At 44.5% G+C, this 72,089-nt stretch overlaps 1 protein-coding gene across 1 annotated transcript; it reads right to left on the bottom strand.

Annotated features, from left to right (window-relative positions):
* Positions 1 to 15,735: 15,735 nt before the first annotated feature.
* On the bottom strand, positions 15,736 to 55,839 carry Marco (macrophage receptor with collagenous structure). Its single transcript, XM_070021849.1, has 16 exons — positions 55,686 to 55,839; positions 40,290 to 40,391; positions 39,346 to 39,567; positions 38,075 to 38,110; positions 33,659 to 33,703; positions 31,581 to 31,625; positions 31,235 to 31,342; positions 27,031 to 27,129; positions 26,892 to 26,927; positions 25,903 to 26,001; positions 25,756 to 25,818; positions 20,543 to 20,587; positions 18,989 to 19,087; positions 18,394 to 18,438; positions 17,364 to 17,540; positions 15,736 to 16,017 (listed from the first exon to the last, which is right to left on the bottom strand). The coding sequence occupies exons 1-16, from the start codon at positions 55,792 to 55,794 to the stop codon at positions 15,887 to 15,889; spliced, it is 1,461 nt and encodes a 486-aa protein (XP_069877950.1). The 5' UTR covers positions 55,795 to 55,839; the 3' UTR covers positions 15,736 to 15,886.
* Between the last annotated feature and the right edge of the window lie 16,250 nt (positions 55,840 to 72,089).

The following is a 72,089-nucleotide window of genomic DNA, read 5'->3' as shown; positions in this document are numbered from 1 at the left end:
CCTATTGAGCATTGTTACCCCCTCCTTTGTTTTTCCCCTACCATTCCTTCCCTCCCCACCTCTCCACCTCCCTCCCCCACCCTAAAGTTCTAAGGTTCATTTTCAACATAGTTTCTTGTACATCTCATTGTTACAGTGGGGTATCCTGTATCCTTATTTCAGCATTTTGTTATTTCTCTTCTCCTCCCCAAATTAGAAAAATGTGTAGACAAGATGCAGGACACCAAATCAAATACAGTGACAACAGGGGTTATACCATGGGGAAGAACATACAAAGAAACAAAAAAAAATTACATAGTACATTAAAAAGAACAACAAGAAAGATAAAATCTCTTGTGTCCCTATCTTGGTATTTATTTCACTTAGCATCAGCTTCTATGGTCATGTGTACATATCTTTTGACCTCTTCTGCTTGTCCTAAACATATACTAGCTATTGCAAATAAAGGAAAAAATGAGACCCATGTTTCTTTGGGTCTGGCTTACTTCACTTAATATAATTTTTCTAAGTCTTTCCTAAGAAATGGGGTGGTGTCATTCTTTCTGATAGAGGCATAGAATTTCATTATATATATATATGTGTGTGTGTGTGTGTGTGTGTGTGTGTGCGCGCGCGCGCGTGCGCGTGCACATGTGTGTGTGTGTGTGTGTGTGTGTGTGTGTGTGTGCCACATTTTCTTGATCCATTCATTTACTGAGGGGCATTTGGGTTGGTTCCAAATCTTAGCTATGGTGAATAATGCCATCACATGTACTTTTATGTATATAGAATCTACATGGATGCATTGTTGGTGGGAGTATAAACTTGTTCAACTACTTTGGAAAGTAGTATGGAGGCTCCTCAAAAGACTCCACATAGAGCTCCCCTATGACCCAGCAATCCCACTTTTGGGCATTTACCCTAATGATCACAAACAAGACCATACTAAAGCTACCAGCACAACTATGTTTATTGCAGCCTTATTTACCATAGCTAAGATATGGAACCAACCCAGATGCCCCTCAGTAGATGAATGGATCAAGAAAATGTGGTATATATACACAATAGAATTCTATGCCTCCATCAGAAAGAATGACATTGCCCCATTTGTTAGGAAATGGGGCGACTTGGAGAAAATTACATTAAGTGAAGTAAGCCAGGCCCAAAGAAACATAGGTCCCATGGTTTCCCTTATTTGCAATAACTAGTATATGTCTGAGACAAGCAGAAAAGGTCAGATAAAAAAAATAAAAATAAAAAATAAAAAAAGAAAAGGTCAGATAAGTTGATATTAGGTGAAACAAACCCCAAGATAAGTATTCAAATGTTTTTGCTTTCATGCAATTGTTTCTAACACATTTATAAGATGATTTCTTTGTTGCTTTGTACAACCCCCATGGTATAACCCCTGCTTTCACTGTAGTTGATGTCCAACCCATTGCAACAATGAGATGTACAAGTCGTTATGTCGAAAAACTAACTTTACAACTTTGGTGGGGGTGGGGAGTGGGGAGGGGGGAATAGGAAGGGATGGGAAGGGGAAACAAAGGAGGAGGCAACAATGCTTGATAAGAAATGTACTCATTATCTTGCCCATGTAATTGTAACCCCTCTATACAGTATTTTCACACACACAAAAAAATCTACATGGAAAGCTGGGTGAACCATTGGCTCACGTCTGTAATCCTAGCTACTCAGAAGGGTGAGATCTGAGGATTATGCTTCAAAGCCAGCCAAGGGAAGAAAGTCTATGAGACTCTTGTCTCCAGTTTACCACACAAAGAAGCCAGAAGTGAAGTTGTGGCTCAGGTGGTACAGTGCCAGCCTTGAACAAAAAGAAGAAAGCACATAGGTCCTGAACTCAATCCCCAGTACTGGCACATACACACACAAGCGCACATGCACACACACACACACACACACACACACACACACACACACACACACACACGCTATTCACATAGAGAAACCCAGAAACTGTTTACAGAAACCAGGGGTGCAAACTAGGGGTCTGACCCAGGATGAGACTGACTTTCCATCTGCCTGGTCTATGCATTCAGTTTATCATGTGTGAGAATGTACTTTTTCAATACAGAAATTTGGATTTCCAATCTTTCCTGCAACTCCACCACATCCCAAAGACCCTGTTAAGGTTCTCCTCTTACCTGACTTCCCCTCTCAGTACTCTGGGGCCTGAAGCGGCAGAGGTCCCATATTGGGTAGGGAGAAGGTACCCTAGCCCTTGAGCCAAGGCAGTTAGCAGATCAGCAGTGAGCAGATCACGGAAGCTGGAGGTAAGGGACACAAGAGCTCCTGAAAACATCCAGGCATTTATTCAGTTATTCAATTTATTCCACAAATGCAGACCGGAAACTATGATGGGCAGGACCTGTGTTGGGCCCTAGGAGGCAAAACTTAGACACTCTGTGGAGTGCTGGGAAGTATCTGCTGGAATCCTCACCTCTTAACACCGCCCTCCACCCCTGTCCCACTTTAGAGCCCCAAGCATTTGTAAGGTGCTCACTCTCCCTGGCACAGGTCTGGGCCAAGAGATCCATGAGGTCAGCTCTGAATTTCAGGTTAGAACTCAGGTTGTAGGGAAGCTGAGAGATCACAAGGGGGCAGCATGGGAGCAGAGCGCCCTGTGAGAGGGGGCAGTCGGATTAACATAGTGGCTTCCGGGAAGATGGTCACAGGACAATCACTCTGGTGACAGAGTTGGAAGAACTGGGGGCGGGAAGGGGGGGCTCTTTACTCCCTTTCTGAGAATCTGTACCGTTGGCAATATCTTCGAGTAAGAGGCAGATCACGCTGTGTGGGTGGGAGATGGTGGTGGTGCGTGCCTTCCACTGGGATGGGAGGCCCCTGTAGGGCATCCAGAGATCCAGGGAACACTGAGGCTGCCCCAGTGTGCAGCATGGCCTTGGAGCAGGACTGACATCAGGAGAGACAAGTAGGACAGCAATGCTAGGAAGGGCCAAGGCTCGGCTTCAGGCTGCACATGCGTGGACAGTGTTCTGCTTAAACCACATGAATAGAAGTAGCAAAGTTCAAGAGAGGCTTTGTTCATGTTTTACTTAAAATGGAGGAAACACAGGTGTAACTTGTTTTCTCTCTGTCTTTCTCTCTCCCTTTGTTGGGGGAAGCAGGTAGAGTTACGGGTAGCTATCCATGTACCCCTTGGCATCACCCGGCTTGGAAACTTGTGGACAATGAATAAAGAGCAGGGTGAATGTCTGTTTAGGGGGCCAGAGAATGACAAGAACCAAGGAGAAAGGCTGGGAGAAGGGAAACAATGGCATTAGACCCCAAGAGAAGGCCTCCAAAAATCAAGGGCTAAAAAAGGAGCCCCCCCCCCGTCAAACAAACACTGCAAGATGTGTGCCAGTGGCAAGAGGCTGAGATTTGAGGATTGCAGTTAGAAGCCAATCTAGGCAGAAAAGGTTATGAGACTCTTATCTCCAATTAACCAGCAAAAACGCTGAAAGTAGAGTTATGGCTCAAGTGATAGAATGCTAGCCTTGCACAAAGAAGCTCAAGGACAGAGTCTAGACCATGAGTTCAAGCCCCAGGATGGGCAAGGAAAAAGAAAAAAAAATCCATTTTACAATTTTTTTTCTTCAGGTCATGGGGCCTGAACTCTGGGCCTGGGTGCTATCCCTCAGCCCTTCAGCTCAAGGCTAGCACTCTACCACTTGAGCCACAGTGCTACTTCTGCCTTTTTCTGTTTAGGTGGTGCTGTTTAGGGCCTCAAGCATGCAAGGCAAGCACTCTACCACTGAACCACCTTCCCAGTCCCCTATTTTACATTTTTTAAAACATTGTTTTTTGAAAATGGACAAAGGTTAACAGTATTAAATAACTTGCCATCCTCTCTGTCTCCAGCCACCCATCTGTCTATCAATAAGTAAACCAATCATCAGTTATCTATCTGTAGATGGAACAATCTATTGTCTATTTATATTCATCTATAGATAGATCTAGCTATCATCTGTGTATTCATTTAGCTGGCTCTTATTTATCTTTCATATCTATCATCTGTCTTTGTCTGTCAGTTCGTTCAGCCATCCATCTGTCTGTCCCTCCAGTACATGAGTTAAGGCATACCTGCCAAGCCCAGGCACTGTTTGAATGTGAAATGCTCTAAGCAACTTACATTTCATTTGAGTGAAAACTGAAATGAGCCATAAAATATTTAAATAACAGTTTAACCCTGAAGCCACAAAGGAAAAGACTGATAAATTTGACTGCACACACACCACACACACACACACACACACACACACACACACACACACACACACACACACACACACACACACACAAGGGTGTGCATGCACATGCACATGTGCATGCACACAAATTGAAAGCTGTGGTAAAGAATGGAGAAAAAAATGATCCAGGACAAATTATAAAGTATTTGTGATGCATAAGACAGACAAAAGACCAGTTTCCTTAATTTATGTGAAGAGAGCCATTGAGAAAAAGCCTCTAAATGAGCAGCTGTGAACAGGAGGCTCTTAAACACGAAAGGTGGAGGGGAAAAATCTTCTCTTCCCAACTCATAATTAAGGAAATATAATTCAAAACAACAATGAGACTTATTAGTCACATCTCCGATTGGCAAATATTAACACTCTTGTTATTACCTAGTACTGCCAAAGGTGTGGGGACATGGGCACTCTCTTCTTGATGGTGGGAGCCAATCAGTTTAACGTTTTGGGGGGGATAATTTAGAAATAAGTCAGCACATGCCATTGAGCTGAGCAATTCTGCCACTAGCACGAAGACCTCCCCATGTGTGGACGAGCAGATGTACCAAGACTGGAAGGAGGCACTTGGCAGCCTGCTGGGAGTGGCAAGAATTGCAGGTAACCTGACACCCCCATGCAGAGAAAGATGAGGGCTTCTACTCTATCTGTACTGAATGATAAATGCTCATCCGGGAGGATGGGGACACAAGAGATCAGCTCGGCTGATCACTAACAATATGCTTAGTAGGAGGGAAAATATGCTAATAAAAAGCTGATATTTTGCTGGGCACTGGTAGTTCATGCCTGTAATCCTATTCAGGAGGCTGAGATCTGAGGATCACCATTCAAAGTCAGCCCAGGTAGAAAAATTTGTGAAACTCTTATTTCCAATTAACCATCAAAAAAACCCAGAAATGGAAGTATGACTCAAATGGTAGAGTGCCAGCCTTAAATGAAAAAGCTAAGGGAGAGCTCCCAGGACCTGAATTCAAGCTCCCGCGCCTCCCCCCACCATCCACACACAACCTTATATACTACATGTGGCTCATAGCACATTATCTTGAGGGCAGACACCTGTGAAACTACTCAGCATTTCCAGCTTGAGATTATCTCAAGTAAGATAAGAGATGCTAGGACAGGTCTTTGGGTGGAAATATGTGTCTGGCTTTTGACTCTTGAGCTTAAAGTATGTCTGAAAGGAAAGGCTGGGATTATGTATTTTATATTCTTAAGCACTGCTTGAACTTTTTATCTCGTGGATATATTACGTTCATATGAAATTTAAAATAAAATTATATATGAAGACAATACTTGAGTAGCTGACCCAGAGGTGAGAAACATGACTGAATGGCCAGCCAATCACAGACAGGGAGGGTCTCTGGCCAGCCCACTATGACCTTCTCATCCTCTATTTTCTGAAATCCTCTTGTCACGTTGCCTCATTCATGGAGACCTTTATGAAGGAGTCTCTTACAAGGAACCTCAGGAGTTTCTGGCTACTGCCAGCCCCTGCCATGTTGCCCCTGCATGGGAGAAAGAGTGTTCTGAGCAATTTCTATTTCATTTTGATTTCCAAACACCCATCACCATGCCTGGGCACCTGCTTGGGTGGGCTTTTGCTGCCTGGCTTCATTTCTTCTCTCACCAACTGTCCCCCTTCAGGCAGATTTTGAGTAACAGGAATGGTTTAGGGTCTCTGGTCCTCTGGGATCCACAGTGACCACTTGACAGTTCATAACTAGGAGATGGTTTGCGTGAAGGCTCCCTCCTGGTGTCTTCCAGCTCCCTGGCCAGCCATTGGAGGGAGTCCCTACACCAAAAATTCTCACTGACCAAGTCCTATCCTTCCTTGTCCAGATGAGGTAGGGAGGAAAAGGATATGCCGTGGACACAAACTAGTATTGGACCCAGTAGGAATCAGAATTCAGGCCTGTATCTGCTTTGGTCTATTCCACTACAGAACTCTGTCCTCTCCTGAGTGTGTTGGATGCTCCCACCTCCTCAAGCCTGCTGAAGAAGTCACCTCTCTCTCCCCCAGGTCCTTAGCCTGGGGCTGGACATGGGAAGTGGGAAGAACTTAGGCTTCTGGCTTAGCCTTGGGTTTGAACCAGCAGGTCTGCTGCCTACCAGCTCATAACCTCTCTGAGCTTTCGGTATTCTTGAAGTTCTCAAATCATGGGATCATTTTGATGAATTAAGTGTGCACAGAAAGAACTTGCATAGCCCCGGTCTTCAGTTAGTCCCTAATAAATGCAAGTTTCCCAGCATTCTAAGGATGCAGCCTTGCAGAGTTCTGCTGGGTGTCAGCTGTCCTGGACCAGCAGCAGATGGGTTATCATGGGATTTAGGAAGGAGAGGGGGAGGAAGGTGTGTGATGAAGATAAACGGGGTGTATTTCTTCTGAGTGAGAGAGCCAGCTTCTGGCAGTGTAGCTCCAAGAGCCCTGGTGGTGACCATGGCCTCTGTGTGTCCTGAAGCTGGTTGTGCAGGTGAGCTGACTGGCTAGAGACTCTAACTGGCTCCTGGCAGTTGATAGTGGCCTGTAGCACCCCCTCGTGCCAGGAGAGTGAAGGTGATCTCTCATGCTGAGTTTGAGTCTGGGAAACAGCATCAAGCCTTGTCTACTGAAGTGGACTCCAGGTCCAGGCCACAGGCTCCAATTATATTTGTGGGGTAGGCAGCTTGAAGCCTGTTCTGCAGTGACTGTTCTGCAGTCACCAGGTCTCTTACTACGAGCTGTGGCCGTCATCAGCCAAGGTTCACCAAGTTGTCCAGGGGGATGATCATCTCCTACATGCACCAGGTACCCCCTGCTCCCGGGCCACCTGCTGTGTGAGGGCCGACCTCTACCCAGAGGGGTGGAGGGTAAGGAGGAGCTAGCTGACTGCAGCTTCTCCCAGAATTGCGGTCAGGAAGTCCAGAAAAGTGCTATTGGTGCATTTGTCCTCCTGCCATCACATACACCTGGGCTCAGATGTTGTCTGGGCCTCTGTCCCAGTGTGGGACCTTGAACACACAGCTCCCATCTGTACAATGGGCTCCACATTATCTACCTTGAAGGTTGTTCCGTGGCTTGATGGAGCTGGTGTGAGCTTGGCCTCAGTGGATGGCTGCCTGACTACTTCTGACATTTCCAATCAAGGTGGCAGAACACCCTCCCATCCTAAAGCCTATCTTCCCTCCACAGCCCTGGCACCTGTCCCTCCTCCTTCCCTCCCAGGAGCCATCCTTGTTATTGTCCTCTGAGAATACAGACCTAATCTGAGCATTCCCCTGTCCTTTGCCTTCCCACCACCAGATCCACTAACGACTGCATCTTTATTCCAGTTTTTCCTTTCTGCCTGCTGCAAAGGAAGGACTTTTCTGCTCTCATCAAATACTAAGAATCCTTTGCCCTCTAGTCCTCATAAAGACTCTTGAAATTATACCCTCTGCTCAGAATTATTAATTTCCCCCTCTCTTCCAGGCCATTCCCACCAACAGACAAACAGGATTTACTGTCTCTCATTATGAAATACCAACCCCACTTTCTGTCTCTCCCAGCAGCAGCCCATTTCTCTTCATCCAACAAGGGGCTTCTCTGAGCTCTGTAACCCTCACCCAAGGGACTTCTAGGTCATGTAGCAGACTAGGGGAGGGCACCAAGCTGAGAGTCTGAGCTCAGGAAGAGCAGATTCTAGTTTCTTTTATTGCTTATTCTAGTACTTTTATTTCTCGATTTACTAAACCTCATTTTCATTTACACATCTATAATTAGACATATTAGAACATATTAGAACACCAAACACATTCCATGATTTCATTGTAGCCAGACACAAAATCATGGGGAAATATTTTTAAAGAAAAAAATCAATCATAATGTTACTATCAAAGACATTTAGGTGAGTTTCCTTATGTTTCTTCCAGTAATTTTTCCTTCAGCATTAAATAATAATAATTTTACATTTTAAAAATCATGTGTCAGGTGTCAGTGGCATCTGTAACCTTAGCTATTCAGAAGGCTGAGATCTGAGGATTGGGGTGTGAAGCCAACCCAGGCAAGAAAAGTCCATGAGATTCTTATCTCCAATTAGCCAGCAAGAAACCAGGAGTGAGAAAAATGGTTCAGGCCTTGAGCTAAGGCTATGAATTCAAGTCTTTGTACTGGCACAGAAAGAAATTATTCATCTAAACATATATACACTGTGTGTTGTACACTGGTCTGTACAATGAGATACAGCAAGGCAGATGTGGTTTCTTCCTCAGAATGGAGACAGAAAAGGAGCAGCTCTCCCTAACTTCCCGCAGAGATGGGGTAGAGGGCTGCATAATGGTCTGGAATCCACTGAGCAGCTGGATGGAGTCCCAGGTTAGACAGTAGTTTTAACCAGGTAAAAAGTGGCAGTTCAAAGACTGAGACTAGAAGGGCCTGCTACACTATAGCTGGGGGTGACAGGAAAATGACAAAATCTGTAATCACTCTGGCTGTGGAGGGAGCAAGTCCAAAGGGACAGAGACCAGTTCAGAGGTTCAGTTATCCCCTAGGCCACATGGAGGTAGGAGGTGGGGTTGGGGATAAGCAGATGGACCCAGGAAACATCCGGAAACTCGGGGGGCATTTAGTGTCTGACTGAATCTGGGGTGGGGACAGAGAGGGAAAAGGAAGACACTGTGCTTATTGAATTGCAGTCCACTGTTGTAGAAATAAATATAGCATGGCTACTTCTCTTCTTCCTCCAGTACAAGATCATTTCTAGTGTATTTTGTGTACTGTTGTTTCGCTAGACCAATCAATACGGTCGGCTACAGGTTATTTCCAACTTTTCTCTATATTCAAAACAAATTTCAGCCCATCAGGGAAACATCTTACACAGTCAAAATAACTTTGGAAACCTACATCATCCATGAGGTACAATATTTGCTGTTTGGCTCATGTATCTTGTGGGATAAAATGGGTGTATAAATATATAATGTTTAGTGTAAACAAGAATCATAGGTACAAAAACATATCTTAAGCCATTGTTTACACTGCCCTTTTCATGTTTCTAGACATAGGCTGTTTGATATTTGAAGTTAATGGCATATTTGTGTGACCTGACCAGGCAGGACTCTGATTCAAGCTGCCTCATGGATCCATTCTTCCCTCTTCTCATCCCTGCCCTTTGCTATGGCTTTGGGTCCTCATTGGAAGTGAAGTTGACTTCCATGCTTGTGATTTGGGGTTGGCCATGTGAGTGGCTTTGACTGGTAGAGTATGAACAGAAGTGACAATGGTCTGACCCTGGTCTTAAGAGTTATTAGCTTGGTGCTGGTGGCTCATGCCTATAATCCTAGCTACTAAGGAGGTGGAGATCTGAGGATCACAGTCCAAAGCCAACCCCAGCAGGAAAGTCCATGAGACTCATCTCTTTTTTATTTTTTATTTTTTTGCCAGTCCTGGGGCTTGAACTCGGGGCCTGGGCACTGTCCCTGAGCTTCTTTTTTTTTTTTTTTGCCGGTTGTGGAGCTTGAACTCGGGGCCTGGGCGCTGCCCCTCAGCTCTTCAGCTCAAGGCTAATGCCCTACCACTTGAGCCACAGTGCCACTTCCGGCCTTTTTCTGCTTATGTGGTGCTGAGGAATCGAACCCAGGACCTCATGCATGCAAGGCAAGCATTCTACCACTGAGCCACCTTCCCAGCCCGAGAGACTCTTATCTCTAATTAACCACCAGAAAATCGGAAGTGGAGCCATGGTTCAAAGTGGTAGAGCACTGGCCTTGAGCAAAAAAGAATTAGGGACAGTGCCCAGGCCCCTGAGTTCAAGCGCCATGACCACCACTACCAACAATAACAGTAACAAAAAGGGAGTTATTCATGTGTTCCCAATTGTCATCTCATCCACTGCCACCAGGAGACAGCTCTACGAAGAAGGACCAAGAAGATCTGTGCTGACCAAGGCTTCAATTATGGCTCGTATTGGACCCAGGCCAAATCACCCAGTCATGGCTGACCTGCCCATGGAGAGGGTGCATAAGAAATGGTAACCTCTCTGGCATTTGCTGTACTACAGTACCTTGCCATCACAGTGACATTTCTGTTCCTGTTTCAAAATGTCCCAGGTGACATCTTGCCAAACTGCTCCTCCCCCACTCAAAAATCCATTTTGATTTCTACTCTCAGTAGGTAATGGTGCTTTTTTCTACTGCTATAACCGGCATCTCGGATGTTTTATAACTTGTCAATTATTTTGTGTATGTGTTGGTACTGGAGCTTGAACTCAGGACCTTGCACTCTGGCTTAGCTTTTATTCTCAAGCCTGGCAAGGTGCCACTTCAGCAACACCTCCAGCTTTTTGATCATCAATTTGAGATAGCGTCTCTCAGATTTGTCTGCTTGGGCTAGCTATTTTTTTTTTTTTTTTTTGGTCAGTTGTGGGCCTGAACTCTGGGCCTGGGCATTGTCCCTCAGCTCTTCAGCTCAAGGCTAATGCTCTACCACTTGAGCCACAGCGCTACTCCTGGCTTTTTCTGCTTATGTAGTGCTGAGGAATCGAACCCAGGGCCTCATGCATGCAAGGCAAGCACTCTACCACTGAGCCAACTTCCTAGTCCCTGCCTGCACTAGCTTTGAAATAGGATCCTTGGATTTCATCCTTCTGAGTAGCTAGAATAATAGATTTGAGCTCAGCACAAATTGCAAATTTAACATGCAAATACACATTCTTCTTTTGCATTTATTTTTACTGTAAAGATGAATTTCTCTGTCTCTCTCTCTCTCCCTCTCTCTTTCTCTCTCTCTCCCCAATTTTCAAAGCATTTTTCTTCTAATTTATAGTCTCTTCGATTGTGAATAGATGATTTATATTTCTGGGACTTGGCTTCTTTTACCCAGCCACCAGGGAAAAACTGACCAGTGTTTGAACAAGTTCCTAGAGTTTGGATGGTCTGTTGGTTCCCACAGGTTTAGAATAGGCCTCTTGGGTGAGCGCTGTTCCAGTGTAGTGGTAATAATTCTAGTTCCTATGTGCTGTCACATTCATTCTGCAACCATACCTGCCTTCTGAATGACTCCTCAAGCCAGGCAAACTGACAAAACGTTGGAGCTACAATACCTAAAGATGAGTTCAGAGGAGTCCAGAAAGCAACATTTCAAGCCATCATATGTCTTCTGGCTTCAAAAAAAAGCCCAGAGCTTATAATAAAAAATTCCACTCAGAGTTGGAGTGGAGGAGTTGAGTGATGTTACCGGGCACAAATACAATGCAGCCAGCTTGGAGAAAGCCACACAATGAGCCCACAACCAACTTTAGCTCCCTCCCTACCTTACCTGGAGAGGCTAGACACATTTAGAGAAAGGACACATTTCTTGGAGTGAGAGCAATCAACAAACTTTCCTGGAAGAAATATAATTCCAATTAGGCCTCAAGTGGGGATGGGTTCTGGAGTGGCAGATGGAAGGGAGGAAGCTATTCAGGGTGATGCTTGGGGTCAGAAGCTGTTCTAATGACAGCCACTGTTCTTTGGTCTCTGGAATATGCCAAGAGCACAAAAGTCACTACCCAATGTGCAACTTTTTTCCTTCTCCTTCCTTTCCCCATGTTTTGTAGATGAGGAAACAGAGAGGCTTGGTGATATCTCCAAAGCCACACAGCAACTCCCTGATGTTGGGATTTGGGTGTGATTTTGACTCTGTATCAGCCATGAAGGTGCCTCTGGATCTCTGGGCAGTGGGGAGCCAGGGTCCCAGCTTTTTCAGCAACATCCTCCAAAGCCACCGGTAGCCAAGGCAGAAGAACTTCCTGGGCAGCCTGGGTGGGGCCTGTAGAGGACCAAATACAGAACTGAGGCCTGGCTTCTCCCACAAACACCAGATAGCCCTGTGGGGCTGTCTGTGAGAAGCTAGCTGTGACTTCATGTCTAATGGCAGCGTGAGGATGTCTGTACCGCCCTGCTCCCTCCACCTTTGACTTCCATCTTTGATCTTGGCACCCCTCTATCGCACACATCCCAGCCAATTCCACACCCTCTCTCCTCCCTAGCCTGGCATAGATGGGAGGCCAAGTGCAAAGGCCTGTCTGTAGGCACAGTGGTTCTGTGGGGCCAGGCACTAGGAAGTATCTTGTAGGAATACCAGTAGGGGAGAGTGGGGGTCCCTCAGGGTCCTGCTGCTCCTTCCTGTCCACTCAGCCTCAGTGCTGGCACTAGACCTGAAGGCCACAGCCAGGGCACAGCGCAGCTCAGCAGAGACTTGAGAGAGACTTACACCCCCTCCCCCCCGCCATGGGGAGGTCATGCCCAGTTTCCTGCCCCAGCCCTGCTCCCTGGCAGATAAGGTTCTCACTGTGTTGATTTTGCCTAGTTCCCTTCAGTCCACAGTGGACACAGAACTGGAGAGTGGAAAGTGGGCCTGCTATGGTTCTGGACACTCCTAAGAGGACTGCCTGGCAGAGGCATCACAAATAACATCTCTCCTTCCTAAGGTTGAATTCAGGGCCTTAGTGCTGTCCCTGGGATTTTTGCTCAAGATGACTGCTGTGCCACTTGAGACGCACCTCCACTTCTGGATTTTTCTGTGGTTAACTGGATGGAAGAGTCTCATGGACTTTCTTGCCCAGGCTAGCTTCAAAGCACAATCCTCAATTCTCAGCCTCCTGACTAGGATTATAGGCATGAGCCACAGGCTCCTGGCACAAATGTTTTTGATCCATGATTGGTTGAATTCGTGGATGCTGAGCCTGTAGATAGGAAAAGCCAAGACTTTATGAAGAGAATACTTCACATCACTGAACCTCTGAGAGACTCAGTTTGCTATTTGTGTGACCTGATGTCCTTGTATTCTTTGATCTTAAATGGGGTGACCAGTCCTGTATGGCCACGTGAGAGGACAGTAATGTCCATGAAACTCACAGATCCTAGAGATCCAACCTCTGCACACTGAGAGAACCATGGTGGGGATGGGGAAGGAGCAGGATCCCCATTAGGAGCTGAAGTAAGTTGGGAGCAGGGAGTGAACTGGGTCCCTGGGTAAGCACTGAGGATTGGGGGACATAGGTAAAAGGCATGGGGATTTCTCTGGTGGTCTTGAACATTGCTAAGTTCATCACTGGGACAAGAGCAGAAAATGAAGGCAGGAGCCAACCCTACTGTAGTGTTCCTGTCTGCTCGGGTTGGGGGTTCATAGCTTATCGGGGCTGTTGAGACCACAGGAAATGGGACATATTAAAATGTACTATATACCTAGGGTAACTTGGGCCCCCATAATATTTTGAGAGCTGATTTTAAAATACGAAAGACACGGGATTGGATTTGTCTCTGCAGAAAGCTAGATAGGACCTTTTTGGTCACATGGAGAGCATCCTGACAGCAAGGCCCACCCTGGGACTGGACTTGGTACATAAAACACACCACTGACACAAATTCCACCATGTACGAGTTTTGGGGAAAATACTAAGGAGTGAGGGAGGAATGGCTGGGCAGAAATCTTAGTCCAGAGATGCAAAAGGCTGGGTATAGCATTCATTCATTCCATCATTTTTTCACTTGATCCATCATTCATTCAGGATGCTCATTTGGATTTTTTTTTGTGTGCCAATACTGGGATTTGAACTCAGGGTTTGAGCAATCTCCCTTAGAAATGGAACCATAGCTCCATTTCCAACCTTTCAGTGGTTAATTGGAGATAAGAGTCTCAAAGTCTTTCCTGTTGAGGCTGGCTTAGAACTGCAATCCTCAGATCTCAGCCTCCAGAGTAGCTAAGATTACAGGTGCTAGTCATGGGCACCCAGCTTGGAAATCCTTCTGAATTACCTAGTGTGTGGAATTGCCTGAGGGAAACACAGGAAGACAGGGCTGGACTGAGCCTTTCTGAAGCTGAAGTTCAATAAGCACACAGTGAATAAAAGAACAAGAGATGCTGAAACTACAAAGGAGATGTCGAACTGGCTTGCTGGAGCTTGCTGGAGTGTTGGCATCCAACAGCACTGCCATAAATGTGCTTCTGAGCATGCTCACATTCTAGCTTCAGGAGGGAGGTATGTTTGTAGGGTCTAAGTCGGCATCCCAAGAGATGAGGTAGGGGCTTCTCCAGGCAGGAATGGGTCTTTAATGGGAAGGGGGCCCTAACCCCATCTATCATTCAGAAGGGTTCTGGGATCAGAAAAGAGGATAAGGGAACTGGGGCAGAAAGTTCAGGGAGAGACCTTCCCTTGATTTTTTTCCCTCTCACTTTCCTTTCCCATCATCTTTTGATATACATTATGGGGCCGGGGAGAAGAGTCCCTCACAGGCCCTTCCTGTTTGTTCTGCTCAAGCTAGATGAAACACTTGGAAAGTCATTTCTGCTGTGTACTCTGTTTTCCTGACTCTGTCTTTGCAGAGGGGTTTAGGAAGTCAGTGTTGAGATCTGATGGTAGGATGGCATTGTTTGGGGGCAGTGGCTGCCATAGCCTTTTGGGGAGCAAAAATCATTTTGGAACAGACACCAAACTTGGTGTCTGAAACTTCAGAAGAAAGCTAGTGCTAATAAGATGCCTTCACCGCACATTATTTGCCAAATACACAATGAATCCAGGAGCCCTGACAGGGCTTCGGGTGTCTTCCCTCCTTTCTGAACTTTCCACTCCCCATTCCCTGTGCCAGGTAAAGGGCATCACTGTGAGGCTCTGCCAGATGATCAAAACCAGCTTCCGTCCTTCCTTCAAGGGTGGAAACCTGCCAGTCTCCCTCCTGGCTCTGGTGTGGGATCCTACAGCTTTGGCTTCTGAAAATATTTCTGGTTCTGGGTCGTTGGCTAAACTCTTATAAAAGCCCCCTATGTCCCAGTGGAAGACTCTCTGCCTCTATGTACTGAGCAGTAGCCACATACTTTGGTTAAACTGCCTCTGGATGCTTCCACTTGCGCCTTCTGGAGTTTTCGCCTAGGATCTGCCATTTGCAATAGCCCTCGGGCAGTTTTCCAAATCAGATGAGGTTGTACTCCCTCACCTGCCAAGAGGAAGTGATACCAACTCCCCGCTGTCATGGAAACGGGAGAGAAGGGTGAAAAAGAAGAAAGGAGGAAGAAAGGGAAGAAGGGAAGGAGAGTAGGTGAGATTACACATCCCAAAAGAGAGGATGTGGGTCCCAGAGGACTCTAATGAGAGAGATAGGGCTAGGCTGCTCAGATCGGACAAGCCCTCTGTATCTAGTTGGTTTAAGCTGATCATTTAGGCAGTAAGTATTTGCTGAGCCCCCAGCTAGGAAGATAAAACCAACAAAGGCCCCTGTTGTTAGGGAGCTCCTACCAGGAACTAATCTTCAGCCTGAAAGGTACAATTCACATTTATCCACAGTGTTGCCACACCGTGACACCCATGGGCCAACCTCTTCATCTACTGTCCAGCTAACAATGTGATGCCTGCCCCCTGCTGGATGGAGTATACTCGGAGACAGAGCAAATGACTGGCTCTGTGAGCTGGACTGGCTCTCTGAGTGGCCTAGGAGAACAGGGTGAATAGGAAGGCAGACTGATGGGGATGGGGGTACTCGTTAGTAGCCACGGCCAACAACAGGTACAACTGTGAGCTTTATTAATGGTCCTTCTATAAAGCTGCCCAGCCAGTCCCAGGGAAACTGCAGAGAGCCGTTTCCTTCCTTCTTCATGTGGGCGGAGCCCAGGGACACTTGGGTGACATGTCGGTGACCTCAGTGCTCCAGGCTTAGCTGCACTGCACACCTGCATCCTCGCTGTGCTGGCAGTTGTGGCTGCCCCAGTTACTCTTGTTGCAGCTCCATAGAGTCACCTCTGACCCTGTGCAAGCAACATCATCTAGCCAGATCTTCCCAGAACCTAGAGGAGCAAGGGGGAAGAGAAGACAGGATTGGAGTCAGGGTTGCATCTGGAGGCTTCTGTCCGGGCTGCACTGTGGGGTCTCTCATATCTACTCAGGCGAATATGCTGAAGGTTAGTGTGGCGTCTTAGAAGGACTCTGATTTCTCTCTATTCTTTATCTTTGAGTAAAAGGCTTATCCAAATATGTATCTTTTTAAATTTTTGTTGGCAGAACTGTGGCTTGAACTTGGCCTTACATTTGCTAGGCAAGTTCTCTGCCTTTTTTCATTATTTTAGTTTTTTTTTTTTTGGATACAGTCTGCATAAATTTTGTCCATGTTGGCCTTGAACCCCGATCTCTGCCTCCTGGATAGTTGGAATTACAGGTATGCACTCCCACACCTGGTTCCTATCCAAATATTTAACACTTAACCCACACTCTAGAAAAGGTTCCTGCCTGCTAGCTCACTGTTATATCTTCCTTTTTCTCCCCTGAGATCCCTACACCTCTCCCAGCTCTTCCTCTGATATAATTGAAAGCAGGTTATTTGATTATAGTTATACACCAATGTCTTGAGTAAAACATGCATTTGAGTGTCTTTTTGAGTCCAACTAGATCTCAATTCAAGAAAAAAATGTGTTTTGGAGTGGGTAAGGGAGTGGGCATCTGGGGTTGGAGGCTCTTATGACTGGGGAAAGGGGCCCAGTTTGAGATTTAAGTCTTTTGCTGGTTGAAAGGGGGAAAAAAGGGACAAATATAAATTGAGCTTTAGCACTTCTGCATATCTTCCCCAGATTGATATTAAATAATTAATTAATTTTTGTTTTTTGATAGTGGTTGGGTTTGAACTCAGGGTTTCAAGTTAGCTAGGCAGAATTTCTATTGTTTAAGCCATGCTTCCAACTTCCAGATTGATTCTGGTAAGTCCATGCTGAAATTTCTTTTCTTTTTCTTTCCTCTAGTCTTTAACGGTGATCCCAGCCAAGATGACCAGGCAGCCCAGGGCTTTAGACTCTGGTCTGCCCTCTGTCTTTTCCTCCTATGGAAACCAATCCTGTCCCCAACAAGCCAACACCCTTGACCCCAAGACAGGATAGAGACTGACCCCGGCCAGACTGAAGCCAGACCACCCAGAGCCCTGTGAGATCTTCACTGTCACTGCTGGTGACAAGATGGTATCTTTCCCCTGGGATGACCAAGCTGAAAAGACTAAGCCCAGAGCCTGGAGCTACAGAATTTCTTGGTTGCTTGAATCAATACTTTTTTTTTTTTTTAACCCTAGCCATATCTGTTACCAAAGGGTGTCAACCTACCACCTCGGTACTTCCAGGGAAGAGGTCTTAGAGGGGTTCTAGCCACTTACCACCTCCAAAAGTGGACAGGGCCACACCACTGTTGAATCCCAGCATGCGGCAGAAGACAGTGGCATCTGAATTATCCCAGCCATCGTCACAGATCGTCCCCCAGACATTGTTATAGTAAACTTCAGCTCGGCCTCGGTTATAACTGCCCACAATCCTGGCATATGCCAAAGATGTGCCTACACAAGAACACGTATGCGGGATAGATGAGAAAAAACCCAGGTGACGGCCGGTGCCCATCCTTCTTGCTTAGTTTCTAGTTTCTGCCGCTATAGAAAAGGCGGCTTCCAGTTTACCTGTCATGCCTGTATGAACCCCAATGGCTGATTGACACCAACATAACCTGACTGCAGCCTACATACATTTGGGCCTGTGAGCACCATTCAACAGGAGCCAAGGGCTCTGTGTGCATCTGGTCTTGCAGTTCCCATTGAGCATAACTTGCTGGGTGTGTTGTGGAGAGCAAAGAGGTGAAAACAGGGAAGGGAGGAAAGCAGGAAAGAGTGGTAGAAGAGATGAAGAGAGGAAGGGGTGGAGGGAGAAAGGAAAGGAGGGAGTGAAAAAGGAAGGGAAGGGAGAAAGGAGGTGGGAGATAGGAGGGAGGCTATTGCCATGGGCATACTTGTTTTTTTGTTTGTTTGTTTGTTTTTATGTCAGTCCTGGGGCTTGAACTCTGGGCCTGGGCACTGTCCCTGCACTCTTCAGCTCAAGGCGAGTGCTCTACTACTTGAGCCACAGCACCGCTTCTGGTTTTCTAGTGGTTTATTGGAGATAAGAGTCTCATAGACTTTCCTGTCCGGGCTAGCTCTGAACCATGATCCTCAGATCTCAGCCTCCTGAGTAGCTAGGATTACAGGTGTGAGCTACTGGTGCCCGGCTGGGCATGCTTGTTTAAGACAGGAGTCCAGTGCTTTTCCCAAAGGTGAGGAACTGCTTTGGGAACTAAGCTCTCCCCCTACCCCAACACTCTAACTTTTCCAAAACAGAACTGGCTCTAAAGTGCAAATGAAAAGAAACAGAAATGTTCCTTACCTGCTTGACCTTTTTCTCCTTTTTCTCCTTGCTGCCCAGAAGATCCTGCAGTGAGGAGAAAACCCACACAATTTGAGAGAAAACCATCCATGGCCTGATCACCCTCCTTTGCCCTCAGGAGCAGGAAGATGGAGGGATGAGAGGTCAAGCATATCTACTGCAGCTCTGCCTGATGCTTGGCATTATAGGAAATGAATGTCCCTTGGTCTAGGCCTGCAGCTTTCTGCTGGTTACTTTGGAGATGGTGTCTCATGGATTTTTCTGCCTGGGCTGGCTTTGAACTGTGATCCTCCAGATCTCTTGAGTAACTAGGATGACAGGCATAAGCTACCAATGCCTGACTTCATGAGGGATAGTTGTCAGCTCAGCAACATGGTGTAAGATAGGACATCTTCATGGAAAGATCAAGTGTGTTGCGGATATTGCCTGAAGCGGGGACGGCGGGGCATGGATGAAGGTGTGCTCTTCCTTGTTCATGCTGTCTTCCGTGCTCTTGATCATCCCTGGCAAATAACAACTGAAGAAGCAAATTCCCACCTGTTTGGATTTCTGGACACCCTCTCCCGTAAAACACAGCCTGTCTCCAGAGCCTTACCTTTCTGTCCGGGATCTCCCTTCTGGCCAGCTGGTCCAGGTGCTCCTTTGGGGCCTTGTAATCCAAGCCTTCCCATTTCTCCCTTGATGCCTATAGGGCCTAAGAAGAAAAAGTCCAACCCATATATATCAATATGTATGCTCTGCTTGCTTTTATTTTTGTCAGTTGTGGGGCTTGAATTCAGGGCCTGGGTGCTGTCTCCCTGAGCTCTTCTGCTCAAAGCTAGCAATCTACCACTTTGAGCCACAGCGCTACTTCTGGTGTTCTGGTGATTCATTGGAGGTAAAAGTCTCATGGACTTGCCTGTCTGTCTGGCTTTGAACCAAATCCTCAGATCTCAGCTTCCTGAGACCTAGAAGGGCCTTGCTGGTTATCGAGTGACTGACTCACAACTACCAGATCCCCCAGGTGGGTTGTTCAAACACCCAACCAGTATCTTCCATCCATCCCCAACTCCCACGTTAATACTTATTGCAATTTTGCAGGTGGAAATGGACAACAGAGCTCCAGGAGTTGCTTATCTTTAGCAGATTAATTTTGTGGAAGTTCTAGCTATTCTGGAAGAATTTACTAGAATATTGGTAGGCCTCCATGTCTCTTTTAGTAAACTCAAGTTGCGGAATATAGAGGTCATGTGGAAGCAAAATTGCTCTAGAAACTTGTTTTAGCACTTAATGTGGTTAAAATGCAGTTTGAGTGTGTCCCACAGGGTTTGTATATTGGGAGCTTGATTTGATCTTCAGTGTGGTGAGGTGGAAAGGGGTGGGGGCCTTGGAGAAGAGGAGCCTAGCGGGAAGTCCTGAGGCTGCCTGGGGCACTGCGCTGCCTGTGGAGGTAGGGAAGGGACCTCAGCCTCTGGCTTCCTCTGGTGATGTGATCTCTCCTTTCTTATGTGTATTCTCACCATTGTGGTGCTATTCACCACCAGTCTTCACCACGGCTGATCAGAAGCCAGCACAATGCCCTTGAATTCTCAGAACCACTGAACTCAATCACCTCTTTGCTTAATAAAATGGCCTACCTCCAGTGTTTCATGACAGTAATAAATATGGTTTAAAATAGTGAAGTTCAGGCTGGACTGTTTGAGAAGATAGAAATGCTGCATAGTAAGTGCTAAGCTTAGGGCTGAAGAGTCTAGGATGGGAACAATAGAAATAATAATAGTGATGATGATGATGATGATGATGATGTCCTAGGGAGAAATAGCTGGAGGAGGAGAGTAGGGGCTTGTGGGCATGAGAAGGAGGGCAGAGATGGGGATATCCACTTCCATGGAAGGACACAGCCAAATAACCACTTACAGCTTCAGCAATCCTGACATCTTTATTCAGCCTTTGCTACCCCCATTCCTAGCTTGAATCCTCCGTTCCTTGGGAAGTGAGTTCCTGTCATCCTCCGATTTTCTAGGGAAGATTGGAGGCTTGGACCACACAGCCCCGGAGTCTCAGCCTAATTTTAGGAGGAAGGTCACTGCTGCATTCTCAAAGTCAACAGCCAGGCACGCAGGCCTCCCCGTCATCATTCTGAGAAATTAAAACGAAGCCAGTCCTTTACCTGGGACTCCCGATTCTCCTTTTGTTCCCTTCTGTCCTTGGACTCCTATGATCAAAACAAAGAAAGGGGGGAGAAGATAATAAAACTTCAATATTAGACACTTTTAATCGTAGACACCCTCTACCTTTTGTGTGATTAATGCAGATGGAAAGGTACATTGGTTCTCCGTGGTTGTTTAAAACTCTTCAGAAGAGCATAAAAGGAGACAGGTTGCAGAAAAATGGAGGAGGGCATGCTGGAATCAAATAGCACTGTGTTGGATAAAAGTCTGGGGCACACACACCCCAGACTCAGAGGCTGACCTCTCTGCCTCCCAGGAACCTGACATAGAGTCTAAATCCAATTCCCTTGCTTGCTGTTGTATTTAATCAAGAGATACTTATTGCGGAAAAATGAGGGATGTTATATAAATAAACCATCAGATTTCAGAAAAGATCATTGAGTGGACTTAATAGCCACTAGTGGCTTTGGAGTAGATGTTCCATAAGTATTTCTTGGTCTACAGTCCCCAGCATCCTACTAAAACATTAAAAATTATAATTTGCTCTCTGAGCAACACCATGGCTTGTCAATTTTAAGGGTCATGTTTGTTGTTGTTTTTGATTTATTTTTTTGCTGGTCCTGGGGCTTGAACTCAGAGCCTAAGTGCTGTCTTTGAGCTTCTTTTGTTCAAGCCTAGCACTCTACCATGTGAGCCACAGCTCTACTTCTGGCTTTTTGGTGGTTAATTGGAGATAAGAGTCTCATGAACTTTCCTCTCCAGGCTGGCTTTGAATTGTAATCCTTAGACCTCAGCCTCCTGAGTAACTAGGATTATAGGCCACTGGGCCCAGCTTCTTTCACAGTCTTCTAAAAGAGCAAAAGCTGGAAAAGCTGGGTTTGGGGGACTGCATAGAAGCTTGTTTCTACCAGGTGAGAGAATGTAACATTAGAGAAAGTTTTGCTAAGAATAGCTTTTTACCTAGTGAAGTGTGGAGTTTGTTTCTCCAGTAGAATGAATGAAATCATCTTTTCTTCTGTCAATGGAGAGGCCTCTCCTCCCTCATGAGACACAAAGAGATAATTGGTCCTAAATGAGTTGGAATGTGGCCAATTGACAGAGGTAGGAAGGTTTGGAAACTGAGCCAGGATCCACCCATCAGTCCCTTGTTGATTGAGTCAGGATAGGGCAAGGGCAACCTTGATCTCTTTTAGATTATACTCTATTATTTATATCTATCTATCTGTCTGTCTGTCTATCTATCTATCTATCTATCTATCTATCTATCTATCTATCTATCTATCTATCTACCTTTCTATCTGCACGATTACAGTTACACGAGTAAGATCATGAGTACATTTCCTATCAGCTCTTCAGCTCAAGGCTAGCACTCTACCACTTGAGCCACAGCGCCACTTCTGGCTTTTTTCTTTTTTGCTTATGTGGTGCTGAGGAATCAAACCCGGGGCCTCATGCATGCAAGGCAAGCACTCTACCACTGAGCCACCTTCCCAGCCCAAGCCTCATCTTATATGATCATATGTACATAGCTTTTGACCTTTTCTGCTTGTCCTAGACATATTGTAGATAAGGGAAACCATGGGGCCTATTTTTCTTTGGACCTGGCTTATGTTGCTTGATATAATTTTTCCAAGTCTTTCCATTTCCTAACAAATGGGGCAGTGCCATTCTTTCATTTTAAAAAATATGTTTTTTATTGTAAAATACTGTACAGAAGGGTTACAGCTACACGAGTAAGGTAATGAATACATTTCCTATCAAGCATTGTTGCCTCTTCCTTTGTTTTTCCCTTACCATCCCTTCCTTCCCCACCCCCCTTACTACTCCCCCCCAACCAAGTTGTACAATTTGGTTTCAACATAGTGTCTTGTACATCTCAAAATGAACCCCAAGATAGGGACACAAATGTTTTTTTTTTCTTTCTTGCTATTGTTCTTAACGTATTTATAATATACTATGTGATTTTTTTTTTTTCTTTGGTATGTTCCTCCCCCACGGTATAACCCCTGTTTTCACTGTATTTGATTCTGGTGCCCTGCATCTTGTATATACACTTTTCTAATTTGGGGAGGGGAAGAGAAAAAACAAAATGCTTAAGTAGAGATACAGGTTGATGGTGTCATTCTTTCTGATGGATGCATAGTAACAACAACCCGACTAATAAGTGGACTAAAGTCTTAAAGACTTCTCTGAAAAGGAAATAAAAATGGCCAATAGACACATGAAGAAATGCTCAACTTCTCTGGCCATAAAAGAAATGCAAATCAAAACAACATTGAGATTCCGCCTTACCCCAGTTAGAATGGCTATAATCAAGAAATTTAGCTGGGCGCTAGTGGCTCATGGCTGTAATCCTAGTCACCCAGGATGCTAAGATCTGAGGATCATGGTTCAAAGCCAGCCTGGACAGGAAAGTCCATGAGACTCTCATCTCCAATAAACCACCAGAAAACCAGAAGTGGTGCTGTGGCTCAAATAGTAGAGCACTAGTCTTGAGCTGAATAGTGCAGGGACAGTGTCCAAGCCCAGAGTTTAAGCCCCATGACCAAACAAACAAAAAAAAAAGAAAGAAAGAAATCCAGTAACAGATGCTGGAGGGGATGTGTCCAAGAGGGAACTCTACTGCATTTTTGGTGGGAGTATAAACTTGTTTAACCACTCTGGAAAGCAGTATGTAGGTTCCTCAAAAGACTACATATAGAGAACTCCTAAGACCCAGGAATCCCACTTTGGGGCATTTACCAAAACGATCACAAACAAGCCCATATTAAAGCTACCAGCACAAGTCTGTTTATCACAGCATTGTTCACCATAGCTGAGATATGGAACCAACCCAGATGCTCCTCAGTAGATGAATGGATCAAGAAAATGTGGTATATTATTATATATTATATATATTTATATTATATACTTATACTTACATATATTTAGATATATAAATATATATTCTATTATTCTATACAACAAAATATTGTTATTTTATACAACAAAATATTGAAATGCATGATTTTAGACTTTGGTTTTGGGATGAGCTCCCAAATCCAGTTTTCACTGAGAGTCAGTGGGCCAAGGGTTTTTCCCATAAGCCTTTGTTTCTTTGGCTATGAAGTAGAGAGAATGAACTCACATGTGGAGGAAGGAATGAAGACCATGGGAGCCAAGTCCTGAGCACAGTGCTTGGGCTAGAGGCAGTGGTAATGATAAAAGAATCTCTCATCCTTTATAATTAATGCACAATAATGCAATCTAACTGTCATTAGGTCAAGTCAACACAAAGTAATTTTTCTGTTTTCATCCTAATCATCTAGAGTATCTCTTGAGAGATTAATTCTTTTATTTACAAAATGGGAAATGTATCCATTTGGAAACCAGGCTGGATATATCCAAACCGGGCAATCACCATGGTAACTTTAGTTTGGGGAATACCAATGTGTGACATGAATGGGTGGATGCAATTTTCTGTGATGGGGAGATATGGCTCTCCCCCATCTCCCAAACCATCCAGAAACCTTCAAATGTCATATTTCCAAAAATTCATTAGCTTATGATCCCAGCAGAGTCATGGCTCTATGGGAATCCCCTCTTGAGAGGTCCTGATAGACTACCTGTGTCTTGTGGACCAACTGCTCTTTGATAAACACAAGCCATTTGGTGGGTGGTATATTTGATTTTACATCATCTGATTTTATATTTGTCCTAAATTTAAATATGTAATTTGTCAAGGGAAGGGATGACATTGTCCAAAAAGAAAGGCACTCATTACCTGACATATAACTATAATCCCTTTATAATAACAATAACCATAAGTATATAGGAGTGACTCCTAAAATTGGAGTAGCTGATATCTATCACTTGTTAACAGGGAGCTCCATACAAGTTCTCAATAGATATACACAGACTTGGAGATCTGCACACTATGGTGCAAAAATTGGTGAGGAAGTTGCTAAGAACCATTAAAGGGCTGAGAACTTTATATTTCCTCTTGTGTCAGAGGTAAGCTATCACTCCTTCTGTTTCAAACTTTTCTGAACTGGGACAGAGGGAGAAGATTTTGCCTGCCATATAGTCCCTTGATCCAGGTAGCCAGAAAGGAAGACTGCCCTGGCAGTGTGGAGTGGGTAAGATCCAAGCTTTGAGTCAGCTCAGCCTAGATTCCAACCTTAGATGCATGCCATGTGGGCAGTTTGACTTTTGACAGCTTCTTAGAAAGCATCACTAACCACTGGGTTGTCATGAAAACTAGCAGCTCCAGGAAGCCACGACTCCAGGCAAACCTAGGAAGGCCCAGAGGTCAAGGCTTTGCCAGGAAGCAGTGATGGATGAATGAATGAGTTCGTCAACTATTTAATCAGCTTGAACTGTGAAAGGTCAGCCTGGTATGTGTCTGTAGCCCAGCCCAAGAGTAAAGATACCCAGCCTATCTGTCATAGCATGACCGTGCACTCTGGCAAAGATGTCCTCAGAAGACACAGCTCTATCACCAGCCTGCCCTCCCACAGTACGCCACCTGCAGGTGGCTTTTCAAATGTAAGGAAGCCATTCTCTGGAGAGTTCTTACTCAAATGCCTACAGTGTGTCTCCTGCACCAGCCCATAGAGGGAGGGGCATCATGGGGGCTCAGTGTGCAACACAGAAGCCTGGAATTTCTAGATAAAGTGAACAAAATCTATGAAGACAGACTTAGAGACAAAATGAGCATGGTAACTTTATCAGTAGAGCACTTGGTGCTATGGCATATAACCTAGATTAAATGCATGATTGTTCTTCATAACCTGGACTCCACTGACACAACAGTATGTAGCTTAGAATAAGTTAATGTACACCAGCCTCCAAGAGCTCCTTCAGTGTGCCCATGCTTCTGGCCTGCCCAGCCCTTCAAGAGATTTTGCCTAGAAGAGTTTGTGCTGACAACACTGAAATCATCAGAGTGGTAAGGAAACGGTGCATAGAGGGGAGGCAGGGCCTGCTCTCCTCCTTGATACTGGAGATTGGGCCAAGATAGTCAAGGCTCTCCAGGAACTCTAAGTGGAGAAAGAACAGCCCAAGGGCTCTGAGTTCAAGGAATTATGGGAGAAGAAACGATGCTCTTTAATTAGGGAGCCCCACAGAAAATCTTCTGCTTTCTTCTATGGGCTTTTGGAAGATATACCTCCTTCCTGTACATCCAGATCTCAATCAAACTGCCCTCCCCCACCTACCCGTGCCCTGTTACCTGTGTCTCCTTTGCTTCCTTTCAAGCCTGCAGCTCCTGGACTCCCAGGGAATCCAGGTGGTCCTACAACAGACACCACAGAAGCATAAGCGCTAGACTGGACAGCTGTTGGAACACCCCACCCCAAAAAAGGATGCAGGACCTCACCTCTTGGCCCAATAAGGCCAGTACTTCCAGGCTCACCCTTGGCACCCAAGGGTCCCATTGCACCAGGGGTACCTGGAACACCTGGTACTCCAGGTAATCCTGAAAGTTAAATGGAGATGTCAGGACTGGAGGTGGGCAGCAGGGCTACCCAGTCCCATTCCCATACTCTTGTTCTTAGCAGGGAGTACTGTGTCTCCTAGCACTCTCTGGGTACCTCTGTACCTTTCACACAAACTGGCTCCATTCGTGGGGTCAGTGTACAGATTAGGAACTGTTGAATGTCCATCTTCATACCCTGTTCCCAGTTTGCAAAGTGGGGAGGAGGTCTAAGGGGAGGTCTACCATGGTCTACCCTTGGCTGGCCACCTTGTATCTTCTAGGAGGGGCTGCTCTAGTACCAGTAGCTCATGTCTGCAATCCTAACTACTCAGAAGGCTAAAATCTAAGGTTGAGAACTGAGATTTGTTTTTGTTTTTTGGGGGGAGGGGTCTGGTCATGGGGCCTGAACTCTGGGCCTGGGCGCTGTCTCTCAGCTCTTCAGCTCAAGGCTAGTGCTCTACCACGTGAGCCACAACGCCACTTCCGGCTTTTTTCTTTTTGCTTATGTGGTGCTGAGGAATCGAACCCAGGGCCTCATGCATGCAAGGCAAGCGCTCTACCACCGAGCCACCTTCCCAGCCCGAGAATTGAGATTTGAAGCCAGCCCAGGGAGAAACACCCACAAGACTCTTTTCTCCAATTAATCAGCAAAACATAAACAACAACAAGCAAAACTCCACGTAGAGATGTGGCTGAAGTAATAGAGCTCCAGCCTTGAGTGAAAAACCTAAGGGAGAGCTGGAGGCCCTGAGTTCAAGCCCCAGCACTTGTGCATGTGCGCATGTGCATGTGTGTGTGTGCACACACACAATGGTGAAGTCAGGTGTCCCAATTACTCTTGCCAAGGACAGTAGCCACTGGAATGATGCCTAGACTCCCTCTGTTCTTACCCCGATCACCTTTGGCTCCAGGAAATCCAGTCAAACCTACAATGAAGAAGGACTGTTAGCAATGTTTTCTTTGGGCTCAGCCTGCCTGAGAAAAGGGGCATGTCCACAGGTGAGTGGTTCCAATGGCATGGCCTCTTACCTGCTGGGCCAGGCATCCCTGAGTCACCTTTACTCCCCTGGACTCCAGGGGGACCCATCACCCCTGCATCTCCCTTCATGCCTCTGTCCCCTTTGCTTCCTGAAAAATTAAAAACCAAACAAAACAAAACAAAACGGGGAGTCAGAGTCAGGCATGGGAGTGGGATCACCCAGCTGGGGGACCCACTCAATTAGACATTTTGCTTTGTACCCAAATTCTAACTAAGACGCCTTGAGCTCCTATTTGGTGCCCAGAGGCATCAGATCCAAGCCCTGCCTTCCTGAAGACAAGAAATAAACTCAGAACAAACTAGCCAGGCAACAGGGCATGAATGACGGTCAGTAGAAGGTCTTGTAGCCAGGCTCCCAGGACCCCAGTCAATGTCCTGGTGCTTTCCGGCAAGACTACAGCCCAACACTTTTTGGCTCATTTTATTGGCAACAGTCTGGGAATTATTTTTCAAAGACTTCCAACGTGAAATCTGAGTATTCTAGAAAGCTAATCCCAAATGCTAAGACTAGCAAAGGGCATTGGTGTAGAGCAAAACACTGCAGCTGTGCATACTTCTGCCAGAGGTTTAGACACAGGCTTCCCTGGCACCCACAATTTCAAATTTTCCACTTGTCATCAGCATTCTGGGCTCATCTAGCCTGTCCTCTTCTGAGTCCTCTGTTGCTCCATCCTTCCCCCCTGCTAGTGCCTGCTGCATAGTAATGGAGGAAGCTCCACCAGGAACTGGCTGGCTCTGCTCTGCTCCCCAAGGTGTAGGATGGTTGAGGAATGGGCTTCGAGGCTCTCTCTGCCACCCATGCTCAGAAGCACTCCTCACCCTGAGCCTTGGGTATTTAGTGAGTTGTCAGCTGGGGGTAAGGGTTCCTCAGGCCTGGGACAGCCAATGTAGTATATAGGGTGAAAGTCCTTACCCCGAAGCTACCCTTTCGATTCTCAAATAGATAAGTTGAGATAGAACTGTGTTAAAGGAATTTATGGCTCTATCCTATTATTCTGACAAAATGGTTCCAGAGAGGATATCAGCATGATGACAGCCTTCTTTGCAGTGAATTAAGAACAGGGACACAGGGACCAAAGAAGAAAGAAAGCCAGGTTTTCTAGGCCAGTGCTTTGGGTGAAGTTGGTGTGGGGCTTGGGAGTCAGGCTCCTTAAATGGTCGTATTCTCTTGATGGGAGACCACATAGTAAGAAGGAATATTCTACCTGTGCGAATACAGAGCTGGGGAGGAGTAGATTTCTGGAGTTCTATATACAGGCATGAAAATAGCTCGAAGGGCTTGGAAATTCTCATTCCCAAGAAATGTTCAATGTTTGTGATGATGGATAACCTAAATACCTTGAGTTACTCATTACATAATGCGTGTGTCTACTAAAATATCATACTGCACTCCATAAACATGCATGACATCTCTCTACTAAAATTAATCAACTTGAGCTGGGTGTTAGTGATTCACACCTGTAATCCTAGCTACTCAGAAGCCTGGGATCTGAGGATTGCGCTTTGAAGCTAGTCTGGGTAGGAAAAAAAAACATGAGATTCTTATTCCCAATTAACCAGAAAAAAAGACAGACATGGAGGGGTGGCTCAAGTGGTAGAACACCAGCCTTGAGCCTAGGTCATAAGTTCAAGCCTCAGTACTACCTAGCTACCTACACACACACACATACACACACACACACACACACACACACACACACTTTCATAAAGATCTATTTTCACTAATATTCAATGTATCTATGTGAAAACAAAACTAGGAAAACTGAGGGAATGAGTGGTTTGGGAGAGAGAGGGTGGTCATGATGGAAGCTGTGACACTGATAAACATGTGTTGCACTCCTAAACTGACATGTTGAATTGAAACTCCTTTGCACAACTAACTACAGGCTCCTGCCTGTAATTCCAGCTCCTCAGGAAGCTGAGACCTCAGGGTCAAAGCTAGCCTGGGCAGAACTCTATAAGACTCTTATTTCCAGTTAAGCACCAGCAAAAGCTGGAAGCAGAGCATGTGTAGCTCAAGTGGTAGAGTGCTAGCCTTAAACCAAAAAGTTCAGGGATAGTGCCCAGGCCTTGAGTTCAAGCCCTAGGACCGGCACAAACACACACACACACACACACACACACACACACACACACACACACACACACACACACACACACACACACACACACACTCAATAATAATAAAATAATAACAAGAAAAACAATAATAATAACTGTTAAATTTAAAAAAATCAAATTGAAAAAGAACTTTTTATCAACCTACTAAGCATAGGAAAGGCCACTGTTGGCCGCTGAGAATGTCTGCTTGAGGCAGGGTCCAGAGACTCACAGGCTACTGTGGAAAACCTTTGGCTTTTCTGCCAAGAGCCACTTGGATATGTACAGCATCACTCCCGGACCATATATAATTAACATCACAGGTAGATGTCCAGCTGGTGACTGTCAAGGATCACGTGATTTTCAGGCCATACACACCCACAGGCCTGATGCCCCTCTCTCTGTGAGGACTGTGGTTGGTGGGTGCCTATTGATCAGTACCAGTAGGGTGAAGTTACAGCAGCTGTTCCCCTGCTGCCTGTGGTTCCTTCAGAATGACCTGGCCTGCTCCAGTATGGCGATAGCTCTCACCCTTGGTCAGGGTCAGCAGGACCTTTGCCAAGCAGGGCAGCATCACAAGGAGAGCAGGACCAGCTCCCAGGCAACCCAGGAATCAAAGCTATTTTTGGTGTCAGAACTCATGGCTGAGAGGTGGAGTGGAGGAAATTAGATTATCACCTGAACCTCACTATGGCGGCATTTTCTGTGGATGAGGGGGAGATCTGGCTCAACTCCTGCATCATGGGGGAAGGGGGTGACTCACTGCTCAACCCTGTTGCTCCTTAAGGAAGATAGAGTCACTATAGAAGAGGGAAGTTGGGGAGAGGTGGTCTGGGCTGGAGCCCTGCTTTCTGACTCCAGGAAGAGCTGTTTCCTCCTCTCTCCTGGCCCACTGTGCTTCCAGGCCTGAGTCTGGACCGGAGGAAGAGAGGCTGGAGGGCCAAGTATTGGTTCCTCCTGTGATGCTGCTGGGGTCACCTTGAGAAAGTGGGGTCTCCCTTTCTATCTACTGTAAGAGCGGCAGAAAGCCAGCTTTGGTGGATTCAAAGCAGCCTGCCTGATAGGAGGATCCCACTTCAGCCCGGCCAAGGAGGATTCTGGGACCCCTCCATCTGCCCACTGAGAATGGGGCTTGCCAGAGTACTAAGTGATTCTTGCTTCCTTGCCTCACTTCAATTTGGTCCTCCTTAAACTAGCTCACTAGTCCTTATTCTTGATCCAGACATGATCTAGAGCAAATCATTTCTCTCTCCCAAGTGTCTTTCAAACATTCAAGGTCTCTGATCCGGAAGGCCAGCATTCCTGGTTTCTTACCAGGAGTGTAAAAATGGTTAACAATGACTCTTTTCAGTATGGTGTTGCACCATCAACACACCATATATTCCATGCAGTTACTCCCCAGTATATATGAGCAACTTTAGGCTCAGTGAGGTTAAGTCATTTGCCCAAGTTCACCTAGCTAGTGAGCCTTATTAGACCCAGATCTGTCTGACCTTAGGTCTGAAGTCTTTTGCCTTGCTATCTTGAAGAATCGCTACATCTATTACCTATAAAAGTTTCATTTATTTACCATGCGGCAGACAGTTTGAAACATCTCTAGCCCTTACAACTGTCCTGCAAGGTATATATCATTTAATAGCTATTGCTGGAATTGAGTTGAAGAACTTAAAGCATGGAAAGGTGAAGGAATGTGCCAGACCTTCAAGGTCAGAATCATCTGGGCATTCAAAACAGACTTGTGGGCCCAACTTGCACCTCAAGCAAACTCTCCAATACTTCATAGACATGGCACACAGCCCTAGAGCCCGGGTCTCAGAGAGCATCTGTGGTGGAGGAGGGCCTTGGCTGCCTGGGTCCCCTACTGGAATGAGACTCCTGGCCCTTTTCTCCTCTTTCTCTCTGAGGTCTGAGCAGAGCCCGAGTCTCCTGCTGGTCATGGGGTGTGCCAGGAGTTCTACAGTTCTACCTCCTCACCAGGAAGGATGGAGACATGCTTGCTTCCCTGGGGTGCCTATAGGTGGAGTCTAGGCCTGGGGCCAGGTGCCAGCCCTTCCAGCCTCCGCATGTGTTAGGACAGTTCCCATGAGCACTCACCTGGGAGTCCCATGTCACCTTTAACTCCCTGAGCTCCAGCTTCTCCCTTGGAGCCAGCGAGACCCCTGTCGCCTTTGCTGCCCTTCTCGCCTTGGAGTCCCTGGGTGCCTGAAAAGAGAAAGTGGTTGAGGTGAGCTTTTACCATCCCCCCTGGGAGAGGGGAGGTTGGAGGGGAGGGAGGGGCCCCTCAGGGGATGTATTGGTACATCTCCTCCATGGTGATGATGAGGTAGGCTGAAGATTCAGAAGAGGACAGTGGGAAGAGTGAGGGCCTGGTGGTGGTGGTGGTGGTGGGAAATGGAGAGAACACTCAGACCATGCACCTCAGCAGGGGTGCAAAAGTTACCTGCAGCTCCTTGCTTCCCTGGTGCACCCATGGGTCCTTGGGGGCCTATGGAGAAGGAAGGAAGTGTCACTGTGGTTTGGGCTTCTCCCTGAGATGAAAGCCCCACACCCATGCATACACACGTCCAGGCATGTGTTCACACACATCATTGTGTACATACTTGCATGCACGCACAAATGCATGAATGAGCACATATAGCCGTGTCCCCGGTGGTTCTAGGCAGTTTGCACTCCAGCAAACTCCTAGGAACACATCTCGAACATGGCCGAAGAGGAAAGGCTTCAGAGCAGGCTTGAATCCACAGGTCTGCCACCTGCAGATGGGATGACTTTGGAAAGTCTCCTACACCTCGATTCTCTCATCTGTGAGATGGGGCTGTGAGGACAGGTTCTTTGCAGGGATGTAGTAGTGCTCCAGTGACCAGGATGGAAGTGGAATTGAGAAACACTGGTTCCCTCCAGGGTGGCTGAGAAGTGCCAGGCTAGCATACCAGGCTAGCATACCAAGCATGGTCTGGAGCTGCTGTTGTCTGGATGGGAGAGGATGAGAGCTCTGTGGAGAGCCGGGCACTGAATGTGTGAAGGGAAATCGAGGCATCCAGGAGGGAGAGTGACAGAGGAGACAAGGCATGGGTGAAGGAAGCACTGGGGAAGGTCCTTTTAGAGGGGCTGGGTTTTTCCGGCTTTTGCTGATGAGCTCCAGGGAGCTCAGGGCTCACCGTCCAATGGCTCCACTGCAGCCACTACTGCCTGTCTTGGTCTCCTGAGGAGCAAGAGACACTCTAGGGTGGATCTCCTTTAATAACTGGACCATCTTTTGAGTTGACCTCCTTGGCTGCAGCCTGGATTGCTCTGGAAGCCCTGGTCCCTTTCTCTCTAGGAGGAAATTGTAGAGCAGCCTTCTAGTTCCCACAGGCTGAGTGTGTGTGCAGTGCATGTGTGTGTGTGTGAGTGTGTGTGTGAGAGAGAATGCAAGCATCTACAAGGATTGTGCACACATGCATCAATATATGAGTGTGTATGTTGTGAGTATAAAAATGCAAGCATATAGCTCTGCAAGTATGTGTGAAATGAACATGTGACCATGTGTGTGGATGTATTTGTGCAAGCGACTGTGTGAGTGTATGAAGCCACATGGTTTTTCAAGTGAGGTGTGTGTGTGTGTGTGTGTGTGTGTGTGTGTGTGTGTGTGTAGATAGCTGCGCGTGTGCTTCACCACAACCTTTCTTTCCTTTTCCTGTTGTTTCTTGTTTCTCTTTCCCCAGGAAAGCCCCTGCTAGATGTTCTTTGGATTCCATGTATTAAATTCCTTCCAAAAGTCCATTCCTGGAAGTCAATTTTGCCACTAACGAGTTTCCCTGGTATTTCCCTTCTGCCTCCTCAGCCTGGAGGCTTAGTGTGGTGATTTGTTTGCCTCCTTTCCTTATAAATCCACTGCCTCTGCTCCTGTTAAGGATGTCTTCCTGACTGTCTTTTTCTGAGGCTCAGCTCTGGGGAACTTGGTGTGAGGTGTAAGTGAGAACAGAGTGGACTGTGACTACTGCTCTCAGGTTTGGGTTTTCTTGACCAAACCATGGCTGGCCATGCGTATGATGACTGAGCATTCCTAGGCTATGCCTGATAAGTGGAACCTAGTACACTGGTAGCAATGAATCACAGACTTTGAGTCATAATCTGGAAGTCAGGTATAGGCCAGGCATGGCTGCCCAGCTCACAGAGCAGATGTGTGGGATTCTTGAGTCCCTGCTGGACTAGGGAGCCTGACTTTCCATGGTGACTGACAAGTTGCTTGCAGCCTTGGTCTTCCGGGCACAGAGGACAAGACTGGAGCACCCACAGCCCTCCACCCTGCTCTGGAAAAGTGCCTTTGTCAGTACCACCTTCAGAATGCAGCCCAGCCCTGGAGCCTGAGATGTGGGTTTCCCTTTTACTTCACAACTCACCCAGGCTTCATGCCAGCCACCTGCTCTCATTCAGCCGCATCTCATTCAGACTGTGGTGTGAGTCCATGTCCACAGCCTGTGGCTGTCAATAAGAAAGCTTGCTTCATGTCCCCAGGCCCCGCCAGCATCTACTCACCTGCCTCTCCCTTGATGCCTGGTGGGCCCTGGGGTCCTGGGAGACCTGTGTTGAGAGGGAGAGGTAATTCAGATCACTGTGTGGAGGGAACAGATAAAAGACTACATGGCCAGGAGACAGAGACCATATCTGAGGTTCCATCGCATCCCACATTTCCCTTGGCTCCCTTCTCTGCAGGTTGCCCAGGAAGGCCAAGGATGCCAGGCATACCTGGGGCCCCCCTTGGACCTGGAAGATATAGGGAAAAGGAGCATGACACCCATCTGTCAACCAACAAGATAAGATGAGGTGACCACACTACTCACGCAATAATTCACTCAACACACACCCTGAGCACTGAGCACAAGCTAACCTGAGTGGAAAGAACAGAAGAAAAGAAGACAAAATTCCTTCTTATAAGAAGCACCAAGCCAGGTGGGAGCCTGTGGCTCCTACCTGTAATTTTAGCGACTCAAGAGGCTGAGATCTCAGAATTGAAGTTCAAAACCAGCCCTGGCAGAGAAATCAGTGAGACTTTTATCTCCAATTAACCAGCAAAAGCCAGAAGTAGAGGTATGGCTCAAGTCGTAGAGCACCAGCCTTGAGTGAAAAAACCAAAAGATAAGATGAAGCTCTGAGTTCAAGTCCTAGGACTGGCGCGTGCGCACACACACACACACACACACACACACACACACACACACACACAAACACACACACACACACACACACACACACACACACACACACAAGAAAAGAAAATGTATCAGAAAGATGATGTCTTCTGAGGAAGTCTGAATCAGAAACCTGAGTTCCAATACTAACCCTGCATGTTAGGGAGGTGATCTTGAGCCTCAGCTTCCACATCAGTAAGCTGGGGTATCTGCCAACCAGGTAGGGCTGCCCTTCAAGCCCACCATGGAGACCTTCCATTAGAAACATGTGCCAAGAGCTCTGGATCAATGGGACCTGCAAGGTCCCATCTCCAAGGCCTCTTGTGCAAATGGAACTTTCCCAAGTGTCACATCATTCTGGGTAGGTGTGGGTGTACCATGCTGCAGGTTCCAGATCACTCAGGGGGTGGGCAGCAATGTTCTGAGAGGCTTGAGATGTGCTGAGGCCACACACTGGGAGTTGGGCAAAATCTGAGCCCTGGCAAAGCAGTCAGTGATGAGGCCCTCTGTGTGTTTCCTAGCTCAGAGCAGCATCTCTGTGTAGTTTGTGAGATCCAATATTGTTCCAGGAAAAGAACTGGAGAGTATAACCCCACATTTCTGTACAGGGCCCTGCTGGTAGCCTTCTGGAAAAATCATGGAGTTGACAACACGCTCCAACTATCCAGCTGGAAGACCTGGACCAGAGTCTTTACTGGCCCAGCAGCTTCCTCATCTGTAATGTAGGCAGAGCAGGTCCTCTTCAGTAGGAGAGGGGACCATGGAAATGATGGACATACTGGAAGTAGGGCACCTGCTGTACTTATTAGCCAAGATCACAAGGCCAGACCTAAAGACTTCCAGGGCCAGGGGATGGTCCATGCCTGCAGGACTGGCCTTCCTGCTGGGCAGAGGCTGGAGAAATGAGCAGTGCTCATTTCTTGACTGTCTGGGCCCAGGCCCCAGAGGACCTTCCAGAATGACCCCTAAGGTCCTGCCTGTTGATGAGACAAGGTTCTCCTTGTTTCCTCTTAGGTAACTGAGGCTGTAGCTGCTCCTGCCTGGTTTTCTGACACTACTCCTTCAGATCGGACTGCATCATCTCAAGCAAGGCACTGTTCTCTGAGCCTCAGTTCCACATCTGTGAAATGGGAACAATAGCTCCATGATGTCAGTCAGCCAAGCATAAAGGAAGAGTGTCTGAGACTTTCTAGGGGTTTTCCACCCTCCATACCCTACTCTAGGCCTGTCTAGTCCTATCCAGCTTGGCCTTACATCCATTTCTGCTCCCTTGCTCTGAGGTTTTCGGCACTTCCTCCAGGAGCCTTTCCTGGCCTGGGGATGAGACTCTTCTACACCGTCTCGCAGAGGACTCTGGCCACACTGCAGTCACCAGGGTTGTAACCACATCCTGCCCTGCCTCAAACAGGAAGATCAGAGGGCCAGGGACTTGTTGGTTTTCAAGTCTGTATTTCCAGTGCTGAGGGTGGGGAACCTCCTCACAGAGCCTTCATTCAGTACATGGGGTTTTATTGTTGTTTGCTTTGGTTTGGTTTGTTTTTGTAGGGTTCAAGGAAGTCCAGGACAGACAAGGGAGGGGAAGAGACAAATATGTTCCACAATTCACCTCTCTGCAGCTTGGCTGGGGTGGTGTCCAGTTCCTGCTCACCCCTGACTGTGTCTGGGTGAAAGTTCTTCCCACAGTTGCCCCTGTCCAAGGCAAACCAGGACTGGAGAGCTCCACACTCAGCCCTCCTCTCATGCCCTCCTGTGTGTCTCCGGGAAGCATAGCCACAGAGCCTTTGAGGAGCTCTGACTAGGCTGGGCAAGCCATGAGGAATGGGAGAGACATAGCCTCCCCAGATGGGGCAGGGCGGGGTGCGGCTCCAGAAAGGCAAGTGACCCCTGGGGAGGAGTCCAGACTTCCGCAGCCCAAGCTCCCCACCCCTCCACCCCAACCCCTTGCATCTCTTGTGCTCCTGGCTCTAGTTTCTGGGAAAAGAGAACAAGAAGAGAGAAACTGAGACAGGAGAAGTTAGAGACTGAGACGAGGAGACAGAGATAGAGATTCGATATACAGAGTTGAGCCTGTGCTTCAGCAAACTCTGATTTGAGGCAACCTTGGCTTGTAAATGCTCAGAAAAAGTGCCTGAGTATTGAATATGTACAGTCTCGCTTCTTGTCATTATTTCCTAAACAACACAGTGCAATAGCGATTTACAGAGCATTTACATTGTCTTAGATATTATAAGTCATCTAGGGATGACTTAAAATATACCAGAGGATGTATATGATTTTTATGCAAATGGAATGCCATCTTATACAAGGAAGAGCATTTGTGTATTTCTGCATTCATGGAGGTCCTGGAGCCAGTCCCTGAGGACTACAGAAAGACTAGTATTCACAGAGAGATAAATACCATGCGGAGTCCTGCTCAGCACCCCAAAGACAAGGTCTGGGTCTGGATTGGAGCACTGAGACTTGGGCAGGTGATGGGGTAGAAATTTAAGATGAGACTAAACCCATTGAGTTGAGAGGAGACATTGATTTTGGCAACAGAAACTGCTGGAACAGCCTCTCCTTACAGGAGAGGAGCTAATGCTACTTAATTATTCCAGTAACAACAGGATCACAACAAGAGCAACAGTAAATAATAACAGCTCTACTGAGTGCTGGTTCTGTGATAGGTGCAGGGTTAAGCCTTTTATATGTAGTGGGAACCAACCCTCATCCCAGCATTACCCCATGTCACAGGGCAGGATATACAGCACAGAGACTTTAAGCAACTTGTTCAAGGTCACCTAGCTCATGAGAGACAGAGCCATGGTTTGTCCCTGAAGGGCCAGTCATCAAGTCCTTGTTCCCATCCTGTACAAAGCAGACTCAGAGTCCTGCCAGGCCACAAGGGCTACCCAGGCCATGAACATATAGAACATCAAGAGACCAAAGGATTCTGTCCCAAGAGTGTCAGGAATATTTTATTCTTGTGGTGAAGTTTTAACAGGGGTCTGAGGGAAGTGCACATGAACATGCATGTGCCTGTGTATGACCCAGCACACCTGTGGGTGAGGGAGGAAGATGGCAAACAGGCAGCAGACCTTTGCTAGAGAGCAGTTATGAGGAGCTTGGGCACATCATTTTTTTCCCCATCCTGTGATGTGAGCCTAGCAATCACCATTATTTTCTACACAACCAAGTGGGTGACTGAAGTTCAGAGAAGTTAAACTACTGTCCCAAAGTCACATAGCTAGTAAGAATCAAGCCTGAGCTTAGATCTCAGATCAGCCTGACAGTGCAATCTATTTGTCTACAATCTCTTTCTCTCTCTTTCTCTCTCTCACATACACACATATATACACCTATGTACATATACACACTTTCCACCGTTACCACCATCTGGGAGAGATGAGCCATGCATCCTGGGAAGAGAGAGCAGCACCCACAATTAGCACTGAAATTGTGGGAGATAAAGAAAAAGGGTCTTTCCTGAGATCTGGGACATCTAGAACAGTGGGAGAGAAATGGTGCACTTGTAGTGGCCTGGGAAGATGAAGTTTAGATAGGCAGAGGAAGAAGGGAGACATTTAAGGCAGGAAGGAGGGCAGAGGCCTAGCACTTGGAATCAAAGTGTGGTTAGGAGGCCAAAGGGTGATCTAACCCAGGAGATCACTGAAAGGTGATCTGGAGCCTGGCTAAACAGGGTCTCAGAATGGCACAGCCCACAAAGTCCTGGAAGGAGGATTTGGGGAAGGAATAGAATGGATCAGAGAGAAACTTGACCTACCTGGGGAGCCTCGTTCACCTTTGATCTGGAATAGCTCTGTTGAGGCAAGAAAAGAGAGTTGCAGGCTCAACTGTGGGACCCCCGCACCCTCAGACAGCTCCTGGGCTCTGCATTCAAAATCTGAGCATCCCTTCCCATATAGAGAGAAGCAGCTTTGGCCAGTCTATGAGGCTTTGGACCACAGGAGCCAAACACTGAGTGTGTTAGGAGACAACCCTTAAAGAAACCAGATGTTCACATATGACTAACAGTCTGCTCCCAGGAATGGAAGTTCCCCAGGCCCGAAGTTCAGATGTTCAGTGTAGCTAGGGCATTGCCCTCCACCAACTGGAAGAGACTCCAGGAATTACAGAAGGAATAGAATCTGCCTGTTGGTCAAAATAGGTCCTCACTCCTCTAGGACAGGAGAGAGATAGGTGGTGCTTAAGCCTGGCTCCATCCATCTGCCCACAGCTATAGCCAGAGCTCACATCCCATCCTCATTGCTTCCTGGAAAGGCTGCAGGCTCTGGGAACATTTGTCATCCAGAACCCTGTGTCCTAGATTTAGTCACAGGTTCACTCTCAAGCCCCCAGCTTGCTCAGACACAGGGCTAAAGCTCCCATTTGTGTCATAACCCTACTGCAGTCTGATTGTGCCTATGAGCAGGTTGGGCACTGCTCAGCCAAGGGCAAAGCCCTTCCCATTCTGGGGCAGCTGAGCGAAGACAGATGGCAATGTAAGGCCCTGAGTGGACTGGTGTGGGCGGGGTGGGGGGGAGAATCTCCTCCATCTTCTCTTGCCTGCCACCTCACCACCTGGGCTGACACATTTTCCCCAACAGTCTGGATTATCGTCTCTCACCCCAAAGACCCCACATCGTGTGTTGGCACTGGGCCCTCAGTTGCTCTCCTTGCCCACATTGGACTTGTTCCTAGGAACCACCCAGCTTTGCATCCTATCTACCCTCCTAAATGTACTGGATCAGTCTGGGGTCTGTGTGACTCAGACCTGGCCTTGGGCTGGTTGCTCCAGCCCTAGCTTGTGGAGAACGGCTTAGTTTGGATAGGGCCATGGGTTCCTCAGTTCTTGACTCCACTGTTTCCCAGAATCCTGTTTGCAGCCTCTTCTGGGATCTTCAAAATCAAGCCCACCTCACGTGGCTCTCATCCCTGCCTGATTCCCAAGGCCTAGGTCCTGGAAGTTCAAATGAATCCTAACCAGATGAGTAAACCCCTCTTTCCTTAGGGCATCTCTGAGGAATCCCAAACCCCAGAGAAAGGAGACCAGACCTGGGTTGCGAGAGACGTTGGCCACCCACTGAAGCAGGTGTTCCTGGTTGGTGTGAAGCCAGGTGATCTGGGCTGGCACGGTGGGCAGCCCCGATGGCCCTGTTGCCAGACGTGTTCTGGGGTACCCCGACTGCATTGAGAAGGATGGGTGTTGCTCCATCATCCATGTTCCATTGGGGAAGTCCATCTCTAAGATCCGGATCCGCTCCTGCAGGTTCAGACCTGGACCCCACCCCACAACGCCCCTTTAGGGACCTCATTAAGGTTTGAGGTAGATCCCTAACATGCTAGTGTCACACATGCATGACTTCTGTAGGCCCTGAATTCATAAATACGAGCTCTGTGTGCAACCTTTTCCTACACCACCTCCACACTCAGGCACAACACGACACAGCCATAAAAGATTCCTGCCAGGCCTTCAGATGTGCCCAAGGCATCTGCCATCAATATCCTCTTCAAATAGACCTTCATATTCGCTAGGAGTGAACAGGACAACAGTCTCATCTGAAGATATATTTAGATGTGACTTTGTTTTCCTGTTGTTCATGACAACTAGACAAACAGTGTTCTTGGGTGACATCAGTATCTGCTGATGGAATACCTTGGTAACTGACATATGAACTGGGAACTGTTTTTAGTAAAATCACATTCAGATGGTCACTTCAATCAATAAAGTCCTTAACCATCCAAAGGCTGAGAATTCTTGGCATCAGGTGTGAGTGGTGTCTTTCACTCCTTTACATACATACATGTACCTCCACACACATGCGTGCACACACACACACACACACATCCTTTTTTCCCTCCATTACTATGATGGAACTCAGCACTCTTCCAGAAGCAGGGCAGCAGTGTTCTCAAGACCTTCTGCTCAACTTGAGTGCTACATCTGAGGGGCCAGTTTGACTCCCCAGGAAAACCACATAGGTCCCAGATTCCTTTACCTAGGATCAGCAACAGCACAGCACCCACCGACAGCACAATCAGGTAGATGATCACCAGAACCATGAAGAACTTCCCTCCATTTCTCTTCTCGGGCAGTGAATCTGAAACACAAGCCAGGCAGGTGGTGGCTGATACACATGTCTCAGAGAAGAGCCATGGCCTGGGTCAGGCCATGTCTATACCATCAAAGGTCTCCCCGAGAGGTTATATGGAAAAGACATCAATGTGAGTCTTCCCCATCCTCATTTCTGCCACAAGACAAAAAATACCACCAGCAAATAGACATCTGTGTAATTTGTCACCAACTGAACCCTGTTCACTGTTGAATGAACACCTGATTTATATAAGGGTCTCAATTGACATTTATGGAATGCATTAATGAATTCATGTGTTTAAGTTTCAAAGCTCTAAGAAGAGAGGTATTATCATTTACCCTTTTTTAAACCATGAACAAGGCTTGGAGAACAGACTATCTTATTAGGTTCTACCATGCCAATCTGGAATTCATATCTAGACTTTATTAATTTTTGGTGACAGTATTAGGGCTTGCACTCAGGGCCTGGGCACTGTCTCTTGGTTTTGTTTGCTAAGGCCAACACTCTACTACTTGAGTCAAACCTCCACATTCGGCTTTTTGGTGATTCATTGGAAATAAGAGTCTCACTGTCTGGGTTGGCTTTGAATGATGATCCTCAAATCTCAGCTTCCTAAGTAGCTAGGATTACAGGCATGGGCCACTGACACTGGCTTGTTTTGTTTTGACATACCACTTGATGCAATATAGAGGGTGTGACAAAGCTTAACAACCTTGTGGCTGCAACCTGCTGACATGAGTGGTGTTGGCTTTCTGGGGTGTGCTCTTTCACATGTCCTGCTTACATGATCCCACAGAACCGTGGTATCCCCAGGGGATTGGTTTCAGGACCTTGGGAGGCTATCAAAATTCAGAGATGAGCAAGACTCATAAAAATGTTACGGCAAATGCATTAAACCTAGTCATATCTTCTTGTTGACTTTGCCATCTTTAGACAGTTTGCAGTACCTGCAACCATGGAAACTATTATTATATTATGTTGCTGAGCGAATGACAAGGAAAAATGTATGTACATGCTCAGGACAATCTTCTAGCGTTTCCAATCCTTCATTGAGTCCATGGATAATAGCTTTCAAATAGATTTATTTATTTTCTTTTTAGCTTTATGCACATGGTATCAAAATACCTGTAATACTGCACATTGTTCTTGGTAATGAAGGATTTTCATGGATATTCCCTCTAGTTTTTCTTGTAGAGAGAAATTGAACTATTCTTTTAAATAGCTGCCTAGTATTCCTTAGAGACAAAAATATTTTCCTTTTGATGAGCTGTTCCCAGTTTGGAGCATTACAGAAGAAGCTGTCATAAATCTTTTCTGGGGCTCTGAACTCCACCCTTCTGTCGGGTGCTGCCATTTTAGGGTTGTCAAGGGAAGGGGACCAGTCTACAGAGAGTCTTGAGGCTCTCACGGCTCATATTGACTGGGCACCTGCTTCACAACAGGCATTTATCAGTGTCATCTTAAACCCCAATGCTACCTTGTAAGGTTGGGGAAGGCATTCCCTTCTGCAGAGTGCTAGAGACTTGGTGAAAACAAAGTGACACTATGAGCAGGTAACCCAAGATCTGTAACCCCAAGATCTGAGCCTGCCTCACCAACCTGAACTGATCATTGCTTCTGGGGAAATTCTAGTTGAAATGAGCCCAAGGGCAGCTTTGAAGGGAAAGGGAAAATACAAGTGGATAGACACTCTGTGTGTGTGTGTGTGTGTGTGTGTGTGTGTGTGTGTGTGTGTGTGTCCCTGCTTTTCCTTGGTTCTAGTGACTATTGGATAAATACGTAGGAATTGGGCCTTTTCTCAATCTCTTTGATAACCTGTAATCCCACTGCCTCCTTCCTAAAGAACAGAGGTCTCTGCTCTTAGTGGTGTAGAGTTAGCTCCAGCCTCACCCTGAGGAATGGTTTCTGATTGGTTGATTTCTTTGTTAGTGACAGTTGGTTACGGTTATTCTCACAAGGAGTGTCGCCTGCCACTAAACCTGCAGATGCAGACCCGCACAGCAGCCAGAGTAAGCTTCCTAACATGTAATCCAGACACATCTCCCCCTATCTTTTGTCCTTCAATGGATGCTCACTGTCTTCAGGCAAATAGCTCAGACTGGACACACAAAGCCACACTGGCCAGCTCTCCTCCGGGCACCCCTTTCCTGGACCTTAACTACCTCCATCATACCTGACACCACATTGTAACACTCCACTGACCTGGGGCAAGGTATATCCTTCCCACTTTTTCCACAACACCTGTACCTTCCCATTCTTTGAGGGCAAGGCAGGAATTTTTTTGGACCTAGATACCTTTTCTGGCTCCCCTGTGTTGGGAGGAATCCCTTCTGCTTCCCCACACCACTCTGCTTCTCTTGGCCATAGTACTGACCACTGTAAAGTTTGGCTGTGTATATCTTGGTCTCCTACAATGGCCTGGAAGCTTCTCAGGCTGTATTTCAGCACCAGCCTGGTGTCTGCTCACAGGTGAGGACTGACTGGACAGATGAGTGAATGAATGATCATTCACCCTAGCAGAGGGCTGGAGGCTAACCACTGTGCAGGGTTCAATGCAGCTTCTTTTGAAATGTTGCAAGGACATTAGAGGTACAATTCAGAGTCTTGAGAGCCATGCAATCATTATGGTGAGGACAAGTGACTCACAGAGAAGCGTCATATGCACTAACACAGTCTCATGGCTAACACTTAACCTGATGAAACATAACACATCATGGGAATGGAAAGGTGAACTGTGCTTCAGAGACACAAGGATTGTAGAGGTTGGTGAGGGGTTGGTGAGAATAATCATGGGGTATACAGATATCCTAAAACCAGATGCCAGGAACATGGCCAGAGACATCTTAGTGAAGATAAAGTAAGGCAAAAGATTCTGGGGATGTCTACCCGAGCCTGGGATGCTTTTATAATTCAGAGGTTTCACCTAGCCTACAGACAGCTATGACAGGAACTGGAAGATGGGCTAGGAGGGAATATCTTACTTACTCTGTACAGAGTGGAGGATCTGGGCCTAGAAGTGTGATGCAACTGATAGAGCACCTACCTAGCAAGTGCAATGCTTTGATTTCAAAAATCTAGTACCATCTGGGCTGGGAAGGTGGCTCAGTGATACAGTGCTTGCTTCACACACATGAGGCCCTGGGTTCGATTCCTCAGCACCACATAAGCAAAAAAAGTCAGAAGTGGCGCTGTGGCTCAAGTGGTAGAGTGCTAGCCTTGAGCTGAAGAGCTGAGGGACAGCACCCAGGCCCAGAGTTCAGTCCCCACAACCAACAAAAAATAATAATAATCTAGTACTATCAAAACAAACAAAAATGGAGGGCCTGATGAAGTCTTTCCCCTCTACACTACCATGCTGCCTCTCTGAAGGTAAAGGATACAATGAAGGAAATGCCTATTCTAAGTAGGGTCTTGATGAAAAGATGAGAGAAGAGGGGACTGGGAAGGTGGCTCAGTGGTAGAGTGCTTGCCTTGCATGCATGAGGCCCTGGGTTCAATTCCTCAGTACCACGTAAACAGAAAAAACCAGAAGTGGTGCTGTGGCTCAGGTAGTAGAGTGCTAACCTTGAGCAAAAGAAGCTCAGGGACAGTGCCCAGGCTCTGAGTTCAAGCGCCAGGACTGACAAAAAAAAAAAAAAAAGAAAGAAAGAAAGAAAAAAAAACATGAGTGAAGGAGCAGAGCTTCCCATAGACCAGAAGGGGCTTCTCTGGGTAAACCAGGCAGGCTACACAGAGATTGTAGAGATTGGCAGCTCTGTCATCTGACTCACAATGAAGATGGGCTCTAGAGGAAAACAAAAGTGATCTTTCACTTCCATAAAATATATGCAATGGAATGCTATGCTTCCATCAGAAAGAACGATGTTACCCCATTTGTAAAGAAATGGGAAGACTTGGAAAATGAAGTGAAGTAAACCAGACCCAAATAAACATAGGCTCCATGGTGTCCCTCATTTGTAATAATTAGTATATATCTAGGATGGCCCTAATAGAGGGTCATAATAGCCCAATAGCTATTTTTATACAATCATATAAGATGATCCTAATTGAAATGATCTCCAAGATATGGAGAGAAGAGGATTCCATGTTGTTGTTAAATTTTATTGTCAAGGTGATGTACAGAGGGGTTACAGTTACATAAGTAAGGTAGTGATTGCATTTCTTGTCTAACTTGTTACCCTTTCCCTCATTTTTCTCCCTCTTTCCCTCTCCCCCCAATACTCCCCCCTCAAGTTGTACAGATCACTTCCAACACATTGTCTTGTGTTGTTTTTAATGTACTGTGTGAAGTTAAAAAATAAATAAATAAGATCACAATAAAGAAAGAGGGCTGCACCCCAACTTTAGTCTTTCCAGGCATGCCACCTCCCAGTGGCAGAAGAGTCTTGGTAGGAGCCACATACTGTGGACATGGAACCAAAAGCCTTTCACCCACCCACACCCAGCCCTGGCTACTTGGTGACGGACTCAAAGAAGTGGTGACCTCCTTGAAGGCTTGATAGGTCCCACCTTCCACCTTCTATCCTGGTCAGCACCAGCAGGGGGTGACCTATAGCTCCGGTGATACTGTGAGTAAAGCAAATCAGAGTAATATCAATAGTGTTCCAGGGACTAGGAGACCTACAAAAGCAAATCAGAACCTACATAACAAACCTAAACTAGTAAATCTAAATGGAATTCAAAGTCTCCTAACATACTATGCAAAATATCTACCATACAATCATATGCTAGAGAACTGAGAAAATCACAACCAACAATGGGGAAAATCACACCAGGAATCAGGAATTCTTGTCTAACAAGAATTTTAAAGCAACCATAATGCCAATGCTTTAATGAACAATTATAAATACTCTTGATACAAAAGAAGATTCACCAAAGGAATAGAAGAAGATAGAAGAAAAATTACTGAATTGAAACTGTAGAATTAGAATAAAAAGCCTCAAAATGTTTAAAGTTCACCGAACAAGTGGAATAGTGTAACAAGTGTGTCAGAGGAAACAACCAATGATCTCAATAAGAGAAAAACAGAAAATACTTGATCTAAAAAATCAGAAAATTAACCAAAAAATCATGAACAGAGGTTGATTGAGTGCTCTCTGACTTAATAACAAAATACCCATCATTCATATCATCAAGGAGACTTTATAGGACCAAGAAAATGTTCAAAGAAGTAATGGTTAAGCCTTCTGAGTGTTGTGAAATGCATAGATTAAAGAATAAACTACAAACATGATAAACCTAAGTCATATCATAGTTAAATGCATGAAAAATCTAGACATGAAGAAAAATTAAAACCTTAAAAAAGAAAAGGCCTTGAAAGCAACCAGAGAGAATGCCACATTTCCTACAAAGGAACACTGATTTGAATGACAGCAGACATCATCTAAAACTGTGACCACATATAAGGACACAAAGTTTTCTTATGTGCTAAAAAGAAACTATTGCCAATTATGAATCCTATCACCAATTAAAATATCCTTCAGGAATGGTAGGAAATAGACGTTCTCAGATGAAAGAAAATGAAGAAAATCTCTTGTTAGTGATGTAACTTTAAAGAATGACTAGAGTTTTCCAAATAGGAAATGGTCATAGAAGAAGGCCTGGAATTTCAATAACTAAAGAGTAAAATTTGGATCTATATTAGACTACTCTTTTCTACATGAGTTTCTAAAACCATACTTGATTGTTTAAAAAAAAGCATAATGTCATTTGGGTGCTGTGGCTTACATCTGTAATTCTAGCTTCTTGGGAAGTAGAGATCAGAAGACTTACTGATCAAGACCAGCTTGGGCAAAAAGTCTGAAAGACACTAGCTCAACTAATTAAAGCTAGGGGTGATGGCATGTGCCTGATATCCTGGATGTGTAGAAAGTATAAATAGGAGGATTGTGGTACAGTCTAGCCTGGGAATAAATACAAAATTTTATTTTTAATAATGAAAGTATAAGGGTTGAAGCCAGCTCAAACAAACAAATCCTCAAGACTCTACAAATAACCAGTAAAAGTCAGAAGTGGGGGGCATGGCAAAAAATAAAGTAAGATTTAAAAAAGAAAGAAGGAAAGAAGGAAAGGAAGGAAGGAAGGAAGGAAGGAAGGAAAGAAGGAAGGAAGGAAGGAAGGAAGGAAAGAAGAAAGAAAGAAAGAAAGAAAGAAAGAAAGAAAGAAAGAAAGAAAGAAGGAAAGGAAGGGAAGGAAGAAAAGAAGGAAGGAAGAAAAGAAGGAAGGAAGGAAGGAAGGAAGGAAGGAAGGAAGGAAGGAAGGAAGGAAGAATAAAGAAAAAGAAAGGTTATGGTGAAGTTGTGGCTTAAGTGTTGGAGTGCCTGCCTGACAAGCATAGGTCCTTAGTGCTTCCAACAAAATTATTATGTCATGTGATATTACTTACAATGTGTGTAGAGGAAATACTTAAGGTGATTACATTTTATAAGAGGTAATGGCTTAAGGATCCAAATGGAAATAGGGTTTTTGCACTGGATATGAATGGTAAAACGTTAGTATCAATAGACTGTGATTCTTTTTATAGGTAGAAATGCCAAAGAACCTATTCAAATTCAAACCAATGGACTAAAAATACTATGAATAAATCTAAATTGAATTTATAAAGGTATTTCAATAACTCATTGGAAGGAAGAAAAGAAAAACATATGGATGAGAAAGGGGGACAAAACAAAAATCATACAATAAAATTACAGATTTAAGCCTTAACATGTCAATAATTACCTTACATCTATATGATTTAAATATACTTATCAAAAGGTAGATATTGTAAAACTAATTTTAAAACTTGACCCAACTATTTGCTACTTCTAAGATACTATATACAAGAACCTTAAAATATAGGAAGTAAAAACTGATATAACTGAAAGGAGAAATAGACAATTCTTTATTTCTATCTGTGGACTTGAATACCCTGCTTTCAATTAGAAAATCAGCAGGCAACAGGATCTAATGATCGCGTCAAGAACACTCCATGTAATAGCAGCCGAATACAGATTCTTTTCAAGACCATACAGATGAATATGGATGACTATTGATGAATATCAAGATAGGCCATGTCTTCATTAAATATGTTTTAAAAGAGGTTATATAAGAGAATTTTCTTTGATAATAGTATAATAAAAGTAGGAATTTAAAACACACAGACAACATGAAAATCTCCAAATACTTGGAAGTTTTTTTTTAATTTTTTTAATTTTGGGGGTGGGGGTTCCGGTCGTGGGGCCTGAACTCTGGGCCTGGGTGCTGTCCCTCAGCTCTTCAGCTCAAGGCTAGCACTCTACCACTTGAGCCACAGCGCCACTTCTGGTTTTTTTTTTTTCTTTTTGCTTATGTGGTGCTGAGGAATCGAACCCAGGGCCTCAGGCTTGCAAGGCAAGCGCTCTACCACTGAGCCACCTTCCCAGCCCCCCAATATTTGGAAGTTTTAACAAAACACTTATACACTACCCCATGGTATAACCCCTGCATTCACTGTATTTGATGTTGGTATAATTTGTAGAGGGGAAGGGAAAAAACAAATCGTTTAAATAGGGATACAGGTGGACCCATTGCAACAATGAGATGTACAAGTCGTTATGTCGAAAAAAAAACTTTACAACTTTGGTTGGGGGGGGAAAAGGGGGAGGAGGATTCTTTGGGGCGGGAGGATGGGAAGGAATGGGAAAGGAAAACAAAAGAGGAAGCTACAATGCTTGATAAGAACTGTACTTATTATCTTGTCCATGTAATTGTAACCCCTCTGTACAGTATTTTCACAATAAAAAATATATATACATTAAAAAACACTTATACATAGTGTATGAGTTATACAGAAAAGTCTAAAAGAAAATGTTAAAAATAAAACTGAATAAAAATGAAAATATGCTATATCAAATTTTATGGGATATAACTAATACAGTCCTGACAAGAAATTTTATAGCACCATTTAAAAGGCCTCAAATCAAAGTAAGTTCCTACCTCAAGAAACTAGTAATAAGGAACAAAATACACCCTCATCAATAAGGAAAAAGGAAATAATGAAATGTGATGGTTAATTCTGATGGTCAATTTGATTAGCCTCTGAGTGTGTGTGTGAAGGTATTTACCAGAGATGACTGTGTGCTAGGGTCTCTGATACAAATCGTGGATTCAACCCTTGATGGAGTCATAAAATGATGACATTGCTGAGAGAGGCTTTAAGGCAGAAGTGAGACATAACTTGAGGAAGTAGGTTACTGAGGATATGTCTCTGGGGCTATATGTTGCCTTGGCCTCTTCCTGTATCCTGTCTTTCTCTGCTTCTAGTTCACCATGAAGTGGACTGTCAATCTTCAACACACCCTTCAGCTACCAAGATGTTTTGATCAAATACATAGTGCCACACAGTTATAGCTGGAATTATCTGAAACTATAAGTCAAAATAAATTATTTTTACATTGTTGTTTCTGTCAGGTGTTTCATCACCGGGATGCAAAATCCTGATGAATAAATAAAGATAAGTGCAGACTTCAGTGAAATTTAAAATGGGAAGACAGAAGTGAAAAACAACGAAACAAAAAGCCACTTCTTGATCAAAATCCTTTTCACTGACAACCCTCTAGTAAGACTGATAGCGATTAAAAAGAAAAATGAGCTGGGTGCTATGGTTCTTGCCTCTATTCCTAGTTACTCAGGAGGCTGAGAGCTGAGAATCAAAGTTCAAAGCCAGCAAGACAGGAAAGTACATGGATTTTTATCTCCAAGTAAGCACCAAAACAAAACAAAACATGGAAGTGGAATTGTGACTCAAGTGGTAGAAGGTTAACCTTGGAACAAAGTCTCAGGGACAGTGTCCAGGCTCTGAGTTCAAATCCCAAGACTAGCACAAAAAAGATAGAAATATTGCATGAATAATTAATATTAAAAATTGAAATGGAATTCCCTTGCAGATCCTGCAATCATTATAAAGAAAATAAACATATACTATTAGTAACATTATGCTCATAATTTAAAGGAAATGGTTCCATTTATTTAAAAAAACATAAGCTACTAAAATACAACTAACATAAAATAGACAATATGAATATCTTATACAAGTAAATTCATTTTATTTTTAGTTAAGAAGTATTCAGATGATTTTACAGGAGTCTTTAAATTACCATTTAAAGAAGAATTAGGATGGGCACAATGGCACAAGCCTGTAATACTAGCAACTTGAGAATTGCAGTTTGAGACAAGGCCAGGAAAAAAAGAAGTTCTTTAGACTCTATCTCAACCAATTGGTGGGCATGATAGTTTGTGTCTATTATCACAGCTACAGGGCAAAAACGGGCAGGAACATCACTGCTCAAGCTGGCTTGAGTATAAAGCAAGATGTTACTTCAGAACTAGCCAATGCAAAAAAAGGACTGGAAGTGGGAAAAAACAAAAGAAAAAAACTCAGCAGAAACATGAGGCCCTAAGCTCAAGCTCTAGTACTGCTACAAAAAGTGGGTGTGGGAATTCTTAAAAAAACAAAAACAAAAACAAAAAAAAACTAAGCATAGAACTATCCTATGATCCAGCCATACCACCCCTGGGCATCTACCCAGAATATTACAAGTCAGAATACGATAGACACTTGCACGTCCATGTTCATTGGTGCATTATTTGCAATTACTAAGTTATGGAAACAGCCTAAATGCCCTACAATATATGAGTGGATCCAAAAATGTGGTACTTATGTGCAATGGAATTGTACTCATCCATAGAAAGAATAGTATTATGCCATGTTCAAAGAAATGGTTGAATCTAGAACAAATCACGTGAAGTGAAGCAAGCCAGGCTCAGAGAGATAAACAACTACAGTGCTATTTAGCAAAATGAATGCCAGAAAGTAGAAAATAGAAATATGCTTTTTTTGAGGTGGGAACGGGGAGGCAGAAATGGAGCAAATGCAATCATTGTGATCAATATACACTGTAAAAACTGAGCTATGTAACTTGTGGATAGAGTTGGGAGGGGTGAAATGGGGGAAAGCAAAGGAAGGTGTGAGATTGCCCAAGAAGCAGTGTACTCATAACCTGACTTGTGGAGTTGTAACCCTTTCATACAACTCCATAATAGCACCGATAATAAAAAGTGCTGGGGAAGGCTGGAGAAGTGGCTCAAGTGGCAGGACGCCTGCCTAACAAGCACGCAGCCCTGAGTTCAATTCCTATAACTATCAAAATAAAAGAAATAGAAAGAACACCAGTTAGGGTCAATCTTACACAGTCTCATTTGAAAGAGGAGGGAATACTTCCCAACTCATTGTATGAACCCAGAATTATCGTTATAAAAAGACAGAGAAAAGGGAAGAAGAGAAGAGGAAGAAAAGAAAGAGGAAAATTACAAACTAAAAGCCAATATCTTGGAAGTGGAGCTATGACTCAAAGTGATAGAGGGATAGACTTGAGCAAAAGAACTCAGAGAGGGTGCCCAAGCCCTGAGTTCATCCCTCACAGCCAAAAACAAAAACAAACAAACAAAGAAAACACACTAAAACAAAAACAAACAAAGAAAAAACACTGACACAAAAATCTTTGGTAAAATATTACTATCAGGCAATGTATAAAAAGACTTCTATGTCATAACTAAAGAGAATTTCAGAGATACAAAAATGATTTAATATTTGAAAACTAACTGAAATAATCCATCAACTCAACAAAATGAAGAAATCATAAATTGATGTGGAAAAGCATTTGGCAAAATAAAATCCACAATAAAACTCTCATGATTCATCATTGTAGCTCATAACAAATAATAACTTGATATTGAAATTTCCTACAAACTGAAGAATAAACTCTCAGTCAAGTCTCAACTTAAAAAAAGGCATCTACAAAATACCTAAAGCTAACACCATTCTTTGTGCTGAAAGACGGATGCTTTCTTCTTATGACCATAAACAAAACAAGGATGTCTCTAACTATAATCTTATTCAGTGTAGTGTTAAGAGGTTCTAGCCAGTGCAATAAGAAAAGAAAAGGAAACAAAAAACAAAAACAAAAACAAAAACAAAAATATATATATATATATATATTCTTTGGAGAAAGAATCTTTAAAAACAAAATATCTAGTACCTATAAGCAAGTTCACTAAAGCTATAGAATAAAAGATCAACATATAAAATTCAATCACATTGCTATTAAGTAACAAAATATGATAGAAACCAAAATTAAAGCACAGTAACATTGTTAATCATGCCAAAGAAAATGAAACAATTCAATGTAAATCTAATAAAACAGAATCTATATTCTAAAAATTATAAAATTCTGATTTAACAAATTCAAATAAATAAGTGAAGAGATATACTATGTTTATAGATATAAATGGACGTAAGCCTGAATACAGTTAAGATGTCATTTTTTTTCTACATTTATCTATAGTTATAACAGAATTCCTGTAAAAAAAAATCCAGCAAGGGCTTTTTTTTTTCACACTAATGTTCTTAAGTTTGAGAAAGGTAGAAACAATCAATACCAGAAAGATAGTGTCCACAGGGACAAATATAAATGGGCTTGTTCCAGTTCCAATGCCCTGTGGTTGAAGGGAGAAATGAGGGTTGCACATTAATTCTTAAGGAAGGAGCTGGGGTTTGTGTCCCCCTAAGTATAACAGCCCTTAGCATGTTCCTTCAGGAAACTAAAGCTGATTTTGTGCAATCATTTCACCTATATATCAAATCACCACATATGTGCCAAAAGTATGTACAATTTTTGTCAGCTATACTCCCAAAGGGGCTGGTAAGAAGTAAAAGAGCTGGGCCTCTATGGTTCAGCTCTGCCTATCGACACAGCGGGCTGATGGCTGGAGGATTGTGACTCAAAGCCAGATTAGGTAAAAAACTTCACTAGACTCCATCTCCAATTAATCAGCAAAAAGCAAGAATGAAGACATTGCTCAAGTGGTAGAGCATCAGCCAAGAAAGCTTGAAGCCCTGAGCTCAAACTGCAGGAGGAATAAGTTGAAGATGATGAAGATGACAATGACAACGATGAGAAGGAGGAAGGAGGAGGAGGAAGAGAAGGAGGGGGGTGGGGGAGGAGGAGGAGGAGAGGGCCTCTGTGTAATAAAGCCCTTGCTAGGCCTTAGGTAGTACTTGAACTAGAAAGGAAGGAGCCTCGCCAAGGCCACATAAAGGCAGATACAGAACATTTTGCAGAATTTAGAATTGCTTGCCGAAAAAAATTAAACTCACCATCATTTTTAGATTAACTTTAGAGAAAAATAGGTATATGTTTCTCAAGTTCACTTCTAAAAGTTTCTGCAGTAGATGGTTAAAACATCCTCTTGGAATTTCCAAATAGAAAAAGATTAATATTTTATCAAGTAGAGGTTTAGACCACTTATGTTTCAATACTGAACATAATAGAGAAAATAAGAGAAAACTTCACATTACAAATGTTTTTGGAAGAAGGGCTGGGAAGGTGGCTCAGTGGTAGAGCATTTGCCTTGCATGCCTGCGGCCCTGGGTTCGATCCCTCAGCACCACATAAGCAAAAAGAAAAAAAAAAGCTGGAAGTGGCACTGTGGCTCAAGTGGTAGAACGCTAGCCTTGAGCTGAAGAGCTGAGGGACAGTGTCCAGGCCCAGAGTTCAGGCCCCACGACCGGACCCCCCCCAAAAAAACAAAAACAAAAACAAAAAAAACAAATGTTTTTGGAAGATGTGTTTGGTGAACCCTAAGTCATACACTTAAGAAAGTGTTTTTTTTTTTTTTTTTTTTAAAGAAAAATAAAACCTGAGCCGGGCGCTGATGGCTCACTCCTGTAATCCTAGCTACTCAGGAGGCTAAGATCTGAGGATCAGGGTTCAAAGCCAGCCTGGGCAGGAAAGTCCGTGAAACTCTTATCTCCAATAAACCACCAGAAAACCTGAAGTGGTGGTAGCTCAAGTGGTAGAGCGCTCACCTTGTGCTGAAGAGCTGAGGGACAGTGCTCAGGCCCAGAGTTCAAGCCCCACGACCAACCAAAAAAAAAAAAAAAGAAAGAAAGAAAAAGAAAGAAAGAAAGAAAGAAAGAAAGAAAGAAAGAAAGAAAGAAAGAAAGAAAGAAAGAAAGAAGGAAAGAAAGAAAGAAAAATAAAACCAATATATGACAGGGAAAGAAGAAAAGAAAGGAGCAAATGTGTGTGTGTGTGTGTGTGTGTGTGTGTGTGTGTGTGTGTGTGTGTGTGTGTGTGTGTGTGTGTGTGTGTGTGTGTGTGTGTGTGTGTGATGGTACTGGGGCTTGAACTCAAGGCCACATGTTCTCACTTGACTTTTTCACTCGAGGCTAGTGCTGTAGCCACAGCTCCATTTTAGGCTTTTTGCTGGTTAATTGGAGATAAGAGTATTGTAGACTTTTCTACCCAAATTGATTTAAAACTGTGATCCTCAGAGCTCAGCCTTCTGAATAGCGAGGATGACAGGTATGAGCCACCAGCACCCAACAGGGAGCAAACTCTTTAGCAGAGAAAATACAAATGTAAAATAGTTAGAGCTACCTTGTCCTGGGAAACAAGTCATTGTTATTACAGTAAGGCTAGGGGCCCGCTGTGTGTCAAACACCCCGTGGTTGCTGTTTACAATGACACTCATCTAGAAAGTTTCATGATCTTTGAGTTAGAAGGCAGGAAGTTGTGAACTCACTTGGGAAAACATCTCTATCACTTAGGAATTCCACTTCTGAAGACCAAGTAATGGTGATTTTTTTTTCCATTAGAATTTTAGATCCTGGCATCCACAAAGTCAGAAATCTGGAGTTTGTCGTTGATTCTGTGTCTTCCTCACTCACCCTCTCTCCTGCTCCAGTTCTTGTCTTTCCTTTCCATCGCTGTCTCATTGTCTCTCCTCATCACTCTCTCACTGGCTTGCCTGCTCTCTCCAGCCTGTCACCATCTCCCAAAGCAGGCAACCTCAGCTGCAAACAAGTGTTTCCTAGTCCCACTTCAGCCCCACCACCCTACCCCAGCTTCAGGGGGAAAAAAATCACATTCCTGAGCCCAGCCTCAGCCCACTGAGTCCCCCTACCCCTCCGATTTCAGTGCAGCAATATGGAGTCAACTATTCTCAGAATATGCCTTGTGGGGATAGCATGGGCATGTAGCACCTCACTCTACATCTAGCCATTCCTTTTTCCCTATAACAGACCCTGTATCCTTTGCACTTTAGAAGAGGCATCAGCTCTGACTTCCAGATCCTCCATCAGGTTTGGTGTTTCCATGATGTCCTATAACAAGCCATATGGAGAAGTTCAGCTTACAGGGCTGGGGTGGCTCAGCTATACCACCGAAGTTAGGCCCTTTGAGATAGCTCCATGCCAGGTCTCTTTCCTTGGGGCTGGGTGTGGTGCCCAATGGGCAATAGGTCCTCAATATATGTGATCAGTTGGATTTTCTAGAACATTTTCTGTATCTTAAAAAGTCACCCCTAATCAGGGGCTGGTGGCTCGTGTCTATAATCCTAGCTACACAGAAGGCTGAAATCTGAGGATTGGGGTTTGAAGCCAGCCCAGACAAGGAAAGCCATGATACTCACATGAACAAAAAAAATCTATGGCTCAAGGGGTAGAATACCAACCTTGCCAAGCCCTGAGATCAAGCCCCAGGACCAGCACCCAAAGGAAAAAAACAGTCACATCTCCAGTACACTGAATTTGAAAAAGTTCTGAATAAACAATATTGATTGTAGTCATCCACATACAAGCCTTTCTCTGTTATCTCACCGTAAATTTCTAGAGTCAGCACCCAGGATTTATAATTTTGCATCTCCATTCTGTCCACCTTCCTGTCTGTGAAGGTGTGTGCCTAAAACTGCCATTGCTCCCTCATTACAACTTCCGAGAAAGCCAGTCACCTGGGAAGATGATTCCAAGAGAAGGTTCCAGCTAGACTAGGAAATCAGAGATTGCCTCTGGGATGCAAGTCTACTCCTTTAAGTGCTACGTATTCTACAACATGCAACCACATATCACCTCAGTAACTCTGAGGGTGAAAATGAAGATGACGGGGTGACTGAATTTCTAATGATGTATTCAATCCACTACAACTCATTATAAAGCTATGCATGCACTCTAGCCAACAAGAAATGGAAAAAAATACATTGACTTTTATCTCAATGAAAATATTTAAATACAAATTTTTTAAAATGATGCAGCTTAAAACAAAGGCCAACTGTAGGCTAGAGACACACCATCTGTTACTAGCACTGCAGAAATTACAGATGGATCAATGCCAATGTGCACTGGTGAGTGTCAGGTCCAGTATGAACAATGTAGTGACACTTCCCTGTGTATCTATCCACTGAGTCTATGGGCAGTGCCGGCATGGGGGAGCAGTACTTTACCATTGACTTGGAAGGTCTCTGTGGCAGTGAACATGATGTGATCAACAGCTGCTCCTTCTTCTGCACACCCCAGGAACTCTTCCTCTTTGAGGGATTCCTTATTCCCCATTGCTAAGCTTTATAGGTGGCCAAAGCCCTGGAGGCAGCAGAAATGCCTGGTAAGAGGAAGCCCACTCTCATATAACTACGGTAACTAGTTGGAGACCACACCGGACTTCCCTTTGGCTCTGACTTCTCAATTTGCAAAATTTATCTTGTGTGATGGGGAATTTCTTCACACAGGCCATTCACACAGGGAATGCCTACTTGGTGCAGCTGCTGTGAATGGGGAATTGAGAGCTTGGGGGTCGGGTCACCTCTTTGCCCTCAGAGTCCCTAGATGATACTGGGAGGACCACTGTCTTCTTCTCCTGGGCTTGACTGAGCTCTGCTTTTGTCCTAGATGGCTGTTCTAGTTACTGCTTTGCTCTGTCTGGCTTCAATATTGAGCGCTCCTCCTTGAGGGCATGGTCCCTTGGGCCTGCAGCATCTCCCCTCACTCTCCAAAAATGATGAATGCAAACCAGTTTAGTAAGGTCCCTGGTGGCTTATGTGCCGAGGAACAGTTCGGAAGCTGCTCCCACTGTGTGCCCCCTTGTGGTCTCTCATCTGTGCTAGGGCTTGCAGGTATGGAAGTAGGCCAGGTGAGATCTGAGCTCCCTGAGGGGAGAACCCTCTATTCCTCCTCCTGGTCCTGCAGCCTGGAGACTGACACAGAGGAGAGCTGAGCTACTGCAATGGAAGTAGAGAGACACGGTTTAAGTGGTAGAGCACAGGCCTTGAGTGAGAATGAGGTGTCTTGAGTTTAAGCCTCCATTCTGGCACACACACACACACACACACACACACACACACACACACGCACACGCACACGCACACACACATGCACACACACACACACACACACACACACACACACACACACACACACACACACAGAATGGCTGTTTCCTATTCTACCTTTTCCTCACAGCAGCTATGTGACTGTACGTCACCCCAGTTTTGATGTTCAACTTTCCTCCTTTGTAAGTTAAGGTAGTCATGAAATCACTGTGGTGAGTGTATTTCATGAATCAAACCTGCAGTTTGAAAGCAGCCTGGCAGGAGAGTCCCTGAGATTCTTATCTCCAACCAAGCACCAAAAAAGCCAGAAGTGGAGGTGTGGCTCAAGTGGTAGAGTACCATTCTTAAGTGGAAAAGCCAAGCGAGAGTTTGAGGTCCTGAATTCAAGCCCCCACGACCGGCGCCAAAAACAAAAAAAGGGAAGTTCTCCTAGGTAAGGAAGAGAAGTCGAGCCTCACAGAGATGGGCCAGCTGGGGGAGGCTTGGGAGTTAGGGTCTATTTGGAACAGAGGAGTAAGCAGCAGAGGCCTGCGGGCCCAGGATGATGAGACACTTTCTCTGAGAGAAACTGAAAGGGGAATGAAGTTCAGGAAAATGAGTCACTGGCAGCTCCTGGGGAGCAGAGGCAGAAAGGCCCACAGTGGTGCCCACAATTTCAACAGTGTGGAAGTCACTGCTCTCCACAGAGGGCCTGGAGCCACCTCTGGGATAGAAAAAGTTAGAGGGTAGGGACAGGCCCTGGGGTTGGCAGAGGCTGTGGGAGCTTCCCTAGAGAAGTCTCTTCTCCTTGCTGTGGGCTGATGAGATTCATTCTTCCATGACTTTGCTGTGTGATTTGGATGGACTTGCTTAGCTTCTCTGAATCTGAGTACAAAGCATATCTCCTAGACTATTCATTATTCTCCAAGGTTTATTGTTATTTCATAAATTGTGCCAGATATTTTTACATACATTACTCAGTACTCATGATAACTTGTGATCTGCCTGAGATCATGCAATTAGAAAGGACTTGTGATGGGATTTGAATCCAGGACTGACTTGTAAAGACTTAATTCTGGCTTAATTTAGGGCTACAATCCCAAGATTCCCCATTCCTGCTTCAAGCTCTGGTTTAATGAATTCCCCTTTAGGCTGAGGACTGCTAAGCAGAATAATGAAGTATCCTGAGTTGGCCGAAGACAGGATACCCTTCTGCCTTTGTCCTGAAAGCATCCATTAGCGGAACCACATGGAATTATTGATATGGATACCTTTTTCTTATGCAATAAGTGGATACTTCAAGTGATTGCAGCTAGTCCACTCTCCCTTGGGAAGCCTGTGAGTGGGAGTTGGAAGGATGAGGCCAGGAGGGCATTGTACTAGAGTGTAGGAGACCCAGCCAGTTGCTAGTGGCTCACACCTGTAAGCCTAGCTACTAAGGAGGCTGAGATCTGAGGATTGTGCTTCAAAGCCAGCCCAAGCAAAAAAGTCTGTGAGACTCTGATTTCCAATTAGTCACCAGAAGTAGAGCTGTGGCTCAGTGGTAGAGTTCCAACCTAGAGATAAACAAACAAACAAACAAAAAAACACTAAGAGACAGTGCGTGGGCCCTAAGTCCAAGCCCTAGTATCAGCACCAATAAATAAATCATACCCTCAAAATTAATGCAACACTTCCATGATTCATAAAACATTGACATTTTAAATAAAAATATCATTCACTGTATTTGTGACAATTCTGCTCTCTGCTTCTCCTCATCCTGGTCCTCTCAGTTGCTCTGCGTTTTTAATATCTCCAGGAGAGGGGACAGCAGGAGCTGCCCCTGGGTGCCCCCAGGTGGGTGAGGAGAAAAGGAACTGTCAGAAGTGTGAGCAGGTTTGTAAATGAAGGACTTCCCAGAACAATGTCTGTGTCAAGCTAGCATGGAAGATGAAGTTCCTGACTGTGAGTACACCTTCATCATCTCTTTAGCCTTCCCTCGAGCACAAGAGACACCATGTAAGAAACAGCACAATCTCTTCCTAAGTTCCACTCAGGCATTCTTATCTCCAGGACCACAAAGCTGGCTATTTCTCTTCTTGATGAAGAGGTTTCTTGCATTTAGGGATGACATTGTTCAAGAAAGGCAAGGTTAGGCTTCACTTTTCCTAGCAGAGCATGTATAATTGGATTTAGCATTGATACTACATTCATCATGTAGTATCAGAACAGAGTCCTGACATTCTCTTTTTATTTGGGGGGGGAGGGTCCGGTCATGGGGCCTGAACTCTGGGGCCTGGGCGCTGTCCCTCAGCTCTTCTGCTCAAGGCTAGCGCTCTACCACTTGAGCCACAGCGCCACTTCTGGCTTTTTTCTTTTTGCTTATGGGGTGTTGAGGAATCAAACCCAGGGCCTCACGCATGCAAAGCAAGCGCTCCACCACTGAGCCACCTTCCCAGCCCCAAGTCCTGACATTCTCTAAGGGGCAGCTCAGTGGCTCACACTGAGGACACCAAGAAGTGCAGCCCTTACCCTTTGAGGCCTCTACTCAGCTCGCTTTGGGGCCGGGAGAGGGATAGTACTAAGGTTTGCATCCAGAGCTTCTGCTTGCTAGGCAGGTACTCTGAAAGCCATGCTTTCAAGCCCTTTGTGTCCTAGTTATTTCTGAGATATGATCTCAAGTTTATGCCCAGGCTGGACTAGACTATCATCCTCCTATTTATGCTTCCTATGTAGCTGGGATGACAGGTGTGTCCCACCATGGCCAACTTTTATTGACTGAGAACTTGTTTGCTTTCCCTGAACCTTGATGCTCCAGACAGAGAATCTGCCTCCTGATTAGTTAGGATTACAGACGTGAGCAATTGCCCATGACTAGAGTGCGATATTCTATCAACTAGTAGATCCTAAACAAGCTCGGTAAGTATGTTGGGTAGGCTACCAAACAAAGCCCTTGAGAAACATTATTCCAGACTATAACATGACAACCATGTTGACACTCAATCTAAAAAGCACCCTTGTCAACCTAAGGGTCCACAGCAAAGAAAACACTCCAGCAAGATGGGTCACCAAGTCTTCATGCCTGTTCCAGGATCCTATTAAGTGCCAGGTTGGCCCCAATGGCTCATACTTGTGATTCTGCTATTTAGGAGGCTGGCACATGAGTTTAAAGCCTGCCCAGATAGGAAATTCCATCAGATTCTTAGCTCCAACTAACCATTCAAAAGCCAAAAGTGGAGTTATACCTCAAATAGAAGTGCCAGCCTTGAGTAAAGAAGCTAAAGGACAGCGCTCAGGCCTTGAGTTCAAACCCCAGTATAGGGAAAAAAGGAAAGAAGGAAAGAAAGAAAGAAAGAAAGAAAGAAAGAAAGAAAGAAAGAAAGAAAGAAAGAAAGAAAGAAAGAGAAAGGAAGGAAGGAAGGAAGAAAGAAAGAAAAGAAAAAAGAGAGGAAGAAAGAGAGAGACTCTTCCTCTCTCAGAGAAAATGAGGGAGGGAGGGAAAAAGAAGGGAGAGAAAGAGGAAGGGGGAGAGTGAGTAAGAAAGAGAAAGAAAGAGAGACTAGTCTCTATGTGGGCACTAAAGTCCCTCCCATCTCACCAACTCCAGGGAATTCCCAACATGTTCTGTCTTTGCCTCAGGACATTGATTTTATGTCTCTATTGAACTCTTCTCAACTGGTGAGCACACATTTTGCTACAAGTCTAAGCCCTTACCCTGGCCCACTTTCCTACAACCTACCACCCAATGATTTACTTTCCTTTCTAGTAAACTTTCCTAAAAGAGTTGTCCTAAAAGAGTTCCACTGTGTTCAATTCCTTCCTTCTATGCCCTTGTAGATAAATTCCAATGGGACTCTTACCACCACTACTCAACTAAAACTACTCACTTTGACAATACTGATGAACTCTTCTTCATGTAATATTCTACCTACCTCACTGGACTTCCTATTTCACCAATCACTGTTGGTCCCTCTTACTGGTTCTTCCTCTTTTCCTTACCTGTTAATGTTAAAACACCCTGTGGTCATCTTTTCCACTTACTCATTTCCACAGAGATGATTTAGATGGTCTCATGGTTTGATATTCTGTGTATCATGATTCCCAAATTTATATTTCTAATATATAAAACAGAGACATTTCAAACACAGCAGTTGTTTCCGTCAAAAAGCTTACGGTCAACCTTGAACTGTCTCTCTCTCCCTCTCTTTCTTTCCCAACATTCAGCCCATTAGACGTTACATTGCTCAAACCTCAAAATAGATCCAGAATCTGAAACTTACAACCCCTCTGCCACCACTCAGGTACAAGTCACAACAGTCTCTTGCTATGATTGCTTCAAAATATTTCTAATTTGGTGTCCATATTTCTGTCCTTTTGTATGTATGTGAGCTAGCACCATGGCTTGAACTCAAGGCCTGGCACTCTTGTTTGTCTTTCTTGGTCACTACTGGAACTCTATCACTTGAGCTACACGTCCAACCCCACACCTCTGTCCTTGATACTGTGTAGCCTGTGTTGAATAGTACAACCAGAGTGACCCTTTAAATACATAAAGGAGAGATAGCAGGAAAAATAGTGATGCAGGGTGACAATTCCTCCCATGTCAATCATAGTTTGAGGTTACTATTTTATACCTATAGATTATTTGAGTATATGCATCTTCCAGAGGCTGGCTTAGCTAACTTTTATTGGCTTCATCCATCAACATAGCAGGGGCTGGCTACTCACTCCAGCCTTTGAGCTCTACAGCAGGAAGCTGTGAAGATAGAAACCAATGTTTTGTTTTGTTTTTTACATGGCTTCTGGAACAAGTGTGGGCAATGAGGTCTTTGTCCTCCATATTTTAGAGTTCTGTGATCTGAGTATGAATTGCTGTTTTTTGTTCATCACTGAGTGGCAGGCATCAGGCTGTACGTCACCGTTTCAGTTCCTGCAAGCTAAGTGGCTTCCAGGAATATAAAGGAGTACCACTTGTTGTTTGGGACACTGAAAACAACCCTGTATAGAGAGGAATTCCAATAGCCGCTGTACATGCCCAGAGAGAAAGGTAAGCTCAGAAATAACTTGAACTGGGCTGGGAAGTTGGCTCAGTGGTAGAGTGCTTGCCTTGCATGCCTGAGGCCCTGGGTTCGATTCCTCAGCACCACATAAGTAAGGAGAAAAAAGCCGGAAGTGGCGCTGTGGCTCAAGTGGTAGAGCATTAGCCTTGAGCTGAAGAGCTGAGGGACAGCACTCAGGCCCAGAGTTCAGGCCCCACAACCAGACCAAAAAAAAAAAATAATAATAATAACTTGAACTTTCATCTTAGGCTGATTGCTGGAAGAGAGACACCTTACAGTAATCCAGACCCAGAAAATATTGAGGAAAGAATATTATTTCCAGAGTTTCCATTTTATATGATTTAAATGCCTGCCTCTCACCAAAACTGCTCAAGGGACATACAAAAATTAAAAAATGGCTCATTCAAGGAGACAAAAAAACAAGCAGAAAACATAACCTGAACAGAATTATTAAAGAGATTTAAACAGCTGTCCTAAAGATCTAAAGATAAAGATATAAAAGCAGAGATGGTCAGATGAAGACAATGCATAGATACCATGAAAATAGTAATGACAAAATAGAAAGTATTCAAAGAGATCCTGAAGCTGAAAACCAAATAACTAAGAAAACAAAAAAGAGAAGCTCACATGCAGATCTGATGAAGCTGAAGAAAGAAGTGGCAAATGTGAACATAGATTGAGATTCGAGAGTCTGAGGAGCAGAAAGAAAACAGAAGAGACAAGAGTGAATAGGATGGGGCTTAAAGGGCCTGTAGGCACAAGAGAAAAACCAACACACACCTCATAGTAATTCTAGAAGGAGAAGAGAAATAGAAAAGCAGAATAAATATCTGAAGACATAAGGTGTGAAAATACCCCAAATTTGATAAGAGATGAAAATCTATATAAAAGCAAGACACTCAACTTTTTAAAAAGTAGATAAACTCAGGGCAACTAAAGGCTATGGACATTATAATCAAATATTCAAAAGTTAAAGAGAGACTCAGCAATGGAGAAGCTGGTCATCATATCCAAGGACACTTAGTAAGATTTCTGCTGCTTTCACACCAGAAACCCTGAAGGCCAGAGTAATACAGAGGGTTGAGGAGTCGCCGTGATGAAAGGAAAAAGTGGTCAGCTGAGAATTCAATTCTTGGCAACACTGTCCCTCAGAAATGAAGAAGAAATAATAGCAACCCCTATACACGAAAGCTGGGAAATTGTTACCCTACACTAGCTCTGAAAGAAATGCTAAAGACAACCCTTGGAAGTGTAAAGAAGCTTATCAGAAACTGGAAGCCATATGAAGAATTAAAGGTTTCCTATAGAGGTACATGTAGAAATACAATTAAAAAATAAGTATTATTAAGCTAGGTGTTGGGAGCTCATGCCTGCAATCCTAGCTAATCAGGAGTCTGAAGTCTGAGGAATATGGTACTAAGCCGGCCTAGGCAGAAAAGTCTGTGAGACTCTTACCTTCAGTTAGCCACCCAAAACACTGGAAGTAGAGCTGGGACTCAAGTAGTAGAGTGCTAGACTTGAGCAAAACAACTCAGGGACAGCTTCCAGGCCCTGAGTTCAAGCCCTAGAACCTGCACAAAAGAAAATTAAGTATTGTTGTAATTTGTGTCTATGTCTTTATATTTAGCTTTCATACTAATAGAAGACAAATGCATTAAAAAATCTCCCATTACTAATAATATATACACATAATGTATACAGGCATTAATAGCAAGCCAGGTTGGTGGTGCATGACTGCAATCCCAACACTCAGGAGGCTGAGTCAGAAGGATTTACAAGTTGGAGGCCAGCGGTAATTGAGTTAGGTTCTAGCTCCAAATAATATACTTATTTTTATTATTTTCAAATACTTATACAAAGGGCTCTCAATGTTACATGTTGATTTATGTGTACAGTGCGTCTTGATCAGTGTCAACTCTTCTACCATTATTCTTCCCCTTCCCCATTCAAAATAATATTTTTTAAATCTGGGGATATAATTCAGTGGTAGTGTACTTACCTAGTATATGGGAGGTGCTGGGTCTTAAAATCATAAATGCTAAGGAAAAGAAGGCATTAATAACAGAAAAGAAAGACAGTTACTCCAGGGGCATTTGTTTGTGTTACTAAAGTTAAGTTGGGTAAGTTCAAATTGGATTATTATAACTTTAAGATGGAAGTGGAATTCTCATGGTAACCACAGAGGAAAATAGTTTTGAATTTACATGTGAAAAAAATAACATGGCAATCAATAAATAGAAAAAAAGCCCATAAATAAAAAGGAAGCAATAACTGAGGAAATAGAAACAAAAGGTATAAAGCATGTAGAAAAATAGAAAAATTAAACAGACAAATTAAATCCCTCCTTTTCAGTAACTAAGAATAAGTGGATTCATATTAAATGACAGTATTTGGTAAAAAAAAAAAAAATAGGGGGGCTGGGAAGGTGGCTCAGTAGTAGAGTGCTTGCCTTGCATGCATGAGGCCTTGGGTTCAATTCCTCAGCACCACATAAGAAAAAAGAAAAAAGCCGGAAGTGGTGCTGTGGCCCAAGTGGTAGAGCGCTAGCCTTGAGCTGAAGAGCTGAGGGACAGCGCCCAGGCCCAGAGTTCAGGCCCCACAACCAGACCCAAAAACATAACAAAACAAAACAAAACTATTTCTGGGGCTGGGAAGGTGGCTCAGTGATAGAGCGCTTGCCTTGCATGCATGAGGCCCTGGGTTCAATTCCTCAGCACCACATAAGAAAAAAGAAAAAAGCCAGAAGTGGTGCTGTGGCCCAAGTGGTAGAGCGCTAGTCTTGAGCTGAAGAGCTGAGGGACAGCACCCAGGCCCAGAGTTAGGTCCCACAACTGGACCAAAAAAAAAAAAATAGGTTAAGAAACATGAATGAATAAACCATAAAATAAACCATATCATAAAATGAGTCTATAAGACACTCATTTTAAATGCAAAGATTGAAATATGTTGAAAGTGAATGGTTGAAATAAGATATTCCAGTGTATAACCAAAAAGATACGAAGTGATCATACTAATACCAGAGAGATCAGACTTAAGTTTTTAAGTGAATGAAAAGCTCCAAACAGCAAGAATATGTAGTAATTACAAATGTTCATCAAATGTTTGAATGGGTCCTCTCAAATTTCAGGTGCTGAAATTTATGGCCAAGTGATAGTATTAAAACACAAGGTTTTTTTTTTTAAGTCAAATTAGTTTATTCACATATAAAGGGAAATTATAATCTCAGGTACTTAAAGGTTGTTTGGAACTAGATTCAAGTTATAACTTGATTGAATTCAGATTCTCACATGATGTCACTGAGACTCAACTTCTCCCCAGTATGTTTCCTTAATTGTTTAAATAGGGATACAGGTGGACCCATTGTACCAATGAGATGTACAAGATGTTATGTCGAAAATGAACTTTACAACTTTGGCACGAGTTGGGGTATGAGGGGAGGGGAGATGGGAAGGGATGAGAAGGGGAAACAAAGGAGGAGGCAACAATGCTTGATGAGAAATGTACTCATTACCTTGTCCATGTAATTGTAACCCCTCTGTACGGTATTTTCACAATAAAAAAAATACACAAGGGTTTTTAAGAGCTGACTAGGTTATGGGTCTTTTTCCTTGGGAATTAAATTATGAAAAGAGGGGTTTTTATAATAAGTTTTTTTATTGTGAAAAATACTTACAGAGGAGGGGTTACAGTTATATGAGCAAGGTAATGAATACATTTCTTATCAAGCATTGTTGTCTCCTCCTTTGTTTTCCCCCTACTATTCCTTCCCTCGAGATGGGATGAAAAGAAGTTTTAAGCAGAGTTTTTCCTTACTTTTTTTAGTGCGGATACCAAGACTTGAACTTTGAGCCTCGTGGTTTCTTAACTTGGTTGTGAGGGCTGACTCTCTACCACTTGAACCATGTCTGTAGCCCAGCATTTTCTGGTTAATTGACAGGGAGTCCCATGGGCTTTTTCTGTCTTGGCTGGTCTTAAACTGTGATCCTTCAGATCTCAGTCTCCTGAGTAAGCAAGATTACAGTTGTGAGGCACAGGTACCCAGTTTCTCAGTCTTTTACCTTCTACCTTGAGAGAGAATCCCATTTCTTCACTTTGGAGGATGCAGTGATGTGTCACCATCTTGAAAGAGAAGGCAGCCCTCTGAAGACTACTGGATCTTCTTCTGGCACTTTGATATTGGATTTCCCTCAGACCTGTGAGAAAACAGATTTCTCTTGTTTACAAATGACAAAATTATCCCAGTCTCAGATTGTTTTTATTTATTTTATTTTATTTATTTATTTTTTCCTGTAATGGGGCTTGAACTTAGTGGCTGGGGGCTATCTCTGATTTTTGCTCAAGGCTAGTGGTATACCACGTGAGTCATAGATCTACTTCTGGATTTTTGTGGTCAACTAGAGGTAAGAGTCTCTCGGAGTTTTTCTGCCCAGGCTGGCTTTGAACCAGGATCCTCAGTTTTCAGTCTCCTCAGTAGCTAGATTACAAATATGAGCCACTGGATCTGGACACAATGAGACCTTTAAACTCAGCCAATGTGGAGGGTAAGCCATTATCTTCTCTTTTTTTTCTCCACACCCAGGGAAGTCAGGGTTCAGAGGGACACTCCCTTGGGGAAAGCAGAGTTTGCTCACTAGCTGTTCTATGTGCCCTATGACCCCCTGGGAGACTCGCAGATGCATGGTGTGATTTGAACCTAAAAGTAGAAGTAGGTGCTTGTGCAAGAGAGTTCAGGGCTGGGATATCTGCTTAGTTTTCTCTTTTCCCTCTGACTTTCATTTCTAAAAAGCTGGCTATTAGGAAGCCCTAGCCCCAAGAGGGCTGACTGGCCATGTGCACCAGAGATGGAGGGAGAAGGTTCTTTTGTGGCCTCATTGAGTACCTGGAGGACTGATAAAGTAATAGGTATAGGTAGAGTACGATTAGCAGACAGGTAGCTTGGAGGTTCATGTTGCTGTGTCATGCTAAGACAACCACTTCTCAATCTTAACGGAAGACTGATGTCACCCTGTCTCCATGTTGGCATTAGCTGATGAAGCAGAGAGAGACACTCTAGTACTTTAGAATGGCTAAAGCCATAACATGTACTTCCACTGGGTTGCTATAGCCAGCAATTGCAGTTTTGGGAGTTGTCTGGCATCCATTTCCTCTTCCTACAGCATTTTAATTTCATTCATTTATTCAGTGTCAATACTGGGGCTTGAACTCAGAGCCTTGTGCACTCACTTGGCTTCTTTGCTCAAGGCTGGCATTCTATAACTTGAGCCACACCTCTACCTCCAGCTTTTGGCTAGTGAATTAGAAATGTGTCTTATGGACTTTTCTGCCAGGGCTCACTTCAAGCCTTAATCATCACATCTGAACCTTCTGATGAGTTAGGATTACAGGCATGTGCAACCATCCCAGTTTACAGCATCCTAATTTCCCACATCAGCACCACCTCTTCCCTATAGTCCTTTAGTCTATTGCAGACATGATAAATCACTGTCTATCAAGCGAAGCAGTTGGCAAGCCAACAAAGCTGAGTCAACAGCATAACCCTTTCTTAGTATTTAAGTCTTGGACAGAGGGGTCTAGCTCACTCTAAAAACATTTAGGGTCTCGCCTCTTTCTGGCAGTGTGGTCCTAATCAGGTCATTCCTGCTCCTTGACCATGGATCTGCCCTGCTTCCTACTTTTTGAACCGCTGAATTGGCCCATTGTTTTCTTTCCTAATCTCAGTTCTTTCTATGATCTGGAAGTTCCCAAAATTCTTGCAATAGTTTTCCTTTTGCTAAGTGACTAATTTGGTTTCTCTTGCATATAACTAAAGAAGCTGGAGCTCTTGCCTCTGTACAAGGGGCTTCCAGGGCCTCTCCTCATGTGCCATATTTATGTGTCTTCTGATCCTGAATTTGTTGTAGCTTTAGGTAAGGGCCACTTTATCAGCGATCATGCAGGGATCTAGCCAACTCCATCAAGTCAGAAGAAGGGGAAGCCCACATTGTTCAGGAAAAATATGGTTGAATCATTCCCCCAAAGTTCTAATTCACTCTCAATTCAAATCTAATCATTATTGATCTTTTGTGGGAATTCTCGGTTTCACCCATTTCTGAAGGGAATGGTTTCTAATCATAGAAGAGTAACAAACTTTTAAAGCAACAATAGTCATCAAGTGGCAATGGATAGAGGGTTTCCTCCTCAAAGAGCCCCCAGGAAGACCTCAGAGCAGCAAACCCCCTTCTCTCCTACAGCTCCTGGCTTGGTGTCAAGTCCAAAACACACTCACATGATACACTGAAAGCCGCAGTACACTGCAGATCTTGTCCTTTCTTACTATGGTCTCAAAGAATGAGCTTGTCAACACAGAGGGAGAAGTCAACGAGCAAAGATTTATAGGAGGAAAAGATTCACAGAGCTCCTGCTGGGCAGGGGGGATCTCTTAGACTGCAATGTGCAGGAGTTAATAAGGTGTTTCTAGGGCAGAGTGATGTGACTTCAAGATCACAGGTCAGTCTATGGACCAGCTCAGCCCCCAGACCCAAACAGAGCTGTTTGAGCCTATTTGAGCTCTCTTTGTGTCATTCAGCCCCACGGACTGAACACTTGTTTCAGTACACACCTCTGGGGTCCAAGTAATCCTTTGTTACATACAAGTCCTCCAGGGGCAATAGGCCATGAGGTGATGCCCAGGGGCCCACAGGTGTGACTGCTCAAGGCCATGGTGATATGATGTCTAGGGTCCTGCACGCAGGACTTCTCTAGACCATGGTGAGGGAACATCTATGGGAGGAGCCGTTGCCCTGATGGCCTAGCTGGGCTCCTTTTCTGTTCTCACAAAGGCCCTGGCAAGGTATATTGCCCCTCATTTAGTTAGAAGCCTTTCCATGTTTGGCATTCTCATGTACTTAGGGTTTTAAAGACTCTTGGCCCCCATTCCCAGCCTCCTTGACTGAGAGACATGGCATATAATCCCCCCACACTCAACACACTCCTTTAGAGGAGAAGCAGGGATAGCTGAACACCTAGAAGGCTCAGAAGCTAGGGTGACACCCAGAGCTCAGCCCATTCCCCCAGGCCTAGGCAGCAGGGGTGGGCATGGGAATGGTAGCAGATGAATCCTCGCTGGACATGTTCTGTGGTACAGAGGGCTATGGCCTGATATCCTCTCCCTGACCTTTTCCCAGACCTGTCTCAACATTCTTATAAGAAATCTGTGAGTCCCCAATAGTTCTCTAGTAATTTCCTTCTCAGTTTCAATCAACTGGATACTCATTCCTGTTGATTGCAACACATTGTAGACTGATTAGAGAGAGCAAGAGTTCTAGCTCTCTATAGTAAGGTGAAAATAAAACTAAAGTAGTAGAGTGCTTGCCTAGCTTGAGAGAAGTCCTGACTTCCATTCAAAAGTAAAAAAGGAGAAGAAAATAAGGGGAGGGGTTGGAAGGAAAGGGGAAGGGGAAGGGGTGAAGGGGAGGGGAGGGGATGAAAACAAAATGGCATTCAACAATTTAGACCCTCAAGTGGTCTAGGTGTTCAGAGTTTAGAAGAATTAAAAGGCCTAGCCAAGTGTGGTGGCACAGATTCCCAGATATGTAGAAGGCAGAAGCAGAAGGAGACAGGAGACAAACAACAGAGACAGAGGCATGTCTCAGAGGTAGAGAGCTTGCTAGTAAGTCTGAGTCCCTGGGAACAATCTCCAGTACTTGGGGAAAGAAAATGCCCAGTATCCTTAATTTGGTAAATAGGGTTTCTGTGATTCTGCCAATGCCTTTTTATAGGCACTTATGGCTCTCTTCTCCATCAGCCTATACTTCTCTAAAATTTCTCTGACTTTCTTCAGTTTGTCAAGGGTGCCCCCTGTCATGGAGAGATTTCCACACTCCGGAGTCTCCTCTAGTGTATGCCTGTCACTTAAGCTAAGGAATCTTCCAGGAAGTTTATTCCCAACTAAAAGCAATCCATATTCCCTACTCACTTTTCCTTTTCTGGTAGAACTAAAGCTTAAACTCAGGGCTTCTTGCTTGCTAGCAGACACTTTACCACCGGCACCATGCCAATTTTGCTTTTGAGATAGAGTCTTATTTGTTTTATCTGACTTGGCTTGGCTATTGTTCCTTCTATTTAAACTTCCCACTATAGCCAGTATGACAGCCTTTTTCTTTTGAGATGGGGCTCATGAACGTTTGGCCCAGGTTGACCTTAAACCTCACAGAATCCTCTCAGAATCAGCTTCTGGAGTAGCTAAGATTATAGGCATCAAGCTACCTAACTTGAATGTGTATTTAGCACAGAGATTCCTCCACAGCACCTAGTTTCCAGAATCTTCCATAGACTACTAGCTCCTCACATGCAGGAAGCATGTGTTGTAATCTTTCACCACAGTTCATGCAGAACTGATGAGCAGAGGAAATGATTGGGAAATATCCAAATGCCAAGATTCACTCTCCGGGACCACTAGAAACTGTATGTCCCAGAAAGTAGCAGGAAGAGAGGAAGAAAGGGCAGGCCCAAGGTCTCTGAATCTCTTACGCTGTTAGATGGGTTCTCTGGAGACATACGGCTTCTTGTTTTGGTCAGTAATGACTGGGACTTAAAATCAAGGCCTTTTACTCTTTTTTTTTTTTATTGTGAACATACTGTACAGAGGGGTTACAATTACATGGGCAAGATAATGAGTACATTTCTTATCAAGCATTGCAGCCTCCTCCTTTGTTTACCCTTCACATCCCTTCCCAGCCTCCTCCCCGCCCCTCCACCCACCAAAGTTGTAAAGTTCGTTTTCGACATGACAACTTGTACTTCTCATTGTTGCAACGGGTCCTGTATCCTTAAACGACTTGTTTTTCCCCTTCTCCTCCACAAATTATACCGACATCAAATATAGTGAAAGCAGGGGTTATACTGTGGGGGGAGGGACATACAAAGCAACAAAGAAATCATCTTATAAATAAGGCCTTTTACTCTTGTTTTCCTTTCTTTCTCATGTCTAGAAATCTACCACTTGAGCCATGCCTCCAGCTTGTTTGCTTGTTTGTTTGTTTTGCTAGTTAATTGGAAATGGAGTCTCATAGACTTTTCTGCCTGGGCTGGCTTCAAACTGTGATCCTCCAGACCTCAGCCTCCTGAATGGCTAGAATTACCGGTATGAGCTTTCTTTTTGTCAATCCCTTGCCAATTCTAAAGAACTGGATGTATTCCTCAAGGTCCTTGACCTCAATCACTGAATATAGACAGCTGCCACCAACCTTGGGTGTTCAGCTTCCCAACAATGACACGCTTTAATAGACAACTTGGCTACCAGCTGGTCAGGTCTGTACAGAGGAGAGATAATGGAGGCTGAGTGTCTTGGCTGAGGCTGTACCTCACCTGCCACTATGGGGAAAATTTACAAGGGCATTTTTAGCCTTCCACAGCCAACCGGGGTTGTTAAGCACTTTTTAAAATTCTTTTTATGCCAGTACTGGAGCTTGAACTCAGGGCTTTACTCTCCTTCAAGTTTTTTTTTTCATTCAATGCTGATGCTCTACCACTTGAACCAAACTTCCACTTCCAGCTTTGGGGTGGTTAATTGGAGATAAGAGTCTTTAAACTTTTCTGCCAGGGCTGGCTTTGAACCTCAATTCCCAGATCTCAGAGTCCTGAGTAGCTAGGATTGCAAGCAAGAGCCACTGGCATGTACCTCTATTAAGAATATTTTTTTTCATTTTTGTTGTAAAGATTATGTACAGAGGGGTTGCAGTTACATCAGTCAGGTAATGAGTACATTTCTAGAGTGGGAAGATATATAATAACTCAACCTTGATTCCTTGCATCATTTCATCTGACTGACTCTGCTTTGTCCTGCATGAGGACTCAGGATTCTGAGAACTGCACTGAGAATACGGTACAACTATCTAAAATGAGCAAGCAGGGAGTTCTGTTCTTAGTTTACCAAATTTCCAGTCTATTAATATCTCTTGCTGTGTCATTTCAGGTGGCAGAAGAGAGTGAGCTTGTGATGACTGTGTAAAGTAGATACAAATGAGAAGGAAACAAAGTCCTGACGCAGAGTTTTCAGAGCAGGGTGGAGGGAGCTTCAGTGGCTGCATTTCCCTAAGGCTCACTTCTGAAATAATGGGCCCTATAGAATCACTTCCCCCGGAAGACAAAGGGCACAGTCATATCTTCGTACTACCATGGCCAAGCATAATTAGGCATTTGCCTAGCTTCTTTTCGTGTATTTATTTTTCTTTCCTTTCATAAATCTTTTATTGTTACTATAAAGGTGAGGTACAGAGGGGTTACAGTTATATAAGTCAGGTAAAGAATGCATTCCATGGGGCTGGGAAGGTGGCTCAGTGGTAGAGCACTTGCCTTGCATGCCAGAGGCCCTGGGTTCGATTCCCCAGCACCACATAAGCAAAAAGAAAAAAAGCCGGAAGTGGTGCTATGGCTCAAGTGGTAGAGTGCTAGCCTTGAGCTGAAAAGCTGAGGGACAGCGCCCAGGCCCAGAGTTCAGGCCCCACGACCGGACCCCGAAAAAAAA

The sequence above is a fragment of the Dipodomys merriami genome, unplaced genomic scaffold (genome assembly GCF_024711535.1).
Source record: "Dipodomys merriami isolate MVZ:Mamm:240054 unplaced genomic scaffold, mDipMer1.0.p SCAF_146, whole genome shotgun sequence".
Classification (NCBI taxonomy): domain Eukaryota; kingdom Metazoa; phylum Chordata; class Mammalia; order Rodentia; family Heteromyidae; genus Dipodomys; species Dipodomys merriami.
The sequence above is the reverse complement of the archived record's forward strand: the minus strand, read 5'-3'. Positions and strand labels throughout refer to the sequence as shown.

Bases quoted from the DNA above. Each gene is read 5' to 3' on its own strand.
- Marco (XM_070021849.1), bottom strand. From the start codon at position 55,794: ATGGGGAATAAGGAATCCCTCAAAGAGGAAGAGTTCCTGGGGTGTGCA. The intron at 31,343-31,580 runs GTAACTTTTGCA...TTCTCTTTTCAG, and splicing joins AGGGAAGCAAGGAGCTGCAG to GCACCCAGGGACTCCAAGGC. The intron at 25,819-25,902 runs GTGAGGTCCTGC...TGTCTGTTGTAG, and splicing joins TGGCCTTATTGGGCCAAGAG to GACCACCTGGATTCCCTGGG.